General features: G+C 42.8%; 6 non-coding genes across 6 annotated transcripts; 2 read left to right on the top strand and 4 right to left on the bottom strand.

Moving 5' to 3' along the window:
- Nucleotides 1–1,687: 1,687 nt before the first annotated feature.
- On the top strand, nt 1,688–1,769 carry TRNAL-AAG (transfer RNA leucine (anticodon AAG)). Its single transcript has one exon. It is a non-coding gene; the product is annotated as a tRNA-Leu (tRNA).
- A 35,497-nt stretch (nt 1,770–37,266) lies between these two features.
- On the bottom strand, nt 37,267–37,338 carry TRNAQ-CUG (transfer RNA glutamine (anticodon CUG)). Its single transcript has one exon. It is a non-coding gene; the product is annotated as a tRNA-Gln (tRNA).
- Nucleotides 37,339–47,849: 10,511 nt separating this feature from the next.
- On the top strand, nt 47,850–47,931 carry TRNAL-AAG (transfer RNA leucine (anticodon AAG)). Its single transcript has one exon. It is a non-coding gene; the product is annotated as a tRNA-Leu (tRNA).
- A 5,192-nt stretch (nt 47,932–53,123) lies between these two features.
- Nucleotides 53,124–53,195, bottom strand: TRNAQ-CUG (transfer RNA glutamine (anticodon CUG)). Its single transcript has one exon. It is a non-coding gene; the product is annotated as a tRNA-Gln (tRNA).
- Nucleotides 53,196–61,214: 8,019 nt separating this feature from the next.
- On the bottom strand, nt 61,215–61,286 carry TRNAQ-CUG (transfer RNA glutamine (anticodon CUG)). The gene has a single exon. It is a non-coding gene; the product is annotated as a tRNA-Gln (tRNA).
- Nucleotides 61,287–69,941: 8,655 nt separating this feature from the next.
- TRNAQ-CUG (transfer RNA glutamine (anticodon CUG)) lies at nt 69,942–70,013 on the bottom strand. Its single transcript has one exon. It is a non-coding gene; the product is annotated as a tRNA-Gln (tRNA).
- Nucleotides 70,014–72,089: the final 2,076 nt, after the last annotated feature.

A 72,089-nucleotide genomic window follows, 5' to 3' on the forward strand; every position in this document is an offset into this window, starting at 1 on the left:
CCAGTGTCACTGTAAATAATTCTGTATTGTATTCTGCTTGACCATGCGTGAATTGAAAATTAGAGGACGGAAGCACGTACAAGATATTGACAAACTGCGGAATTCAGAAGTTGAGGAACATCAGTGAAGACCCTTCCGAAACACTTTAAGCAATATCATAATTCGGATTCAAGTAAGCCAATCATCAGGGTTATTGATCATTTATCCATGGGACAGAAGGGATAAGATTTGTCCAAAACCTTAGCACAGATTAAGAGCCAATGGCTCTATGGGCTAAATACTGTAACTCCAGGGCAGGGCCAGCGTCAGCTCCCGGCATACCCGGGCAAGTGCCGGAGCCCTGTGAGACAGGGGGGCCCATTCATGGCCGGTGTTAGGGGCAGGCTGCCTGCATGTGGCCCCTGAAGTGCACGCTAGAAGAGAGGAGGCAGCACGGAGCTCTGGGACTTTCGCAGCTGCTGGAGAGCTGCCCTCAATGCATCGCCGTGGATACGCAGAGAGACTTCCGACCGTCCAGTGCCCGGAGAATGAGCCGCGCATCGCCAAACAGGAAGAGTGCAGCACCTGCCACCTGGAGCAAAGGATTGCGGGGGGATGCAGAGCCTGGCTGGGAGGACAAGGTATGGGCTCTTATATACTGCGTGGGCTGCTATATGCTACGTGGGCTACTAAATACTAAAATACTACGTGGGCTGCTGTTATATGCTACATGGGCTGCTATATGCTACATGGGCTGCTATATGCTACGAGGGCTGCTATATACTACGTGGGCTGGGCTGCTATATGCTACGTGGGCTGCTATATACTACGTGGGCTGCTATATTCTACGTGGGCTGCTTTATGCTACGTGGGCTGCTATATACTACATAGGCTGCTATATACTACATGGGCTGCTATATACTACATGGGCTGCTATATACTACTTAGGCTGCTATATACTACATGGGCTGCTATATACTACATGGGCTGCTATATACTACTTAGGCTGCTATATACTACATGGGCTGCTATATACTACATGGGCTGGGCTGCTATATACTACATGGGCTGGGCTGCTATATGCTATGTGGGCTGCTATATGCTACGTGGGCTGCTATATACTACGTGGGCTGCTATATGCTACGTGGGCTGCTATATACTACGTGGGCTGCTATATACTAAATGGGCTGCTATATATTACATGGGCTGCTATATACTACATGGGCTGGGCTGCTATATACTACGTGGGCTGCTATATACTTCGTGGGCAGTGTTTTATACTATGTGGGCTGCTATATACTACATGGGCTGCTATATACTACGTGGGCTGTGTTATATACTACGTGGGCTGTGTTATATACTACGTGGGCTGCTATATACTATGTGGCAGTGCTTTAATGAGACAAATCTACAGGGAAAAAATAAGAAACAAATGTATGGGAGTTCAGAAATCTCAATTACTTTGCTGTTACTGTAAAATGATGCCAACTTTTTTAGTGGAAAAATGCAGTAAGGAGAACGCGAGAACAAGTACTAAGTGTGAAAACTGCATGAGTGGTGATATGAGCCGGCGGAGCGGAGTCCTGACAGTGAGGATATTACACGCTGTTCAGATTTGCCATAGTATAGGGCTGAATTCCATAATTACTAACCATATGTCAGTTGACGTCCTGCCTACATGCTCAATGGGTCAATGCTGGTTACAGCAGGTAGCGTGGCCGAGCGGTCTAAGGCGCTGGATTAAGGCTCCAGTCTCTTCGGGGGCGTGGGTTCGAATCCCACCGCTGCCAGAAGGTTTTTATTTTTTTCCCTCTTTTGTTACTGTAGTTTTTCAATATTGTCTCCTGTGATTTTTGTTTTACCGTCATCTCATAAATTTCTAATTGGTCATGTTATGTGTGTTTTCCTGGAAGAGAAAAGGTATTTGCTGAACTTCTCATCAGCTTATATTTCACAATAAATCCTAAAAGTGGCAGAAAGTGACAGTCTATTCTAGTCATATCTTTCCCATGAGAAGAGAAATAGAAGATATATACAGACAAGAAATGAGCAATTGTTTGGCCGGCTTCACACTCAGCGTATGAAGATACGGTCCGTATATTACGGCCGTAATACGCTGAAAAGTCCCGAAAATAGTGGTCCGTAGCTCCTCCGTAGGCAGGGTGTGTCAGCGTTTTTTGCGCATGGCATCCTCCGTATGTAATCCGTATGGCATCCGTACTGCGTGGTTTTCTCGCAGGCTTGCAAAACCAACATACCGCTATAGAAGTGATCCATGTGTCCCAAAAAGAAAAAAAAAAAAAAAAAAAAAAAATATATATATATATATGTCAGTAGACACATATATGTATATATATTAATATTTTTTCCAGCGCTATACAGCTTGAAAGCCGGTAATTCAATTACCGGCTTTTTCTTTCTCCTTCCTAAAACCCGACATGATTTGAGACATGGTTTACATATAGTAAACCATGTCTTCTCTCCATTTTTTTTGCAGATTCCACACTACTAATGTCAGTAGTGTGTATCTGCAAAATTTGGCCGTTCTAGCTCTTAAAGCCTGGGAGCTTTCTAGGTAAGTTCCCACTATCTATGAACATCCAGCAGAGGGCGCCTCACCGCAAATGAAGCTAAATATAGATCATTGATCTATATTTAGCCTCATTCCCTGGGGTTTTGCAGCAAGGAGCAGCCTGCATTAGCGGAACTCCTTGCTGCAAAATGTTTTAACCCCTTCAGAAGGATTTACATCGTTGGACGTTACAGATCTGCGGAGGGTAAGTATATTGTTGGTTTATTATGTTTTTTTACTTACAGATCGAGGGTCTTCAGTGACTGGATTGGGCGTAGAATAAAATACTCCAACAACCATTGTTTTTATTTCATTAAAATAATTTTAAATAATGTGTTTGTGTTTTATTTAACCCTTTACTACAATTGGATTAATAATGGATAGGTGTCATAATTGACGCCTCTCCATTATTAATTAGGCTTAATGTCACCTTACAATAGCAAGGTGGCATTAACCCTTCATTACCCCATATCCCACCGCTACACGGGAATGGGAAGAGAGTGGCCAAGTGCCAGAATAGGCGCATCTTACAGATGTGCCTTTTCTGGGGTGGCTGGGGGCAGATATTTTTAGCCAGGGGGGGGCCAATAACCGTGGACCCTCTCCAGGCTATTAATATCTGCCCTCAGTCACTGGCTTTACTACTCTGGCGGAGAAAATTGCGCGGGAGCCCACGCCAATTTTTTCCGCCATTTAACCCTTTATTTTAAGAGCTAGAACGGCCAAATTTTGCAGATACACACTACTGACATTAGTAGTGTGGAATCTGCAAAAAAAATGGAGAGAAGACATGGTTTACTGTATGTAAACCATGTCTCAAATCATGTCGGGTTTAGGAAGGAGAAAGAAAAAGCCGGTAATTGAATTACCGGCTTTCAAGCTGTATAGCGCTGGAATAAATATTAATATATATACATATATGTGTCTCACTGACATATATATATATATACCTATTCTATGTGTACACATTTATTCTACCTATTCTTCTGTAAGCTGTCAGTGTGATTTTACTGTACACCGCACTGAATTACCGGCTTTTCTCTATAACAGCGCTGCGTATTTCTCGCAAGTCACACTGCTTGTCCGTGTGTATTTTTCACGCTTCCATAGACTTTCATTGGCGTATTTCTTGCGCAGTACGGTGACAAACGCAGCATGCTGCGATTTTGTACGGCCGTAGAAAGCCGTATAATACTGATCAGTAAAATACGGCAGATAGGAGCAGGGGCATAGAGAATAATTGTGCCGTATTTTTTGCGAGTTTTACGGACGTAGTTTCTGCGCTCTTACATCCGTAAAACTCGCAAGTGTGAAGCCGGCCTTTCACCGATGTGGGATAGTGGCTGCCGGCCGGGAATCTATCTCTGGGCGAAGCTGAACTCAGAGTGAAGCCCAGTGGGAACGGATGTCAAGGACATAAATGTCGGACTCTGGTGATTTTATCTACGGTCATTTGAAGTCTGGACCGCCAGTTTTAGGATTTAGGACATCGGCATCCATTAAGGTAATTGTGAAGTATCCTTTTTAGCTGCCTGGTGAGATATTTTTCCTTTTCGCCTTGCACAATAGAATAGTTTAAATCTGAAAAGTGGCAAAAAAAAAGATCCAATCTTCCCTCCCAATGTGAATCGAAATAGACAATAGATAAAAAGTCAAGAAATTGGCAAAATTCTATAGATATCATTATATTGAGGCGAGTTTGGGATTTTCTATTGAGAAAACAAAGGAAGTTAAAGGCCAACTTGATCTATCCTATGTCTCTCCTAAAAAAGGTTTACAAGACCAGCAGAAGTCACAGGTGATTGTAAGGCCGGGGTCACACTTGCGATTGCAATGCGAGAAACTTGCCTCAAAACCCGGCAAAAAACCCATCAGAAGCTTCCAAACACAAGACATCATCATAGGGGCAGTCCAGAATTGTTTAGAGGCAAAGTGATCTTAGCGTATGTAAACTTCTGACTTTGCAGTAAGTAATAAAAATGCCTTAAAACATTCTCTCTCTTATTATTCCGGCATTTGACAAATATTAATAATTATGGTGATCCTAATTGTCCTAAAACAGGAAAGGTTTATTCCGATTTCATGTCAGATATTGAGAACAACCTGCAGATGGGTCTTTATACATAGTGGATGGGAACTTCTAGTTTCCACTGTAAACCAGGAAACCTTCATCTATCACCTAATCATCTAATCACCTAATAGCATCTATACCACCTAATTCAGAGATAACCGACAAATGAAGGATGAGCCAACGGAGGGAAACTAGTGAAATATCTCCATACAAGTCATGTAATATTTGAAAACAGAACCCCAGAGTCAATTAAAGAAAAATCATGGATAACCATGTGGGTCATGAATGATAATGTTTCTTTTTGTCTAATTGAATATAAAATGTTTTCTACCAATGACATTATTGGCGTAATTTTGATTTAAATAAAAGCAGCACTTTGGCGTGCGGTAGCGTGGCCGAGCGGTCTAAGGTGCTGGATTTAGGCTCCAGTCTCTCTGGAGGTGTGGGTTCGAATCGCTGCCACATTTTATTTGGAGCATAGCCCAAGTTTGTGGAACACAATATTTCTTTCTCTTATTTATTTTGCCAGTCAAATCCATTTTATCTGTGGTTTTGTATGTTTTATTGTCAATCCGTAAAAGTGACGACATTGTTCTCAGCACCCACCTGGGATTCAGAGATGCTCCCAAGAGTCTTCCCCATGCTGTACCAGGCTCTGACTGGCCCACCGGAGAACCAGAGGATTCTCTGGTGGGCCCAGGCACTGACACCTGCTGGCATACTGGCCAGCAGCTGCCTAGGGCCCCCACTGCTCCAGGGGCCCCTTGCCAGTGGGTATAGGGCCACTGAGTCAAGGGGGCCCACCCTGTGCCAGTAGCAGCAGCTGGAGACAGGATCCTGTCCCCGATGCTAAAGCCAAATGAATATTCACGCTTCCCCTCACCCCTATGGGCATGGAGAGGCATGAATACCATTTCTCTTTAATAGCGGGCAGCGTTAGCCGCAGGGTGCAGCTAACACTGCCCGCATGTAAAGCCGCACCACACACACACTCACAAAGTACCACACACCCCCACACACACACAGCACAGCACCGCACACATACACACGCAGGAACACAGACTCACAGAGCAGCTCACCTCCCGGCATCCTGCTTCCTGTCTGAGACAGCCCAGCTGGATGACGTCATCATCCAGTCAGAAAGCTTCCAGGAATCCAGTGAGGAATGAGCTGCTGCTGCGGGGAGGTGAGCTGTGCTGCGTTCCTGCGTGTGTGTGTGTAAGGGCTTGTTTTCACTTGCGAGGAACACGTCCGTGTCTCGCATGTGGAAATGAAGCTCTGGTGCCAGCACTCCGGAGCGGAGCGTGCGGCTGCATGTGTTGCTATGCGGCCGCACGCTCCGCTCCACAGTGCCGGCGCCAGAGCTTCGTTTCCACATGCGAGACACGGACGTGTTCCTCGCAAGTGAAAACAAGCCCTTAGAAAGAGAGTGTGTGTGTGTGTGTGTGAGAGAGAGAGTGTGTGTGTGAGTGTGTGTGTGTGTGTGTGTGAGAGAGAGTGTGTGTGTGTGTGTGTGTATGTGTGAGAGAGTGATGAACTGCGGTGAGCTATGTGTGTGTGGTGAAGGACAATGATATTGGTGGGGGGAGACAATGATGGAGGTGATGGGCAATGATGGTGGTTGGACGAGATAATGATGGAGGTGATGGGCATGATGGTGGTGGTGGGGAGGCAATGATGGAGGTGAGGGGAGGCAATTATGGAAGTGATGGGCAGTGATGGTGGGGGAGACAATGATGGAGGTGATGGACAATCATGGTGAAGGAGGGAATGATGGAGGTGATGGTCAATGAGGGTGAGGGGAGGCAATGATGGTGGGGGAGGCAATGATGGAGGTGATGGGCAATGATGGTGGTGGTGAGGAGGCAATGATGGAGGTGAGGGGAGGCAATGTTGGAAGTGATGGGCAGTGATGGTGGGGGAGACAATGAAAGAGGTGATGGGAAATCATGGTGAGGGAGGGAATGATGGAGGTGATGGGCAATGAGGGTGAGGGGAGGCAATGATGGTGGGGGAGGCAATAATGGAGGCGATAGGTAATGATGGTGGGGAGGCAATGATGGAGGTGATAAGCAATGATGGTGGGGAGGCAATGATGGAGGTGATGGGCAATGATGGTTGTGGGCAGAGACAATGATGGAGGTGATGGGCAATGGTGGTGTGGTTAGGCAATGATGGAGGTGATGGGTAATGGTGGTGGGGGGAGGCAATGATGGAGGTGATGGGCAATGATGGTGGTGGAGGAGAGGCAATGATGGAGGTGATGGGCAATGGTGGTGGTGGGAGGCAGTGATGGAGGTGATGAAATGGGCAATGATGGTGTGGGGGGAGGTAATGATGGAGGTGATGGGCAAGGATGGTGGTGGGGGAGGCAAGGATGGTGGTGGGGGAAGCAAGAATGGTGGTGGGGGAAGCAATGATGGTGGTGGGTGTTATGCTGTGCTATCAGGCAACACAGTGTGCAGTAATCAGCGCACATACAGTGATATGGCAATAACCCAAAAACAATAGAACAAGCTCTGAGACGTGGAATCTCTGCAGACTGCAATACCTGAACCTATCCTCACACAACTAAAAGCAGCAGTGGATTGCGCCTAACACTACCTATGCAACTCGGCACTGCCTGAGGACCTGACTAGCCTGAAGATAGAAATACAAGCCTGACTTGCCTCAGAGAAATACCCCAAAGGAATAGGCAGCCCCCCACATATAATGACTGTTAGCAAGATGAAAAGACAAAACGTAGGAATGAAATAGATTCAGCAAAGTGAGGCCCGATATTCTAGACAGAGCGAGGATAGCAAAGAGAACTATGCAGTCTACAAAAAACCCTAAAGCAGAACCACGCAAAGGGGGGCAAAAAGACCCACCGTGCCGAACTAACGGCACGGCGGTGCACCCTTTGCGTCTCAGAGCTTCCAGCAAAAGAGAATAGCACAGCTGGACAGAAAAAACGGAAACAAAAACAAAGTAACACTTATCTAGCAGAGCAGCAGGCCACAGGAAAGATGCAGTAGCTCAGATCCTACACTGGAACATTGACAAGGAGCAAGGAAGACAGACTCAGGTGGAGTTAAATAGCAAGGCAGCCAACGAGCTCACCAAAACACCTGAGGGAGGAAGCCCAGAGGCTGCAATACCACTTGTGACCACAGGAGTGAATTCAGCCACAGAATTCACAACAGTACCCCCCCCTTGAGGAGGGGTCACTGAACCCTCACCAGAACCCCCAGGCCGACCAGGATGAGCCACATGAAAGGCACGAACAAGATCTGGGGCATGGACATCAGAGGCAAAAACCCAGGAATTATCCTCCTGAGCATAACCCTTCCATTTGACCAGATACTGGAGTTTCCGTCTAGAGACACGAGAATCCAAAATTTTCTCCACAATATACTCCAATTCCCCCTCCACCAAAACAGGGGCAGGAGGCTCCACAGATGGAACCATAGGTGCCACGTATCTTCTCAACAACGACCTATGGAATACATTATGTATGGAAAAGGAGTCTGGGAGGGTCAGACGAAAAGACACCGGATTGAGAATCTCAGAAATCCTATACGGACCAATAAAACAAGGTTTAAATTTAGGAGAGGAAACCCTCATAGGAATATGACGAGAAGATAACCAAACCAGATCCCCAACACGAAGTCGGGGACCCACACGGCGTCTATGATTAGCGAAAAGCTGAGCCTTCTCCTGGGACAAGGTCAAATTGTCCACTACCTGAGTCCAGATCTGCTGCAACCTATCCACCACAGAATCCACAGCAGGACAGTCCGAAGACTCAACCTGCCCTGAAGAGAAACGAGGATGGAACCCAGAATTGCAGAAAAATGGAGAGACCAAGGTAGCCGAGCTGGCCCGATTATTAAGGGCGAACTCAGCCAACGGCAAAAATGACACCCAATCATCCTGGTCAGGAGAAACAAAACATCTCAGATATGTTTCCAAGGTCTGATTGGTTCGTTCGGTCTGGCCATTAGTCTGAGGATAGAAGGCCGAGGAAAAAGATAGGTCAATGCCCATCCTACCACAAAAGGCTCGCCAGAACCTCGAGACAAACTGGGAACCTCTGTCAGAAACAATATTCTCAGGAATGCCATGCAAACGAACCACATGCTGGAAGAACAAAGGCACCAAATCAGAGGAGGAAGGCAATTTAACCAAGGGCACCAGATGGACCATTTTAGAAAAGCGATCACAGACCACCCAAATGACCGACATCTTTTGAGAAACGGGAAGGTCAGAAATGAAATCCATCGAAATATGTGTCCAAGGCCTCTTCGGGACCGGCAAGGGCAAAAGCAACCCACTGGCACGTGAACAGCAGGGCTTAGCCCTAGCACAAATCCCACAGGACTGCACAAAAGCACGCACATCCCGTGACAGAGATGGCCACCAGAAGGATCTAGCCACTAACTCTCTGGTACCAAAGATTCCTGGATGACCAGCCAGCACCGAACAATGAAGTTCAGAGATAACTTTACTAGTCCACCTATCAGGGACGAACAGTTTCTCGGCCGGACAACGATCAGGTTTATTAGCCTGAAATTTCTGCAACACTCTCCGCAAATCAGGAGAGATGGCAGACACAATGACTCCTTCCTTGAGGATACTCGCCGGCTCAGATAAGCCCGGAGAGTCGGGCACAAAACTCCTAGACAGAGCATCCGCCTTCACATTTTTAGAGCCCGGAAGGTACGAAATCACAAAATCAAAACGAGCAAAAAATAACGACCAACGGGCCTGTCTAGGATTCAAGCGCTTGGCAGACTCGAGATAAGTAAGATTCTTATGATCAGTCAATACCACCACGCGATGCTTAGCTCCCTCAAGCCAATGACGCCACTCCTCGAATGCCCACTTCATGGCCAGCAACTCTCGGTTGCCCACATCATAATTACGCTCAGCAGCAGAAAATTTCCTGGAAAAGAAAGCACATGGTTTCAACACTGAGCAACCAGAACCTCTCTGTGACAAAACCGCCCCTGCTCCAATCTCAGAAGCATCAACCTCGACCTGGAACGGAAGAGAAACATCTGGTTGACACAACACAGGGGCACAGCAAAAACGACGCTTCAACTCCTGAAAAGCTTCCACGGCAGCAGAAGACCAATTAACCAAATCAGCACCCTTCTTGGTCAAATCGGTCAATGGTCTGGCAATGCTAGAAAAATTACAGATGAAGCGACGATAAAAATTAGCAAAGCCCAGGAATTTCTGCAGACTTTTCAGAGATGTCGGCTGAGTCCAATCCTGGATGGCCTGGACCTTAACCGGATCCATCTCGATAGTAGAAGGGGAAAAGATGAACCCCAAAAATGAAACTTTCTGCACACCGAAGAGACACTTTGATCCCTTCACGAACAAGGAATTAGCACGCAGTACCTGGAAAACCATTCTGACTTGCTTCACATGAGACTCCCAATCATCAGAGAAGATCAAAATATCATCCAAGTAAACAATCAGGAATTTATCCAGATACTCACGGAAAATGTCATGCATAAAAGACTGAAAAACAGATGGAGCATTGGCAAGTCCGAACGGCATCACCAGATACTCAAAATGACCCTCGGGCGTATTAAATGCCGTTTTCCATTCATCTCCCTGCCTGATTCTCACCAGATTATACGCACCACGAAGATCTATCTTAGTAAACCAACTAGCCCCCTTAATCCGAGCAAACAAGTCAGATATCAATGGCAAGGGATACTGAAACTTAACAGTGATCTTATTAAGAAGGCGGTAATCAATACACGGTCTTAGCGAACCATCCTTTTTGGCTACAAAAAAGAACCCTGCTCCCAATGATGATGACGATGGGCGAATATGTCCCTTCTCCAGGGATTCTTTCACGTAACTGCGCATAGCCGTGTGTTCAGGCACGGACAAATTAAATAAACGACCCTTAGGGAATTTACTACCAGGAATCAAATTGATAGCACAATCACAATTCCTATGCGGAGGTAGGGCATCAGACTTGGGCTCTTCAAATACATCCTGAAAGTCAGACAAGAACTCTGGGATGTCAGAAGGAATGGATGACGAAATAGACAAAAATGGAACATCACCATGTACCCCCTGACAACCCCAGCTGGTTACCGACATAGAGTTCCAATCTAATACTGGATTATGGGTTTGTAGCCATGGCAACCCCAACACGACCACATCATGCAGATTATGCAATACCAGAAAGCGAATAACTTCCTGATGTGCAGGAGCCATGCACATGGTCAGCTGGGCCCAGTACTGAGGCTTATTCTTGGCCAAAGGTGTAGCATCAATTCCTCTCAACGGAATAGGACACCGCAAAGGCTCCAAGAAAAATCCACAACGTTTAGCATAATCCAAATCCATCAGATTCAGGGCAGCGCCTGAATCCACAAACGCCATGACAGAATACGATGACAAAGAGCATATCAAGGTAATGGACAGAAGGAATTTGGACTGTACAGTACCAATGACGGCAGAGCTATCGAACCGCCTAGTGCGCTTAGGACAATTAGAAATAGCATGAGTGGAATCACCACAGTAGAAACACAGCCTGTTCAGACGTCTGTGTTCTTGCCGTTCAACTTTAGTCATAGTCCTGTCGCACTGCATAGGCTCAGGTTTACTCTCAGACAATACCGCCAAATGGTGCACAGATTTACGCTCGCGCAAGCGACGACCGATCTGAATGGCCAAGGACATAGACTCATTCAAACCAGCAGGCATGGGAAATCCCACCATGACATCCTTAAGAGCTTCAGAGAGACCCTTTCTGAACCAAGCCGCCAGTGCAGATTCATTCCACAGAGTGAGTACTGACCACTTCCTAAATTTCTGACAATATACTTCTACATCATCCTGACCCTGGCATAAAGCCAGCAAATTTTTCTCAGCCTGATCCACTGAATTAGGCTCATCGTAAAGCAATCCAAGCGCCTGGAAAAACGCATCAACATTACTCAATGCAGGGTCTCCTGGCGCAAGAGAAAACGCCCAGTCCTGTGGGTCGCCGCGCAAAAAAGAAATAATAATCAAAACCTGTTGAATAGGATTACCAGAAGAATGAGGTTTCAAGGCCAGAAATAGCTTACAATTATTTTTGAAGCTCAGGAACTTAGTTCTGTCACCAAAAAACAAATCAGGAATAGGAATTCTTGGTTCTAACATAGATTTCTGATCAATTGTATCTTGAATCTTTTGTACATTTATAACGAGATTATCCATTGAGGAGCACAGAGCCTGAATATCCATGTCCACAGCTGTGTCCTGAAGCACTCTAATGTCTAGGGGAAAAAAAGAACTGAAGACAGAGCTGAGGAAAAAAAAAATGATGTCAGGACTTCTTTTTTCCCTCTATTGAGAATCATTGGTTGGGCTCCTTGTACTGTTATGCTGTGCTATCAGGCAACACAGCGTGCAGTAATCAGCGCACATACAGAGATCTGGCAATAACCCAAAAACAATAGAACAAGCTCTGAGACGTGGAATCTCTGCAGACTGCAATACCTGAACCTATCCTCACACAACTAAAAGCAGCAGTGGATTGCGCCTATCACTACCTATGCAACTCGGCACTGCCTGAGGACCTGACTAGCCTGAAGATAGAAATACAAGCCTGACTTGCCTCAGAGAAATACCCCAAAGGAATAGGCAGCCCCCCACATATAATGACTGTTAGCAAGATGAAAAGACAAAACGTAGGAATGAAATAGATTCAGCAAATTGAGGCCCGATATTCTAGACAGAGCGAGGATAGCAAAGAGAACTATGCAGTCTACAAAAAACCCTAAAGCAGAACCACGCAAAGGGGGGCAAAAAGACCCACCGTGCCGAACTAACGGCACGGCGGTGCACCCTTTGCGTCTCAGAGCTTCCAGCAAAAGAGAATAGCACAGCTGGACAGAAAAAACGGAAACAAAAACAAAGTAACACTTATCTAGCAGAGCAGCAGGCCACAGGAAAGATGCAGTAGCTCAGATCCTACACTGGAACATTGACAAGGAGCAAGGAAGACAGACTCAGGTGGAGTTAAATAGCAAGGCAGCCAACGAGCTCACCAAAACACCTGAGGGAGGAAGCCCAGAGGCTGCAATACCACTTGTGACCACAGGAGTGAATTCAGCCACAGAATTCACAACAGGTGGGGGAGGCAATGATGGAGGTGATGAAATGGACAATGATGGTGGGGGAGGAGGCAATGATGCAGGTGGTGGAATGGGCAGTGATGGAGGTGGTGGGGGAGAATGATAGGGGTGGTGGGGGAGAAGGCATTGATGGAGGTGGTGATGAGGACAATGATGGGGGTGGAGAGGGGCTGCATTATACTATGTGAGGGGGCTACAGTATACTCTATGGGGGGCTGCATTATATTCTGTGGTGGGGCTGCATTCTCTCAGTTGACTACATTATATTCTGTGGTGGCTGCATTATACTATATGAGGGGGCTGCATTATACACTATGAGGGTGCAACATTATATTCTATGGTGGGGACTGTGTTATACCTGAGGGGGTTGCATTATATTTTGTGGGGTGCTGCATTATATTCTATTAGAGGGGGCTAAATTATATTCTGCGAGGAGGCTACCTCAACCCTTGCTACATAATTAAGATGTGAACATAGAAACCAAAAAAGACAACACTACAAGAACCAAAATATAACTAAATAGTAGATCTTTATTAAAGTAATAATAAGAAAAACATCATAAAAAAGGGAAAACAGGATGAGACAATAATCACCAATAGGTGACAGTGTGGTACCAACAGGTAGATGGTATAACAAAGACTTATGTTACATATAGTAATTGAATATGCACTGTAAAGTACTGCACATCATATGACATCAGCCTCCAAGGGTGCATTAGTACATTAATAGTTAAACTGCATCCGTGCAAGATAAATCTAAACATGCACACCAAGGACTTATAGAGGTATAGGCGATGAAATAGAAGAACAAATAATTAATCAGTCATAATACCTGAGAGAGAGACCACACTGCCACGAGCCCTAATGCGCGTTTCGGCGCGGTGCCTTCTTCCGGGGGTGTGGCGTAATATAAACATAGGGAGTATTTAAAAGAAGTATCAACCAATCAAAAGACCTCTTGTATAAAGATGCGTTGTTAAACCGGGACCCACGCATGCATATGTAGTAATGCGGTATTATTCAAACGCCTAAAAAAAACAATCAGAACCTAAGTAACAAAATGAAATGTCCGACCGCGCATGCGCAATAGACAAATCAGGGTAGCAATGACCCAGCTGTACGCAAGTCATCACCCTGGTAACAACACTAGCGTCATGGGAGGAGGACACAAGGCCCTAACCAATCCGATCCAGTGAGATGGACAAAGATGCAGCCCAGCCACGCGTGCGCAATATGAAACATCCAGGCAGCGGTGACCCAGCTGCGCGTGCGCATATCGTCACCAGGACAACGGTGTAAGTGTCAACAGAGGAGCACGCAGGGCACCACCCAGGTCACGCCCACCGGTAAGGCGCGAGCAGGGTAGTGAAAACCCCGCATACACAACTCAATAAGACGAGAACACCGCTGCCCAGCAGCGAGGTACAGACGCGCAGGTACCAAAAAGAGAGAGGGAGGGAAGGGGGGAGGTAGAAGGGAAAGAACCCCAAAAGGGAGAAATAGTGCGGTTATGAAAATGTGATTACTAATGTGCCAATATGGCATAATAACATAAGTGTTAAAAACCAGTGCTATAGAATAACACAATAGCATAAATATAATTAATGCAATGAATTGCATACAATCAGAATTTACATAAAGCATGTAGCACACAGTGTAATTGATAATAGTATCAAACTTAAAATATGTATAAAAAGACAAGCATATATAAAAATGAATAATTGCATACAAAAGTGAATAGATGTGTTACAATGTGCATATAAACTGGTGATTAAAAAAACACAATTGCATAAAAAACATTTCCTCTGCTATAGTAGATGAGTCCGCACACTGGACGATATCATTTCCATAGGCACAACTGTGGGTCCACATGAAGATTACGGCATCAAACAAACGGGGGAAACTAGAGAAAGGTAGACACAAATATTAAAAACAAATACAAAAAAACCAAGATAAAAGCCAGTAAAAAACATGGACTGATGATTCAGAGGAATGAAGAGAAACTAAGAGTTTCATTGAGCCCCTGGGGTTGCAAAGTTTTGAGCCACCATATCCAGCGTGATTCTTTCTGTGCAAGATGGCGGCTAAGATTGCCACCACGTTGCGTTGTAATGAGATGGTCAATACCAACAATCCTAAAGCCTGAAGGGTCACAGTTATGGTGGCGTTTAAAGTGGCGAGGAACTGTCTTTAAACTGTCAATGTTATCCTCTATATCAGCTGCCAAGATGTCACGGACGTGCTCACGTACACGTACCTTCAAAGCACGTGTTGTAAGCCCAATGTAGATTTTGCCGCATGGGCATGTGCCATGATAGACCACCATAGTGGTCGAACAATTAATAGAATACGTGATTAAAAATTCACGTCCATCTGAGGATACAAAATGAGTAGCCCTATTGACATTTTGGCAAGCAATGCATTTGCCACATGGTTTACAACCCCACCGAGGGGGTTGGTGGCTTGAAGCAGTTGAAAAAATAGGGGGCGGAGTGATTGGTGGAAAATAGCTCCGTACCAAATGGTCCCCCAAATTTTTAGATCTACAAGCAATGACAGATGCATATGATGGTAAGTACTGTTTGAGGATCGGGTCCGCCAGGAGTATAGGCCAATGTTTGGCCAAAATTCGTGACATCTCCTTCCACCGCGAGTGATACTGGGTAATCATCCTTACCTGTTGATTCACCTTGACTTGTGGATTGGAGAAAAGCAATTGCTGTCGATTGGTATTCTGATTGTTTTTTTTTAGGCGTTTGAATTATACCGCATTACTACATACGCATGCGTGGGTCCCGGTTTAACAACGCATCTTCATACAAGAGGTCTTTTGATTGGTTGATACTTCTTTTAAATGCTCCCTATGTTTGTATTACTCCACACCCCCGGAAGAAGGCACCACGCCGAAACGCGCGTTGGGGCTCGTGGCAGTGTGGTCTCTCTCTCAGGTATTATGACTGATTAATTATTTGTTCTTCTATTTCATCGCCTATACCTCTATCAGTCCTTGGTGTGCATGTTTAGATTTATCTTGCACGGATGCAGTTTAACTATTAATGTACTAATGCACCCTTGGAGGCTGATGTCATATGATGTGCAGTACTTTACAGCGCATATTCAATTACTATATGTAACATAAGTCTTTGTTATACCATCTACCTGTTGGTACCACACTGCCACCTATTGGTGATTATTGTCTCATCCTGTTTTCCCTTTTTTTATGATGTTTTTCTTATTATTACTTTAATAAAGATCTACTATTTAGTTTTATTTTGGTTCTTGTAGTGTTGTCTTTTTTGGTTTCTATGTTCACTTGTTGGTGCACTGAACCATTTACATTTATCCACGCACCCTTGGCATGTTTGGTTAGTGGTGCATGTATGGTCTGGCATATATGTTTTATAATTAAGATGTGTACTACTTTATATTATACCCTGATATTAGCGCTTTTTACCGCACAATTGGTGGTCTTGTATCTATTTCTATGTAGCTACATAGTGGGCCCCAAGAATGATTTTCTCTGGTGGGCCCATGGTGCTCCAGTTCGACGCTGTGCTGTCCCCATGCCATTTCAGCGCTGTTTACACAGTTTTTAGCTATTTTTAAACCCCCTCCAAACCTCCAGGGGGGAGGGTGCGCCAGATAAATGCTTGTGTTTCCCATTGATTTCCATTATAGTCGTTACTCGGGTCAAGCACCCAAGCATTATGATTTGCTCGACTCGAATAACTCGAATAACAAGTACTTAAGCATTTTTTTGCCTGTTCATCACTAATACCTTTATGCCCAATCCACTGAAGCCCATGTCCCATGTAAAAGAGTTAAAAAAATCAACAGCCATATTCCTCACCTCTTCGACAAATACTTTGACATATACTTAACATGCTGAATGCTGGCATGAGGCGAGCGTAATGTTATATATTATGCCCAGTGTCACTGTAAATAATTCTGTATTGTATTCTGCTTGACCATGCGTGAATTGAAAATTAGGGTACGGAAGCACGTACAAGATATTGGCAAACCCCAGAGTTCAGAAGTTGAGGAACATCAGTGAAGACCCTTCCGAAACACTTTAAGCAATGTCATAATTTGGATTCAAGTAAGCCAATCATCAGGGTTATTGATCAATTATCCATGGGACAGAAGGGATAAGATTTGTCCAAAACCTTAGCACAGATTGAGAGCCGATGGCTCTATAGACTAAATACTGTAACTCCAGGGGGTCTCAATGAGAATTTTGGGTTTAGTTGTTTTCTGTAAGGCTACTTTTACACTTCCGTCTTTATAAAGACGTTCCAATGCGTCGTTCTGTGCAAAAAAACGCATCCTGCAAAGTTGCCCGCAGGATGCGTTTTTTGCACATAGACTTGTATTACCGACGCATCGTGACGTATGGACACACGTTCCATACGTTGTGCACTGGATGCGTCGGTAATTGGCGGACCGTCGTCACAAAAAAAGTTCAATGTAACGTTTTTTGTGCTACGCGTCTCCCTTTTTCGACAGCGCATGCGCGACTGAAACTCCGCCCCCTCCTCCCCGGAACTCATAATGGGCAGCAGATGCGTCTGAAAATTGCGTCCGCTGCCCACGTTGTGCACTATTTTGCACAACGTCCGTCGGTACGTCGGGCCGACGGTTTGCGACGGCCCTGTACCGACGGAAGTGTGAAAGTAGCCTAAGTTGGCTAATTTTATTCTAGTTTTTAAGGGTGGGAGTTGGTCTTACCTGTTTGTAAGGTTATTCTTTGTGATCTTTGCAATATGCCTATTTTTTTTTTTGCTGCATTCAGTAATAATTTTGTTGTTTGACCATTTATTCAGACACTACTTACCTGACAAATATTCATAAGTCTGCGTTCTTGCCCGTGGTTGTTGTGTTGAAATTAATATCTGTCCAGGCATGACACATCTGCATCTTCTTGTTCTCTGGTCCGCCTGTCTGCAGACCCCCTCAGACCTACTATGGACTATAATCGAGCATGGGAATTCTTTACAATAATTGCTGTCTTTTCCGGTATGTTTAGTGTGAGGAGCGTATTTTGTACAACCGGATTCTATTTGTCTGGCTAAGGACGTATAATACTCTACATATGTGAGATGAGATGATTATGGACTGATGGACCTCTAATGTAAAATGTATACTTTTATTTATTTTATTTTTCAATCTTGCTATTTAAAAGAATTTTTAGTATATATTTTTTCACCTTTTTATAGCTATGGTTATATGTAGTGCAAAAAAGAAGAAGGCAGCACTCATTCTTAGAAAAAAATTTAGTGTTTTCTTAGGCTACTTTCACACTAGCGTTAACTGCAATCCGTCACAATGCGTCGTTTTGCAGAAAAAACGCATCCTGCAAAAGTGTTTGCAGGATGCGTTTTTTCTCCATTGACTAACATTACGCGACGCATTGCGACGGATTGCCACACGTCGCAACCGTCGCGCGACGGTTGCGCCGTTTTTCGGCCGACCGTCGGCCGCAAAAAACGTTCCATGTAACATTTTTTGCAGCCGACGGACCGTCTTTTCCGACCGCGCATGCGCGGCCGGAACTCCTCCCCCACCTCCCCGCACCTCACAATGGGGCAGCGGATGCGCTGAAAAGCAGCATCCGCTGCACCCGTTGTGCGGCGGAGGCAACGCTAGCGTCGGTAACCTCGGCCCGACGCACTGCGACGGGCCGGGCCCGACGCTAGTGTGAAAGAAGCCTTAGCCGATATGGGATCCTGTGACATTTCAGCTCAAGGTGTGAACCTTTCTCAACCCACACCTTCAGCCGAAACGACATGGAAGCCCGTATGGGACCTTATTCTTACTAACAGGAAGGAAATGGATGAGGAAGTAAAGTTGGCAGGGAATTTAAGAAGAAACAATTATTAGTCCTTGAAATTTGGATTAGAAGAGGAGGAAGAACTGTGAGATCTCTCACTTTAAATAATGTTTTTATTAATAATTATTGATTATATGATCAATTATTTTTTTCTACAAGACTAAATATACCACTTTCATTATTTTATATATTAACTTTTACGTCAGCCTCTGGGAGCTCCCAGTTGCATTTGGGGTGTATGTCTGAGCATGACACTTAAACCCCTCAAATATGGCAGATCCTGGGCATTAGAGACTGTGGTCGCCATCCAACTGCATCTCCTGCATTGAGGCTGCCTTAGCTGTGACCTGTATTTGAAGGGTAAAAGGGAGACACAAAGCGCAAATAGGGTTTTATCTCATAAAAGAAAGGAGGAATCACCAAGAAAATCACTCACCTGGTGAAGCTGAAAGCAGGCATGTAAAGATTTCGGCTGCCGCAGATCCACAAGCCGGTCACAGACCATATGAAGCAGTATACTATAGGAAGTGGAGATTAAATCAGCGCTGCCGTAATAATGATGAGGTTTCAGTTGATAGTAGAATTAAAACAATGGTTTATTCAACGCGTTTCAGGGCTCTTATGGCCCCTTCTTCAGGAATATGCTGTATGTGGTAATTCCTGAAGAAGGGGCCATAAGAGCCCTGAAACGCGTTGAATAAACCACTGAAACCTCATCATTATTACGGCAGTGTAGATTTAATCTACACTTCCTATAGTTAGCTGTGACCTGTGTATGCCCCCTGGGTTGTCCAGGTCACAAATATGCGATATGCAACCAGTAACATGGAAGTCCACTATATTTCCGGTAACAGATTACGGACCTGAGTGGGGACTGGCTTTTTTTGTGGATTGAGTTGAAGCTTTTATTGGGAACATTTTCCATAACATTTATGATCACTTTTATCCGGCACTCTACATTGAGCACTTACATTGGGGGTTTCCATCTAAATCTCTGAGTGATGTAACAGTTGAAACCTCCCGAGGAATCAATTCACTATTATGAGGCAGCAGAGTTACTCTGAACTCCGACTGGCCTCTGTTCAGTGATGTCCTTCTTTTCAGAGGTGCACAAAACTGTGGCTGACGGCACGTTTGCGCAATCCTAAAAAGACAGATACAGCCGGATCGCAGGTCTTATGGCATCCACCATGCCTCCATCTGCCTTTTTATAGGGAATCTTCCACCATGGGTTCTGTCTGAATCACGTATTTCAGAGATTTACACGGAGACCCCGGTTTAAGCGCTCAGCGCAGAGTGCAGGATAAATGTGCACCAAGCCTTTCTGCGATCTTTGGGAGGCAGAATGAAAAAAATCATCTACATGTGAAGAATTGGTTTTATTTATTTTTTACGCCGTTCCCCATGCAGTATAAGAGATTAGGAGACTTTATTCTTCAGGTTGGAGCTATTACATCAATAGAATATTTATATCGGGATTATATGTTTTCCTGCGGTCACACACTAAAATACTTTTTATTGTGAAAACTAGTTTTTGCATCACAATATTTAGACAGCTATAATTTTTCAATATTTTGGCTGACAGAGTCATATGAGGACTTGTTTTTTTGCGGGAAAAGTGAACGTTTTCATTCGTGCAATTTTCAGGCATATGACTTTTTTGATCGCTTGCTATTCCAATTTTTGTGAGACAGAATGAACAAAAAGCAGCTATTCAGGAATTGCTTTTTTTATTTCTGTTCTGCGTGTGGTAAATTTGATAAGGCAGCTTTATTCTTCGGGTCAGTATGATTACAGTGACACCCAATTTATATTTTTTTTATGTTTTACATAGAAACTATTTTATAGAAAAAAATGTTTGCATTGCTTTTATAGAACAGGTCGTTACGGATGTGGCAATACCAAATATGTGTACTTTTATTGTTTATTTTTTTAATTTAATAAATACATGTATTTATTGGAAAAAATATTTGTTTATTTTCTTGTTCTTTATTTGGGGATTTTTTAATTTTTTTTACTTTTTTACATTGTCCTAGGATGGGACATCACTGTATACCATCACATCACTGATCTGATGCTCTGCAATGCTTCTGCACTGCATAGCATCATATCATCATCTGACAGGCAGGGAAGGAGGCGTTACAGGTCCTACTCTCCACAGGCACTGGGAACCACCTTCCCTGAATGACCCCGCTGCCATCTTGCTGTCTCTATGATGACCATCAGGACAGCAGGATCGTATCGCGTTGTCCTGATGGAAGCGTGCAGGGAACCCATTCCTTGCGCGATGCTCCTCTATGTTGCTGTCACTTCGGTGTTAGCACTGATCGTAGGCATTGCTACAAGGTGTCAGCTCTCACCCAATCACTGAAGCGCTCAACGTGAGGCCACACTATCGCGGCGCTGTAGATATACTGCTGTTTGTGAGAACTCCGCTCCCACAAAACAGACTATGTACGGCACATGTCGGGAAGGGGTTAAAGAAATCTTTTAGTTATATATTAATAATTATTGAGTATATAATCAATTATTTTTCATCCAAGATTAAATATGCCACTTTAATACTTTTTAAATTTTCATTTTTACATCAGGCTCTGGCGGCTGCCAATTGCATTATGAGGTGTGTGTTTGAGCACAACACCCACCTCAAATACGGCAGCCCGTGGGCAAAAGAGACTGTAGTCATTGTCTGACTGCATCTCTTGTATTGAGACTGCTTTAGCTGAGTTCTATTTGTATATGATCCAGTGCCTTGTTGTTGGCTATTAGGAAGTTGTCACATAGGCAGTTCTCCCACTACATACAGGATTTCATAGCCAAGAAAGGATAGTTTGTACAGTAAGTAAAGAAGATCCTGGTCACCTCCATATGTGAAATGCTGCACTATATTCCCCAGCAGAGTTGATGAAAGAACGTTCTATGATGCTGATACGTTAAAATAATCGCTTTTTTCAAAGCAAATTCAAATAGATTGTATTCTGTCATAATAATAATGCTCGTATCTGCAATTCATATAGGGTGAGGTATTTCAGTAGGTATAGGGTGAGGTATTTCAGTAGGTATAGCATAGGATAGTTATCTAGTTAGGGGTTATTGCCTTATGGATTCTAAGCCTTCCTCATGCTGTTTGACCCCACAGACGCATTGACCGATTCATGTTTTTTATGGTAATTTGTACCCTGAAATTTATCAAAGCTGCAATTGTTGCTTGCTCGCCTCCAGATTTTGTGGATGCCACATACAAGAAAAAAAATTTCAGGGCCTATTCAAATCCCTTGTGCAATGTATCTACGGTGAGGTGTGACAGCAGGAACAGCATCTGACAGGCATCTAGTTAGGGATTATTGCCTTATAAATTCTAAGCCTTGGTGCTGTTTTTTCCATGCACTCATACAAAAGTGACATCAACCTCACAAATATGAACCTCAAATGTCACCGCTACAGGGCAAGTGGGAAGCAAAGCGCCAGAATTGGCGCATCTAATAGATGCATCTTTTCTGGGCGGCTGCAAACTGCAATTTTCAGGCTGGGAGGGCCAAAATCCATGGCTTCTTACAGCCTCAGAATATCAGCCCCTGTCAGCTTTAGCAAGGCTGGTCATCGAAATTTAAATATTTAAAAATGTGTTGCAGGGACTTTTCTATTCTTGATTAACAGCCTTGATGAAGCTGACAGCTGAAGGTTGCAGCCCCAGCTGTGAGTTTTGCCTGGCAGGTTAGCAGAAATACTGGGGAACTCATGCTATTTTTTTAATTATTTATTTATGTACTCTCATCAGCTGCTCCTGCTCTCACTCTTATTAGCGGCAGCAGGCGGCAGCTGATGGGAGCAGTAGTCCCATCAGTCGACAGCAATGACCGGAGGTAAACTTTATACCTCCAATCACAGCTTTTGGTTCATGCTGTCATTTGACAGCATGGGAACCGTGGCTGTCTGACTGGTGATGATGATTTTACTGCCGATCAGAAGCGGTGTTTGCCACATTATCATGCACATGACAGTGTGACAAGCACCTGGTGATCAGGGGACCGAACCCAAACAGTAACATGAATTTCCTGGTGAAGTCCGTGTTCAGTGTCCATGCTCAAACAGTAGGTGTTCGGTACAGACGCCAAACTTTACTGTTCGGGTCAGCCCATCTCTACCCCTGAGTTACATGCTAAACTAGAGCTGCCCAAATATACCAAATACATAGAAATAGTTTTGAGGACCTGGTGAGCCTGGCAATCTTCAACAGTCATTCCTGGTTTGACTAGGTCCAGTTTTTTTGGAAGTGAGCCCATATTCCCATTTTCATGAAAGTCTCCTCAACCATCCTAAGCTTGCTATAAGCAAGTGAGAACATTGGGGATGCATGCTGTGTCTGCGTATTTTACACATGTTAACCGCCGAATGTAATCCGTATGGCATCCGTCTGCGTTTTTTTCACGCAACCTTAAAAAATGGACATTTAACAGTTTAGAGGCCTGAAAATAATTTAAATCATCAGCATAAACCCTATTTAAGGCCTCTTCAACAGGTTGAACCCTCCCATATTGCCATTTTGTTGCTGTGCTTGTGTAGGTGTTTAGGTGGTACTTGGGCAATATGTGTGACCTCCTGCAATTCACACCAACTCTGCGGGTGTTATTTAATTGGGTCTTGTCACGCCGCTTTGGCCAGCCATACCCTGTGATAGTTGATCCATGAAGAAGGAGAAGAAGAATGTGGGTGCATCCACTTTTGCGGCAACGCCTCACTAAAGGGCATTTTCACAGGCTCTATTCATCTCTGCGGACACATCCGGACAAATTCTTCCAGTACTGTTGCATGACAAAACCCACCTTTGATATCTTGTTGGATACAGTACGTCCAGGAATTACGTATCAGGATACCAGGATGCGGAAATGCGTATCCGCAGAGGAGCGTCTTCTCCTTACCTTACGGTATGTATTCACCATCCTCACATACTGTATGTTGATGATGTTTTTTGTACTATTTTGATTTTCATAGCATCTTATTTAAATTATATTAATACATTTTTAGTAAATTCTATACAAATATGTAGTAAATATTAAATGTTAGTATCCAGTGTAAATTTATGAAGGTACCCTGGTCTCCTGCCTTTTGGTTTCCTCATAATACTTTTGTCTATTAGGGTTTTATAAAAGCATTGTTACATAGCTAATTTTTAAATTTTTATTTTGCTTTCAGATTCCTGTCAACTGGATTATCTTATGCTGGAATACATCTTGAACTTCTCATAGGGCGGTCCACTATTTCAGGCATTGTGCGTGATACATGTATTCAAATATGGGACAAACTATATGAACTTGTGATGCCGGAGCCCAAAATGGAGGATTGGCTGAAAATAGCCCGTGGCTTTTCTGACGCCAAACTCAGGCACCCAATTATATAATTCTAAGCAGTTTTTCTCTGTAGCTTTGTTAGCTGTAGTTGACAGTAACTACAGGTTTATAATTGTAGATATAGGGGTCTATGGGCAAACTGGAGACTCTATAGTCTTCAATGCGTCCATTATGGGTCCGCGGCTATGTGAAAACCTGTTGGACCTCCCATCACCACGACAACTCCCTGGCTCCAATGCTGAAGCAGTCCCATATGTAATTGTGGCAAATGAGGCCTTCCAATTGACTAGGCATGTAATGAGGCCTTATCCCCGGCGCAACCTTGCCCACCGGCGGCGTTTCTTTAATGTCAAACTTTCACGGGCACGGCGACTGGTGGAGTGCGCCTTTGGCATTATGGCATCCAAATGGTGTGTTCTCCAGTCTGCCATTGATCTGAATGAGGCAAATGTCAATGAAGTCATAAAAGCTTGTGTTGTTCTACACAACTTCACAAGAATTCATGAGTGTTCCTCAGCTGACAGTGTTGAAGGCATGCTGGCTAATGTGGGTAGGCCTACAACACAAGTCCTTCCTCAGCGGCGTCACTTTTCTGGCATAAAAGTTAGGGATATTTTTACAAATTATTTTGTTTCTCCTCAGGGAGCTACTCCCTGGCAAGATAATTCTGTTTCTTTAATTTTTTCATATATATCTATATATATTTTTTGAAAAAATGCATAAATTACTTAAGTTACTTAACTATGCGTGTTTCATTGACTTATGTAACAGATGTTTACCAACCGAGTAATTGAGTATGATGATAATTATTGGTCCAACAAACTGAAATTGACTTTTGACTTTTTTTTTTATTATAGCAAAAGCCTTTTCTTGTTTTTAAACACCATATTAATATCGTATGTTTGTTTGTTTTTTTCAGAAAACCGGACATAACTAGGGTTGAGCGACTTTTCCTTTTTTGAGGTCAAGTCGGGTTTCGCGAAACCCGACTTTCTCAAAAGTCGAGTCGAGTGAAATCGGTCGATTACCGTATATACTCGAGTATAAGCCGACCCGAGTATAAGCCGACCCCCCTAATTTTGCCACAAAAAACTGGGAAAACTTATTGACTCGAGTATAAGCCTAGGGTGGAAATGCAGCATTTACCGGTGAATTTCAAAAATAAAAATAGATCATTATTTCCCCATAGCTGTGCCATATAGTGCTCTGCACCGTTCATATTTCCCCATAGGTGTGAACCATATAGTGCTCTGCACCGTTCATTATGCCCCCTAGCTGTGCCATATACGGTGCTCTGCACCGTTCATTGTGCCCCATAGATGTGCCATATACGGTGCTCTGCACCGTTCACTGTGCCCCATAGCTGTGCCATATACGGTGCTCTGCACCGTTCACTGTGCCCCATAGCTGTGCTGTGCCATATACGGTGCTCTGCACCGTTCACTGTGCCCCATACATAGCTGTGCTGTGCCATATACGGTGCTCTGCACCGTTCACTGTGCCCCATAGCTGTGCTGTGCCATATACGGTGCTCTGCACCGTTCATTGTGCCCCATAGCTGTGCTGTGCCATATCCGGTGCTCTGCACCGTTCACTGTGCCCCATAGCTGTGCTGTGCCATATCCGGTGCTCTGCACCGTTCACTGTGCCCCATAGCTGTGCTGTGCCATATACGGTGCTCTGCACCGTTCACTGTGCCCCATAGATGTGCTCCATATACGGTGTTCTGCACCGTTCACTGTGCCCCATAGCTGTGCTGTGCCATATACGGTGCTCTGCACCGTTCACTGTGCCCCATAGCTGTGCTGTGCCATATACGGTGCTCTGCACCGTTCACTGTGCCCCATAGCTGTGCTGTGCCATATACGGTGCTCTGCACCGTTCACTGTGCCCCATAGCTGTGCTGTGCCATATACGGTGCTCTGCACCGTTCACTGTGCCCCATAGCTGTGCTGTGCCATATACGGTGCTCTGCACCGTTCACTGTGCCCCATAGCTGTGCTGTGCCATATACGGTGCTCTGCACCGTTCACTGTGCCCCATAGCTGTGCTGTGCCATATACGGTGCTCTGCACCGTTCACTGTGCCCCATAGCTGTGCTGTGCCATATACGGTGCTCTGCACCGTTCACTGTGCCCCCCCTAGCTGTGCCATATACGGTGCTCTGCACCGTTCAGTGCCCCCCCTAGCTGTGCCATATACGGTGCTCTGCACCGTTCACTGTGCCCCATAGCTGTGCTGTGCCATATACGGTGCTCTGCACCGTTCATTGTGCCCCATAGCTGTGCTGTGCCATATCCGGTGCTCTGCACCGTTCACTGTGCCCCATAGCTGTGCTGTGCCATATCCGGTGCTCTGCACCGTTCACTGTGCCCCATAGCTGTGCTGTGCCATATACGGTGCTCTGCACCGTTCACTGTGCCCCATAGATGTGCTCCATATACGGTGCTCTGCACCGTTCACTGTGCCCCATAGCTGTGCTGTGCCATATACGGTGCTCTGCACCGTTCACTGTGCCCCATAGATGTTCCACATAAATTTGTGCCGCCGCTGCCGCAATAAAGAAAAAAAAACACATACTCACCTCCCTTGATTGCAGCTCCCGGCGTCTCGTTCCGGCGCCTCCATCTTCCCGGCGTCTCTGCTCTGACTGATCAGGCAGAGGGCGCCGCGCACACTGTATGCGTCATCGCGCCCTCTGCCTGATCAGTCAGAGAGCGCAGACGCCGGGAAGATGGAGGCGCCGGCCGGGAAGATGGAGCGACGCCCGGCGGCTGGAACGAGGACAGGTGAATATAACATACTCACCTAGTCCTGGCGATCCTCGCGCTGTCCCCTCCTGTCTTCGGTGCCGCAGCTTCTTTCTCTATCAGCGGTCACCGGCACCGCTGATTAGAGAAATGAATAAGCGGCTCCGCCCCTATGGGAGGTGGAGCCGCTTATTCATTTCTGTAATGAGCGGTCCCACGTGACCGCTGAAGAGGGGAAGAAGCTGCAGCGCCGAAGCCCGTGGGACGGCAGGGACAGCGCGAGGATCGCTGGGACTAGGTAAGTATACCCCAGCGCCCTCAGCCCCTCACCTGCCGACCCCACCGCTACCGTGACTCGAGTATAAGCCGAGGGGGGCACTTTCAGCCCAAAAATTTGGGCTGAAAATCTCGGCTTATACTCGAGTATATACGGTATCTTGAAAAGTCAGGGTCGGGGGATCGGCCGAAACACGAAACCCAATGCAAGTCAATGGGAAATCTCTATATATTTATATTTACTTCAGCGCGATATAGCAGAAAGCCGGTAATTCAATTGCCGGCTTTTGCTATCTCCTTCCTAAACCCGACATGATATGAGACATGGTTTACATACAGTACACCATGTCATATTCCCATTTTTTTTTTTGCATATTCCACACTACTAATGTTAGTAGTGTGTATGTGCAAAATTTGGGCGCTCTAGCTATTAAATTTAAGGGTTAAATCGCTGAAAAAATTGGCGTGGGCTCCCACGCAATTTTCTCCACCAGAGTGGTAAAGCCAGTGACTGAGGGCAGATATTAATAGCCTGGAGAGGGTCCACGGTTATTGGCCCCCCCCCTGGCTAAAAACACCTGCCCCCAGCCACCCCAGAAAAGGCACATCTGTAAGATGCGCCTATTCTGGCACTTGGCCACTCTCTTCCCATTCCCGTGTAGCGGTGGGATATGGGGTAATGAAGGGTTAATGCCACCTTGCTATTGTAAGGTGACATTAAGCCTAATTAATAATGGAGAGGCGTCAATTATGATACCTATCCATTATTAATCCAATAGCATGAAATGGTTAATAAAACATACCCACAATATTGCAAAGTATTTTAATGAAATAAACACACAATGTAGAATCTGCTGAGTTTTGGGGTGCCAGTTAATACTAATTAAAAAGAGCTATTGGATCTTTAAAAGGGGGTTTATTACAAACTAAAAACAAGGTATTTACAATGACATACATAAGGGAAGTCTAACTAAGGGACAAGGGTACAATTAAAGGGAAGAGGTATTAAGAGAGGGTAGAGGAAACTGGGATGTGGGAAAGGAGAAGATACATAACTGATCCTTACATATATATTAAACCAATAAACATCCACACCCACATACAAGGCATGACTCCACCCTTGCTTCCGGTATCTTCTGTGAAACAGAACAACCGCAGCCAATATATAGACACACCCAGAGAAAGTGACCACGACAAGGATATGAAAAAAATGCCTTTATTATATCTGATTGGCAGGTAAAATAATATAACAATTTGTGCGCATAACGAGACAGGAAATATAATTTACATAATTAATTAAAAAACATTTTTTAAAAAGAAAAGAAAATAAGGACTGACCCAATTACATATATAGATTCAAATTCTAGGTTAGTGCAGCCCCAAGAAATTCAAAAAAACAAAAAAACTTGGCAGTATTTATCATCAAGATGGAAAAAATGTGCAATTTGCAATATGTAAAGTGCGGGGTATCAGGTATAAAAGGCCACTATTATATATCGACCTCATATAATGTAGGTCGTGATATGCCTCACAATATGCTTCAATCTATGGTGTACGTAATATATAAGGTAAAAAAATAAAGTGCAAAGTGACAAAAGGCAAGGAAATACTGGTGTATATAAGCCTAAGCCTAAAAACATGTAACACCTATAAAAAATGTGCAAAAAAATTGGATGCTAAAATATATAATAAACCAACATAAAGTGCAATAAGTGCAAATGCCAAATACTACGAACTGGTGTAATGAACTAAATTCTAAAACCAATACTGTGCAAATATGGCAAAATTAAAAGCTACCAATATATATGTAACGAAGCCTAGATCTAGTGCCAATATCTCAAGGCTAGATATGCAATAGTGAAAAAACCTATACTGTGCAAATATAGCAAATATAGCAAAAGCAAAGGCTACCAATGTGTATGTAGAAAAGCCCAGGACTAATACCGATACCTCAACGCCAAATTCCACATATTTTGTGCAAATATCGCAAAAGTAGAAGCTGTCAATATATATGAGAAAAAGCCAAGATCAGATGCCAATACCGCAACACCTGATGTCCACAAGTGCCTTAATTGTGCAATGTATAGCGTGCTCCACAGACGATGCAACAGGAGTCCCGCAGCAAAGTAGGCAAAAAGGTGCATGGTATAAGACAGCAAGGGGTATGCACACAATATACCTTAATGAGAGGGTCAGCCAGGCCCCGTGATGCGCACCCCGACGCGCGTTTCGGATCTAAGTCTTTCGTCAGGGGAAGACCCTGACGAAGGACTTAGATCCGAAACGCGCGTCAGGGTGCGCATCACGGGGCCTGGCTGACCCTCTCATTAAGGTATATTGTGTGCATACCCCTTGCTGTCTTATACCATGCACCTTTTTGCCTACTTTGCTGCGGGACTCCTGTTGCATCGTCTGTGGAGCACGCTATACATTGCACAATTAAGGCACTTGTGGACATCAGGTGTTGCGGTATTGGCATCTGATCTTGGCTTTTTCTCATATATATTGACAGCTTCTACTTTTGCGATATTTGCACAAAATATGTGGAATTTGGCGTTGAGGTATCGGTATTAGACCTGGGCTTTTCTACATACACATTGGTAGCCTTTGCTTTTGCTATATTTGCTATATTTGCACAGTATAGGTTTTTTCACTATTGCATATCTAGCCTTGAGATATTGGCACTAGATCTAGGCTTCGTTACATATATATTGGTAGCTTTTAATTTTGCCATATTTGCACAGTATTGGTTTTAGAATTTAGTTCATTACACCAGTTCGTAGTATTTGGCATTTGCACTTATTGCACTTTATGTTGGTTTATTATATATTTTAGCATCCAATTTTTTTGCACATTTTTTATAGGTGTTACATGTTTTTAGGCTTAGGCTTATATACACCAGTATTTCCTTGCCTTTTGTCACTTTGCACTTTATTTTTTTACCTTATATATTACGTACACCATAGATTGAAGCATATTGTGAGGCATATCACGACCTACATTATATGAGGTCGATATATAATAGTGGCCTTTTATACCTGATACCCTGCACTTTACATATTGCAAATTGCACATTTTTTCCATCTTGATGATAAATACTGCCAAGTTTTTTTGTTTTTTTGAATTTCTTGGGGCTGCACTAACGTAGAATTTGAATCTATATATGTAATTGGGTCAGTCCTTATTTTCTTTTCTTTTCAAAAAATTTTTTTTAATTAATTATATAAATTATATTTCCTGTCTCGTTATGCGCACAAATTGTTATATTATTTTACCTGCCAATCAGATATAATAAAGGCATTTTTTTCATATCCTTGTCGTGGTCACTTTCTCTGGGTGTGTCTATATATTGGCTGCGGTTGTTCTGTTTCATATGTAGTGGTTTTTCCACAACCTTTCTCCACAGAGCACTGGATCACTGGCATATGGCATAAACTGTTCTTATATTGTTGATTTTGTAATCACTGATTTATAGTGGTTGGTGCTTCTGTGGTTGTGTCTAACGGTATCTTCTGTGGCAAATCTTCTGGCAATGTGAACACTGTCATTGGCTGCAGTAATCATCACCTTCCTTTAGATGGCATCCTAGTACTTGGGAAGAAAGTTCTTGTGAAGGACAGGTTCAACTCCATTTGGGCTGGCTCCAACATGTCCATTCAAAGAACAATGGTTTATCACCCAAACACCACAGGCATTGTGTATCAATATACATATCCATAGGCCGAAGACAGGATGTCTATCTCAGGACCACTGGCTTATAATGGAAACCCACAGGAGTTGTGTACATATGTAGATAATGATAGGTCACAAACAAGATAGAGGCTATTCATTCAAGATTTCCAGTGTACACCTATATCCTCCATTAGGTTGGAGGGCCAATATTCATTTAGTATGTAGATGCACCTCTGCCTTATCACTAAACAAAGGACATCACACAAAAGAACACAAGCCTGACTGTCTAATAGGTTTACACAGTCTTGTATCTGGTTTATCTCATCAACAGAGTCCAGGAAATATTCAGCACTCATAAATTCAATATATCTCAGTGATTTCTATGATACCTGCATTGTCCATGTTGTCTCCAACACACAGGTTGTTGTAATATTTTATTGCACTCTCAATCCGCCTGAAGACCCTCGACCTGTAACAAATTAAAAATAATAAACCAACAATATCTCATACCTTCTGTCGATATGTCCCACGATGTAAATCCATCTGAAGGGGTTAAAATATTTTACAGGCAGGAGCTCTGCTATAATGCAGCTGTGCTCGTGCCTGTAAAACCCCAGCGAATGAATGGAAACTAGATCAATGACCTGTAGTTACCTTCATTTGCGGTGATGCGCCCTCTGCTGGATGTCCTCATATGAACTCGAGCCTGGGAACTTTTCTGAATATTTTCCCACGCTTAAGGTCATATGAGGACATCCAGCAGAGGGCGCATCACCGCGAATGAAGGTAACTACAGGTCATTGACCTAGTTTCCATTAATTCACTGGGGTTTTACAGCCACGAGCACAGCTGCATTAGCAGAGCTCCTGGGTGTAAAATTATTTAACCCCTTCAGATGGATTTACAGCGTGGGACGTGACAGATCATCGGAAGGTATGGGATATTGTTGTTTTTTAATTTTTCCTTTGTTACAGAGCGAGGGTCTTCAGGTGGATTAAGAGTCTAATAAAATATTACAACAACCTGTGTCTTTATTTCATTAAAAGACTTTTTAATAATGTGTGTGTGTGTGTGTGTGTTTTAACCATTTCATACAATTGGATTAATAATGAATAGGTGTCATAATTGACGCCTCTCCATTATTAATCTGGCTTAATGTCACCTTACAATAGCAAGGTGACATTAACCCTTCATTACCCCATATCCCACCTCTACACGGGAATGGGAAGAGAGTGGCCAAGTGCCAGAATAGGCGCATCTTACAGATGTGCCTTTTCTGGGGTGGCTGGGAGCAGATGTTTTTAGCCGGGGGGGGGGGGGGCAATTACCGTGGACCCTCTCCAGGCTATTAATATCTGCCCTCAGTCACTGGCTTTACCACTCTGGTGGAGAAAATTGCGCGGGAGCCCACGCCAACTTTTTCTGCGATTTAACCATTAAATTTAATAGCTACAGCGCCCAAATTGTGCACATACACACTACTAACATTAGTAGTGTGGAATATGCAAAAAAATGGGAATGTCTCAAACCATGTCGGGTTTAGGAAGGAGAAATGAAAAGCCGGCAATTGAATTACCCAGCTTTTCTACTATATCGCGCTGAAGTAAATATATATATATATATATATGTGTGTCTCAATGATATATATATATATAAACGAAACCAGACTTTGGAGTGAAGATCGCCGACCTCCGACACGATCCCACAGTGGGATCGGGTCGGATTTCACGAAACCCGACTTTGCCAAAAGTCGGCGACTTTTGAAATTGGTGATCCGTTTCGCTCAACCCTAGACATAACCCATTTTGTTAGAAAAATACAACAAAGTTCTATCACAGCAGAGTCAAGTCAAAGAAAAACATGCTTTGACACAAAAATAAAAAATAATTATCATAAAACAATTCTCATTACAGATTTCTGTAAGTTGGTGGAGTTGATGGCGGCAGCTCAGGGTCCTGGTCAGGTGGCCATTGTTGTGCTAATTGTCCATCACCCTGTGTGTATGATGTCTGTCCCTGCTCAAAATGATGCCCTTGCTCATATTGGCCAGTTGTGTATTGGTTATAATAAGGGTTTTGAGCATGGCCCTCATGAGGTTGAAAATAAGGCCTTGCATCATAACCCCCCTCCCCCCAATATGGCCATGTCGTCCAAAACCAGGTTGGGACCAGCCTCCAGCACTGGGTCTGGACAAGTGGCCATATTGGGAAGGTTGATGGTATGATGGCATATGGTAATGTGCTTGCCTTGGTGGCTTTTGGGTGGGAACGGGTAGAGGTGTAGGCACACGTGGAGGGGGTGCTTCAAATACTTGTTGAGCATGCACCTGTTGAGATGATGGAAGGCGCAGGACGTTAAGTGCTGACAGCTGCCCCTCTCAATGAACTCAAATAATTCATACTGTTCATTTGGTGGGGTACATGCATCAATAAGTATTTGAAAACACCCTCTCACACGTAGCCTCACCTCACGGGGTATGGGACGGAGGTACCGGGCCAGGCTCCTCGAATAGGTCTCCTCACCATCATCCTGTGCATCCCTGGCCAAATAATTAACGACAGCAATGTCCACATTCCTGCGAGTTTCTTGCAGCTCTCTCCTTCTGCGGCCACGGCGGGAAATGACAGCAGGCTCTGGGGATGTCTCCAGTGGAAGAGTAGGGCTGCTACTGTTTCCTTGGATCATCCTGACTTCCTGGATGTGGTCCTGCTTAGGGTGGTGGAGCAGGTTCTTGGCCAGCTGTTGCTGGATCTTTTGGTGCAACTGAAGATGTTGCAGGAGGGATGTCACTGGAAGGATGAGAAGATGGGTCAGCCACCTCTTCTCCTTCCCCAACCGGATCTATCAGGGCCTCCGAATCTGAGCCGATCTCCCGCTCAGTGAGGTTTGACTGTGTTCTGTTTGTAAAGTATGAGAATAATTAATGATAAATTCAAATTTTACCTTTACAAAACATATGTGTAATTTTTATTTAGGTTTTTACTTACGGTCTCAGATCCATACTGGAATCTAAAAAGGAGAGTTGGTCATAATAAATAAATATATATATATATATTTTTTTTTTTTGCAGGCGCTGCTGCCCCACTCCTGGCCCGCTGCTGCCTTTATCTTCTATATTGGTTGCGTATGCTGCGCCATCGTCTCATAACATCTCCCACTGCAATGAGAGAGAAGAAAATAATGTATAAGGCCATTTTTAAATACATCAGATAGGGATTGCATACATTAGTTAGGACTGCTCTGATAAGGGTATACCGTGAAGATTGGTAGAGCAGCTTAGTATACATTTTTTGCAAAAAACGTATCAACCAAATACCCTGTTTTTTACATCTTTTACTAGCACTTGCGGATTACTGCAACATTTTTTCAAACTGAGTGTTTTTGGTTTTACTATTCTCTTTTGTGTCTTCAGGTTTTAAAGGGAACCTGTCACCCCGTTTTTTCAGATTGAGCTATAAATACTGTTAAATAGTTTGCATCTCGGCTTTGGAAAAATGGCCGCCGTGATCTCTAATGCGCACGCGCGGCATCCCGCGGCCATTTTCCTGAAGCCCCGTGCAGCAGAGCACTCCATCTGCGCACGCGCGGCCCCAGGAAGATGGCCGCCCCCACCGATGCAAGGGATAACAGCGCAGATCGCGCGCTGTGTCTTCACGTGGGCGCAGGGAATTCGGACCTTGGACATGCGCACACCACTACGCCACCAACGGAAAGCTGGAGAAGAAAAGAGCGCTGTGAACACGCCCACCTGACCAGACCAGCCTGATTGACAGGCGAAAACGGCGACTTTGGTAATGTATTTCTCAGCATACATGGGGAATCAGGGTACACTACATACACTATAGTAACGCACAGCGCAGGCCCTATTTAACAGTACTTATAGCTCAATCTGAAAAAACGGGGTGACAGGTTCCCTTTAAGGTGGCCTAGTAACCTGCATTTCTTAAAAAATATCATCAACATAAAGATTGTAAACACAAACAGCACAATACGATATAATGGAAAATACATCGAATTTCAGGCCATAAGTACAGGGTCCTCTCCCCTCTGTAGCAGTATGTCATTGTAAATTTGTTTAATGTAACCGACATCTATAAAACTCTCTACGTAACCCCTTTCTCATGTCCGGCACCATGTAATTAACAGTGCTATATAAATAAATGAGATTAATGTTAATGAAAATATCAAAAGGCCAAAATTCATGTAGGTAATGCAGTTTGCAATATTATTCATAGAGAAACATGAGTGTACTTACTTTTCTGCCTCTGGACCTCACGTGGCCGCTGTTCATATTCTGGGAAAAGGATCCCACGTATGCTTCTCCATGCCGCCTCTTTTCTGGCCCGGTTGGAATAATGGGCATCTCGCTGATCCCATATTTCTGGCCTCTCTTGCACCAGGACCAGCAGCATTTCCACATTTATAATATTGGCCATGATGCAGGAGACTCCGTGGAGGTGTGCGGCAGACTTCCGGGATGTCTGTCTGGCTTTTTTGGCTAATTAGCATGTCTGAGCTTCCTGATTGAGGGCTTGACACATTTCCTGTCACCTGCTGAACCCTTGCGTATTTTACACTGTTGGTCCGTGTGTAATCCGTATTTTTCTTGGCCCCATTGACTTTCATTGGCAGATTTTTTGCGCAATACGCTGACAAACACAGCATGCTGCGATTTTCTACGCCCGTAAAATACGGATGCGTAATATACGCCAAATAGGAGCTGCCCCCTAGAGAATCATTGGTCCTTGTGCAAGGCGTTGTTTTTGCGCCTCTCATACGTCCGTAAAACTCTCTAGGGTGACGCCGGCCTTAGAAGGGCACGTTTCTCGGAAAATCAGTTTGTGTAGGTTACAGAGGCTAACATGTCTAGATGATTCTAGCGCCCACAATCTACTTGTTTGAAAACAACAGGAAATAAAGGACAAGACACAGCTGAGATTTGAACTTCTGATTACAATGTTACCAAAGTAAAAAAAAATGAAATATTTATGTTTTAAGAAAAATTTGGAAATTCATAAAAAAAATTGCTTGTGTTGCCATTTTGCAGAATCCATGTTTTCAGTAGATATTTATGGCGGATATTTCGCATCCTGGGATTACATTTTCATTCATATCATTTTGGGGTAAATACAATGTTTTTATTGCCATTTATAGCATTTTATCAAGTGTTGAAGAGACCACAATTCTGGTGTTTAGTTTCTCATTGCGCCATTTACCGATCTTGTTTAATCATTTTTCTAATTTAATAGAAGGTACTTTTATGGATGTAGCATTACCAAATATGACCCATTTCATAGCGGAAAAGGTGGGTGATTTGAACTTTCATATATTTGTTTTTGTTTCACATTTTTGCAAACATTTTCTTTGACTTTTTTACTGTATTTGGCACCTTCTTTGAGGGACTCGGATTTGCAATCTTCGTGTCGCTTGTGTTATAGTTTTTTTTATATATTTGACCAACGTATTCCGCTGCACTTTACAATTAAGTTTGGACATGTACAGACAATGAAGACATTGTAGAGTCACACAGTTCACCAGTCACAGGAGGAGCGAGGGTCCTGATCACGAGCTACAATTTATAAGGAAATGGGGGGACACAATAGGTAAAACGTGCTGTCGTGTACAGTCCGGCCATCTTTATAATAGTGGTGTTCTTCTAAGGCTGGATTTAGGCTCCAGTCTCTTTGGGTTTTACCACTTCCAAGTGTATATTTTTCTCTCTGCAGATTTCCTACATAAATTTTACCACTAAAGGTACCTTCACACTGAACGATATCGCTAGCGATCCGTGACGTTGCAGCGTCCTGGCTAGCGATATCGTTCAGTTTGACACGCAGCAGCGATCTGGATCCTGCTGTGATGTCGTTGGTCGCTGCAGAAAGTCCAGAACTTTATTTGGTCGCTGGACTTCCTGCAGACATCGCTGAATCGCTGTGTGTGATGCCGATCCAGCGATGTCTTCACTGGTAACCAGGGTAAACATCGGGTTACTAAGCGCAGGGCAGCGCTTAGTAACCCGATGTTTACCCTGGTTACCAGCGTAAACGTTAAAAAAACACTACATACTTACCTTCAGCTGTCTGTCCCCGGCGCTCTGCTTCTCTGCTCTCCTCCTGCATCCTGTGTCAGTGCCGGCCAGCCGGAAAGCACAGCGGTGACGTCACCGCTCTGCTTTCCGGCTGACCGGCGCTGACAGTGCAGAGGAAAGCAGAGCGCCGGAGGACAGACAGCTGAAGGTAAGTATGTAGTGTTTGTTTTTTTAACGTTTATGCTGGTAACCAGGGTAACATCGGGTTACTAAGCGCGGCCCTGCGCTTAGTAACCCGATGTTTACCCTGGTTACCGGGGACCTCGGGATCGTTGGTCGCTGGAGAGCTGTCTGTGTGACAGCTCTCCAGCAACCAAACAGCGACGCTGCAGCGATCGACATCATTGTCGGTATCGCTGCAGCGTCGCTTAGTGTGACGGTACCTTAAGGCCTCCCATGACTTATTTAGTAAATTTATCACGTATATTTTAATTTCTCATGTTATTTGAAGAATCCAATTTTCTCTACTTCTATGTGTTATTGAGCCTTTTGTATGAAAAATAATCAACAAATGATAAAGTTCGGAAATTGGCCAAAAAAAACAGGTCCCACCGAGATTTGAACTCGGATCGCTGGATTCAGAGTCCAGAGTGCTAACCATTACACCATGGAACCACTTGTGCCTACCATAAGTTGAAAAGACAAAATGAAGCTAGAGAAGGGAACAGACACGATCTCATACCTTCATGTCTTCATTAAAAGTAGTTGTCAACACCAGGATAATTCTCTGAAGCTTTTACTCCACATTGGACACTTAAATCATAATCCACATCAACTTGCCTAAAAATGTCAATAGGTTGGAAAAATGCTCAGATTCCATCATGACAGATAATTATATCACCTTCTGTACTAATCATTAGGGAAGATTGGATTTCGCTGCCGTTGAAGGGTCTTGATCCTCGATCCAGCTCGGTTGGTTAGGGCATGGTGCTAATAACACTTGGGTTGAGGCTTGGTGCGTGTGTTGGCAAAATCATGTTTCTTTCCACAGTTAGTTGTATTAAAATTAAGTTTGTACTTTTGCATCCTTTTACTGTTTCAACCTTTATTGTATTTATCATTTTCATTTTCCCTATTCACCTTAAATATGCAAATTGTCTCTTCAGAGAGGAAGAGGACTATGACTCTAGGGCCACCTATTAGGCTGGCGTCACACCTAACGTATAAAAATACGGTCCATTTTTTACGGTTGAAATACGCAGAAATGTTCATGAACAGTGATCCGTATGTCTTCCATAGTCAATGCGAGGATGCGATTTTTTTCTCCAAAAAGTATCCATGTGTCATCCGTATGACATCCGTATGGCGAGTTTCTCTCATCGGCTTGCAAAATGGACATATAATGGATTCATGGGCTCAAATATTCGTGAAAACATATATACAGTCAATATATTGTAGCACGGCTAAGGGTCGTATAGTCGACGGGAGGTTTGTGTCACAGAGATGGCTTGTCTCTGTGATGTAACCCGGAGTGTTTTCTTTAATGCACATAAGCACTAAGGGATCGTTTAGTACACGGGTCAGGGTTACGGGTAGCTGTGAGAGATGGGTCTGGCAACCCATATACCTCACCCCTGGGTAGGGGCATCACCATACCTTTATATGTAATTGAGGACCAGCCATGATGTCACGACCACCTGACTAATCATGTCATGGGTCATGGGTGTGGTTAGAGCTATATAATGTAGGCTAATACTTAACACAGGACCCATAGGTGGGGAAGTGAAAGCCTCCAATGTGTGTTGAGGCTCCAGGACTGAGCCTGAAGTACTGGACACTTGTATTTTACTTTGCCTGAGCTAAAGGCTATTTGTTTTCTGTTTTGGAAAGTGGGTTTGTGAAGCAATAAACCCTTTGAACTTTTAAAGGAATGTGCCTCCTAATTGCTACCTGCTTCACCTCAGTACAATCCTTACAATATATATATATATATATATATTTATATATATATATATATACATATATATATACATACAGTACAGACCAAAAGTTTGGACACACCTTCTCATTTAAAGATTTTTCTGTATTTTCATGACTATGAAAATTGTACATTCACACTGAAGGCATCAAAACTATGAATTAACACATGTGGAATTATATACTTAACAAAAAAGTGTGAAACAACTGAAATCATGTCTTATATTCTAGGTTCTTCAAAGTGGCCACCTTTTGCTTTGATGACTGCTTTGCACACTCTTGGCATTCTCTTGATGAGCTTTAAGAGGTAGTCACCGGGAATGGTCTTCCAACAATCTTGAAGGAGTTCCCAGAGATGCTTAGCACTTGTTGGCCTTTTTGCCTTCATTCTGCGGTCCAGTTCACCCCAAACCATCTCGATTGGGTTCAGGTGTGCTGACTGTGGAGGCCAGGTCATCTGGTGTAGCACCCCATCACACCCCTTCTTGGTCAAATAGCCCTTACACAGCCTGGAGGTGTGTTTGGGGTCATTGTCCTGTTGAAAAATAAATGATGGTCCAACTAAACGCAAATCGGATGGAATAGCATGCCGCTGCAAGGTGCTGTGGTAGCCATGCAGGTTCAGTATGCCTTCAATTTTGAATAAATTCCCAACAGAGTCACCAGCAAAGAACCCCCACACCATCACACCTCCTCCTCCATGCTTCACGGTGGGAACCAGGCATGTAGAATCCATCCGTTCACCTTTTCTGCATCGCACAAAGACACGGTGGTTGGAACCAAAGATCTCAAATTTGGACTCATCAGACCAAAGCACAGATTTCCACTGATCTAATATCCATTCCTTGTGTTCTTTAGCCCAAACAAGTCTCTTCTGCTTGTTGCCTGTCCTTAGCAGTGGTTTCCTAGCAGCTATTTTACCATGAAGGCCTGCTGCACAAAGTCTCCTCTTAACAGTTGTTGTAGAGATGTGTCTGCTGCTAGAACTCTGTGTGGCATTGACCTGGTCTCTAATCTGAGCTGCTGTTAACCTGCGATTTCTGAGGCTGGTGACTCGGATAAACTTATCCTCAGAAGCAGAGGTGACTCTTGGTCTTCTTTCCTGGGATGGTCCTCAAGTGAGCCTGTTTCTTTGAAGCGCTTGATGGATTTTGCCACTGCACTTGGGGACACTTTCAAAGTTTTCCCAATTTTTCGGACTGACTGACCTTCATTTCTTACAGTAATGATGGCCACTCGTTTTTCTTTACTTAGCTGCTTTTTTCTTGCCATAATACAAATTCTAACAGTCTATTCAGTAAGACTATCAGTTGTGTTCTGCACAACACAACTGATGGTCCCAACCCCATTTATAAGGCAAGAAATCCCACTTATTAAACCTGACAGGGCACACCTGTGAAGTGAAAACCATTTCCGGTGACTACCTCTTGAAGCTCATCAAGAGAATGCCAAGAGTGTGCAAAGCAGTCATCAAAGCAAAAGGTGGCTACTTTGAAGAACCTAGAATATAAGACATAATTTCATTTGTTTCACACTTTTTTGGTAAGTATATAATTCCACATGTGTTAATTCATAGTTTTGATGCCTTCAGTGTGAATGTACAATTTTCATAGTCATGAAAATACAGGAAAATCTTCAAATGAGAAGGTGTGTCCAAACTTTTGGTCTGTGCTGTATATATATATATATATTTCATGCAGCGCTAGATAGTAGTGATGAGCGGGTGTAATCGTTGCTCGGGTTTTCCTGAGCATGCTCGGGTGACTTCCGAGTATTTGTTAGTGTTCGGAGATTACGTTTTCATCGTGGCAGCAGAATGATTTACAGCTATTAGCCAGCTTGATTACATGTGGGGATTCCCTAGCAACCAGGCAACCCCCACATGTACTCAGGCTGGATAGTAGCTGTAAAACTCAATCTCTGAACACTATATAATGATAATAATAATTTTTATTTATATAGCACCAACATATTCCGCAGCACTTTACAACTTAACACTAACAAATACTAGGTCACCCAAGTGTGCTCGGGAAAACCAGAACGAGTATATTTGCTCATCACTACCAGATAGCAAAAAAGCCGGTAATTCAATTGTCGGCTTTTGCTAAATTACTACCGAACCCGACATGATATGAGACATGGTTTACATACAGTAAACCAATGCATATTGGTTAGAATTTTATATATCCCTTGCAAATAATGTTAGAGGTGTGTGTGTGTAAAATTTTGGAGCTCTAGGTGTTAAATTAAAGGGTTAATTCACTGAAAAAACTGGCGTGGGCTCCTGTGCAATTTTCTCCGCCAGAGAGGGAAAGCCAGTAACTGAGGGCAGATATTAATAGCCTAGTGAGGGTCCACGGTTATTGGCCCCCCCTGGCTAAAAACCTCTGCCCCCAGCCACCACAGAAAAGGCAAATCTGTAAGATGCACCTATTCCGGTACTTAGCCTCTCTCTTCCCACTGCCCTGTGGCATTGGCATATAGGGTAATAAGGGGTTATTGTCACATTGCTATTGTAAGGTGACATTAAGCCTAGTTAATAATGGAGAGGTGTCAATAATTAACCTATCCATTATTAATGCAATGGTCTGAAAGGGTTAAAAAAACACACACATTAAGAATAAAGTCATTTAATGAATTAATTACTCACATAGGTTTTTTAATATCTTTATTGTACGATCAATCCAACCAAAGCCCTCATTCTCCTGTGAATAATTATTAAAAAAAGACAACAACAATATCCATACCTGTCCGCTGTACAGTCAAGTCCCACGCTGTAAAACCATCTTAAGGGGTTAAATACATTTACAACTGGGAGCGCTGCTAATGCTGCCACTCCCGGCTGTAAACGACTGGGGAATGAATGAAAAGCTGCCTGCGCAGCCTCCTCGCCTGACCATACAAGAACTGGTTAGCATGGGAAAGTTTCTGAACATTTTCCCACCCTGTCAGTTCACTGTGTCAGGCCGGTTTCACACGTCAGTGTCTCCAGTACGTGAGGTGACAGTTTCCTCACTTACTGGAGACACTGACACACGTAGACACATAAAAATCACTGCATCTGTTCAGATGTCAGTGATTTTTTGCGGACCGTGTCTCCGTGTTTGGCCATGTGCCAAACACGGAGACATGTCAGTGTTCGTGGGAGCGCACGTATTACACGGACTCATTAAAGTCAATGGGTCCGTGTAAAACACGTACCGCACACGGACGTTGTCCGTGTGCAGTCCGTGTGCCGTGCAGGGGACAGCGCTACATTAAGCGCTGTCCCCCCCACTGGTGCTGAATCGGCGATTCATATCTTCCCTGCAGCAGCATTTGCTGCAGGGAATATATGAATAATACTGTTTAAAATAAAGATGTATCTGCCCCCTGCCCTCCCACCCTCTGTGCGCCCCCCCCCCCCCCCCCGCTGTGCTGAAAATACTCACCCGGCTCGTTCCCTCGCCGCCGCTGCTTCTTCTCCTGGCCGCGGCTTCTCCTGCATGCGGTCACGTGGGGCCGCTCATTTACAGTAATGAATATGCGGCTCCACCTCCCATAGGGGTGGAGCCGCATATTCATTACTGTAATCGGTGGCCCCACGTGACCGCATACATGGCAGATACATCTTTATTTTAAACAGTATTATTCATATATTCCCTGCAGCAAATGCTGCTGCAGGGAAGATATGAATCGCCGATTCAGCACGATGCAGGGGACAGCGCTAAACTTTAGCGCTGTCTCCTGCACGGTGCGTGTGGTACCCAGTGGGCACACGGGCGGCACACGTGTGCCGCATGTGTGCCACACTGATGTGCCACGTGAGGACACGGACACACGGACACGGATAACTCCAGTACCGTCACTGAGCATGCTAAATGTTAAAATTATTTTTATATATTGGACATACTTTGCTCGATATGGGCAGGGCCAGAAACAGAGAATCAAACTGGCAGTATCTAATTTTATTTTTTATTTCTTTGTTTTATGTGAGGAGTCTGGCTGTGTCTGACAGCAAAATCCCCATCTCCACAGATGCTCATGCTATTTACTTACACTGCATTCACATTTTAGAATGTCACTACATTGTAAATAAGAGGATGTTTATAGTTTTACAATGCAGAATTATTTAAGGATTTTATCCCCTTATTGGGGTGGGTTACACACTCCCTGCTCCTCTCACATTTTTTCTATTTTCTTTTTCTGAACCAGTTTGCATTCACAGGACATATTTAGTGTCCTTAAATATGTGGAAGGACTCGCTCACCCATGCGAAAAAAATCATGGGAATCTCGAACCATCTCCGCTGCGGTCTCCCATTCTTCTACAGCCGCGGTGGAGCCTGCTCAGCGAAGGGTCTCAGCATCTGGCTCAGGCAGATACTCTGCGCTTGGCTGCTGCTACATTTCCAGGCTCCGCTGTTGTAGCCAGTACTGGTCAGCGGTGAGCAGACGCCTCTGGGACTAATTCCTGCTTTTCCCCTTCTGAGCATGCCCAAAGGAAGACTTCTCATTGGAGGTCGGGGGTCACTCGCTCAGGTCCTGTAGCAACTCCCATTGGTCCTCTAGGAAGGTCCTTGTCTGCTGCAGCTATAAAAAGTTTGCATGGCTGCACGGCCATGCTCTAGTATCAGCTTATGTTATGAGCTTTGCTATTTGGTGGTCATGTCTGCTTGTGGTCTGGTTCAGCTGAAATAAGCCACTAGAATACTGCCACCTACAGAGAGGAGTTTTGTGTGTTTGAATTCAGGGCAGGCATATAGCCACTAGAATTCCGGCTCCACCGGAGAGGAGGTGTTTGTGTGTTAAGCTGACTGCATGACCACTAAGTGCTTTCTGCTCTGTTTGGTAGATGTGATCCTTTGCGGCATGACCCCAAATGACATAACATCTCGAGAGACCGCTATGTCATCACAGGTCATTTTCACAATGCATTATTGAGAACGGAAGCATCGCGAGGAGCGGAAAGACGGCAAGGGATGCTGGAAGGTGAGAATATCACGATTTATTATTTTAATTCTTTTTTTTTTTTCAACAATTATATGGTTCCCAGGGCCTGGAGCAGAGTCTCCTCTCCTCCATCCTGGGTACCAACCGCACATGATCCGCTTACTTCCCACATGGTGGGCATAGCCACATGCGGGAAGTATGTGGATCAATGCATCGCTATGTGTGCGGAATCCCCGCGATTCCGCCCAAAGAATGACTATGCTGCGTTTTTTGCCGGAATGCGATTCCGCCGCGGAAAAAAACGCAACATGTGCACAAAAATTGCAGATTGCATTCCAATAATAGGATGCTTAATGTATGCTTTTTTCACTTTTTTTATAGCAAAAAAACGCAATAAAACGCGAAAAATCCTAAACTTGTGCACATAGCCTTAAAATCACATGTACATATATCTTACAAATCACTTAATAACAGGGAATAGGCAAGATTTTTTTTGATGTTCTGATTAAAAAGAATATTTCTTTGATTGAGTTTGTATAGATTAAAGGCGAAATTTCCATCTGATGATAGTGGTTGCCACAATGTACTTGTTTGAAGGCATGGGGAAGAAAAGGACAAGGCACTGCTGAAATTCGAACTCAGGATCTCCTGTTTACTAGACAGGCGCTTTAACCAACTAAGCCACAGTGCCAGACACTGCCACCGTTACAAATAATCGTATAACAGGAGACTGTGGGTTCAAATCTTTATACCCCGTTGTCTTTCACTTGGGTTGGCTCCTGCGAAAAGTATATAACTCCTTTTCATTATGGCAGTTTTCCAGTTCGCAATTTTCTTTTCACCATCCCTTCTTTCAAGAGCCATAATATTTATTTTTTTTCTGTTCATATACCCATATGAGGGCTTGTTTTATACTTTTGAATGACACCATTCGTTTTATAAGGCTGTTCTAGAAACTAAGAAAAAGATTCCAACTGAGGCAGAATTGTGAAAAAATTGCATTTACCCCCATATCTGTCATTATAGGGCAGATTCAATGCTTTGATTGCCTCTTGCAAAATTGCAATTCTTACTTTTTATCTTTTTCTCATTAAGCTATTTGCCAATCTTGTCAGTTTATATTTGGATAGATTGGACTTAAATTGGTGTAGAATTACTAAATATGCACAATTTCATGGGGGGAAAACTGGGTGATATGATGTTTAATATTTTTTTATTTTCTTTACATTTTTACAAACATTTTCTTTTATTTTTTTTACTGTATTTAGCAGTTTCTTTAGGGGACTTGGATTCGTAATAGTCGTATTATTATAACAATTTTATTGCGCCGATATATTCCGCAGCCCTGTACAATAAGGGGGGAGCATGTACAGACGATAAAGACATTACAGAGTAACACATAATTCACCAGTTACAGGAGGAGCGAGGGTCCTGATCAAGAACTACAATCTTTGTTGGGACACAATAGGCAGAAAATGCTTGTCGTGCACTTTCCCGGGACCATTATTTTTTTTCTACAGTTTTTGTGCATAAGTTTTATCACTATTGTCCCCCATTGCTTATTTTACAGACTCCTCAACTATATGTCGAAATTGATAATGTAATATGCATTTAGCCATAAAAATATATTTGCTGAAGTTCAAATTTCATCAGAAATCTTAGAAGTGGCAACATAATGCAATTTTCTATTACCAGTTTGCATAATTGAGACTTGTTAATAAAAAAAAATAAATCAATAAACATATATCTACATGTGATAACAACACAACCCTAAATGTAAAATTGTTTAGGGAAAAGAGGATCTGCTGCAGAGAGTATTTTAAAAACAATACATTTTTAATTCATATTATTAAAAAATAACGATATAAAAATCCAAGCCGATAGAACAAAAAAAATGACACGTCAATATTAGTAGCGTGATGAGAATATCCTGTTTAGAGTCGTCATCATCATTGGCAAAAAAAATGTATAAAGTGACCAAAAAATACTCCTCACTTCAACATGCAAACACAATTAAATCAAAGGATTTAACTTGTAAAGTGCATGTGCATATACTAAAAAGCCTTAAACGTCATCATTGTGTTGTACTTTGTAAGCACTGGGCAATTTGTAAACATACTAACCTATTTAGGTTAGACTTCTTTTTTCCTTGCACTTTTCAGACAGCCTTTTGCTTCAGCAATACAATGATCATGTTTAAGGCTTTTCAATATATGCACATGCACTTTACAAGTTAAAGCTGTTGATTTACTTGTGTTTGAATCCTGAAGTCCAAGGCTAGGATATTTTGGTCATTTTATGATATATTTTTTGCCCGTGATGATGATTCTAAGGCTAGAGTCACACTTAACGTATAAAGAATCGGTCCAACTTTGTCAGACGAGAATTGCACCAATGTTCTCTGAACAGTGATCTGTGTAAAATCACATGTTAAAATCACATTGTAATACACAACTGTACACATCATTTTAAAACCAAATATTCTTCAAAACATATATATGTATATATATATAGATAGATAGATATATATATATATATATATATATATATATATATATATATACTGCTCAAAAAATAAAGGGAACACTTAAACAATAGAATATATCTCCAAGTAAATCAAACTTCTGTGAAATCAAACTGTCCACTTAGGAAGCAACGCTGTTTGACAATCAATTTCACATGCTGTTGCACAAATAGAAGAGACAGCATATGGAAATTATTGGCAATTATCAAGACACACTCAATAAAGGAGTCATTCTGCAGGTGGGGACCACAGACCACATCTCAGTACCAATGCTTTCTGGCTGATATTTTAGTCATTTTGAATGTTGTTTGTGCTTTCTCACTCATGGTAGCATGAGACTTACTCTACAACCCACACAAGTGGCTCAGGTAGTGCAGCTCATCCAGGATGGCACATCAATACAAGCTGTGGCAAGAAGGATTGCTGTGTGTGTGTGTGTCAGAGTAGTGTCCAGAGGCTGGAGGCGCTACCAGTAGACAGGCCAGTACACCAGGATACATGTAGGGGGCCGTAGGAGGGCAACAACCCAGCAAAAGGACAGCTATCTCAGCCTTTGTGCAAGGAGGAATAGGAGGAGCACTGCCAGAGCCCTGCAAAATGACCTCTAGCGGGCCACAAATGTGAATGCGTCTGCACAAATGGTTAGATACTAACTCCATGAGGATGGGGGTTGTGCTCACAACCCAACATCATGCAGGAAGCTTGGCATTTGCCACAGAACACCAGGATTGGCAAATTCGCCACTGGTGCCCTGTGCTCTTCACAAATGAAAGCAGGTTCACACTGAGCACATGTGACAGACATGACAGAGTCTGGAGATGCCATGGAGAACAATCTGCTGCCTGCAACATCCTTCAGCATGACTGGTTTGGCAGTGAGTCAGTAATGGTGTGGGGTGGCATTTCTTTGGAGGGTCGCACAGCCCTCCATGTGCTCGCCAGAGGTAGCCTGATGGCCATTAGGTACCGAGATGACATCCTCAAACCCTTTGTGAGACCATATGCTGGTACGGTTGGCCCTGGGTTCCTCCTAATGCAGGACAATTCCAGACTGATTTTCTTTCTCACATTCACTGATATGATTTTCAGTTTCGGTACACACACTGAGTCTGACTGTCATACAACATATTGAAAGCAGTAGCCTTGTTATCATATAAACTTTTACATACTTTCACCCTGTCAATACATTCTTTCTTACCTCCATTGGTTAGAATTCTTATTACTAAGTGAGTTTTTTGCTTTATCTCCTGCTCTTTTTGTTTATTTTTTTTGTGGTGTTGTGCCACCCATTTGTTACCCTTTTTTTGATTTTCTCAAATTAGTGTCAAAATATCATCTGAATAAGTGACCAATGAAGTTATCACATGATCCCCCCCCCCCCACCCAGATGATCTTTCTCCTGTTTTATCATCAAAACTGTTTTGGTCAACAAAAGGGATGAAATTGTGATCTGAAAAAGAGTAGGAAAAGTTTCCTTTGGGTCAAGAAGGCAAAGGATGACAGAGATTCAAGGACACAAACAGGGTTGCCATCATATTGGCAGAATTTCAGGCCCTCTTGAGACTCTGCCTGGGCTCCACCCTAGCTCTGCCTTCACCCCTCGAACCTTCCATAGTCCCACTGCCTAATGTAGGACATAATCCGACTATTGGAAACTGAAACGATTGGAAGAATGGAGAATATTTATTGCTGACATTTTTGTCCTCATTTTTCTTGATCTCCTGTTCTTTCACAACATCTTAATAGCTCATTACAGGTAGCGTGGCCGAGCGGTCTAAGGCGCTGGATTAAGGCTCCAGTCTCTTCGGGGGCGTGGGTTCGAATCCCACCGCTGCCAAGATGCTTTTTTTTTCTGGGTTGTTGTTTCTTTTGCTTTTTTTTTTTAACTGTACAGTTCTCGCATGATTTATTTACCATCTTCATCAATGATTTCTAATTGGTAATGTTATATGCGCAGGTAGTGCTAGGTAATGTAGTGGCAGTTGCAGGTAATGTTCCTGCCAGTCTTTTTAAATATAAAATTATTCATATGAAAATGTAGAGATAAATATTATTTTTTTATTATTTTTTGACCACAAAGGTCGGCTAGAAAACATTTTAAATTGCACTCTTTTTTCCATTAAAAGTATTGTTATAAATTGGACATATTTATTTATACATGTGCGAGCAGGGGCGGACGCCGACAGCTTGGGGCCCCTGTGCAAGAAATGTGTGTGCGCCCCCTACCTGCCGGGTGCGCTGCTTATGGTGAGGACAATCTGACGGTGGGACCCCGAGAGCCTCGGACTCCGAGAAACAAGGCAGATCGCCCTGATTATTACTGCCCTGGAAGCAGGGGTGTACATAGCAGCCAGGTGACAACTAGTGTCGGCTGTCAGTGACTAGAACACTGCAGACGTGGCGAACACTGTAGTCAGCACATGACAGTGAGTGTGCACAGCGCCTCCCAGTGGTTACATGATAACTGCTGGAACTGGCAGAGCGCGACCATCTACATATTATATTACATTATATGTCTGGTATCTCTATCATCTGGTATCTGCTCTTCATATACCGTACATACACACACAGATACACATACATATACCGTACATACACACATACATATACCGTACATACAGCATACATAGACACAGATACACATACATATACCGTACATACACACACAGATACACATACATATACCGTACATACACACATACATATACCGTACATACAGCATACATAGACACAGATACACATACATATACCGTACATACACACATACATATACCGTACATACAGCATACATAGACACAGATACACATACATATACCGTACATACACACATACATATACCGTACATACAGCATACATAGACACAGATACACATACATATACCGTACATACACACACAGATACACATACATATACCGTACATACACACATACATATACTGTACATACAGCATACATAGACACAGATACACATGCATATATCATACATACACACAGATACAGTATATATACCGTACATACACACAGATACACATACATATACCGTACATACACATACCGTACATAAACAGATACCGTACATACTGTACATATACCGTACATACACACACAGATACACATACATATACCATACATACAGCATACATACACACAGATACACATACATATACCGTACATACACATACCATACATACACAGATACCATACATACTGTACATATACCGTACATACGCTAGAGCCGCCGCCTCGCCCCTACCTTCTGTCTCTTCCCCCACTATCCCATAGAATCTACGTCCGCAAGGACAGGGTCCTCTTCCCTCTGTACCAGTCTGTCACTGTAAACTTGCTTACTGTAATCGATATCTATAACCCTGTATGTGACCCCTTTCTCATGTACAGCACCATGGAATTAATGGTGCTATATAAATAATAATAATAATAACATACACACCTACATATACCGTACATACATATACCGTACATACAGCATACATAGACACAGACACACATATATCATAAATACACACAGATACAGTATATATACCGTACATACACATACCGTACATACACAGATACCGTACATACTGTACATATACCGTACATACACACCTACATATACCATACATACATATACCATACATACAGCATACATAAACACAGACACACATATATCATACATACACACAGATACAGTACATATACCGTACATACACACAGATACACATACATATACTGTACATACACATATACCGTACATACTGTACATATACCGTACATACACACCTACATATACCATACATACATATACCATACATACAGCATACATACACAGATACACATATATCATACATACACACAGATACAGTACATATACCGTACATACACACAGATATACATACATATACTGTACATACACATATACCGTACATACTGTACATATACCGTACATACACACCTACATATACCATACATACATATACCATACATACAGCATACATGGACACAGATACACATATATCATACATACACACAGATACAGTACATATACCGTACATACACACAGATACACATACATATACTGTACATACACATATACCGTACATACTGTACATATACCGTACATACACACCTACATATACCATACATACATATACCATACATACAGCATACATACACAGATACACATATATCATACATACACACAGATACAGTACATATATCGTACATACACACAGATACACATACATATACAGTACATACACATACCGTACATATACAGATACCGTACATACATATACTGTACATACACCATGCATACACACACAGATACAGTACATACATATAAAGTGCATATACATACTGTACATACACACAGGTACAGTACATACATATACCGTACATACAGCAGATACACATGCATATACTGTACAAACACACACAGATACACATACATATACAGTGCATACACATACTGTACATACACACAAATACACATACATATACCGTACATACACTTACCATACATACACACACAGTACATACATATACCGTACATACACACATACATATACCATACATACACCGTGTGTACACACAGATACACATACATATATCGCACATACACACACAGATACTGTGCATACACATACTGTATGTACACACACAGATAAAGTACATACATATACCGTACACATATCGTACATACACACACAGATACACTTACATATACAGTACATACACATACTGTACATACACACAGTACATGCATATACCGTGCATACACACATATATATACCGTACATACACCGCATGTACACACAGATACACATACATATATCGCACATACACACATAGATACAGTGCATGCACATACTGTATGTACACAGACAGATAAAGTACATACATATACCGTACATATATTGTACATACACACACAGATACACTTACATATACAGTACATACACATACTGTACATACACACAGATACACATACTGTACATATACAGTACATACACACAGATACACATACCATACATACACACACACACACAGATACAGTATATACATATACCGTACATACACAGATACACATATATATATCGTACATACATATACTGTACATACCTATACCATACATACACACACAGAAAAACATAAATATACAGGACATACATATACCAAACCTACATATACAGTACATACACCATACATACACACATGTACCTTACCTGCAAACACATCCTTACCATAAATACACACATACACCGTACATACATATTCCGATATACCATACATATCCACACCATACATATACCATACATACACACATATACTATACATACATAAGAGAACGACCTCAGATGACGCCAGGTACAACCCCTGTAGCCTTTGTAGAGAAGTATAGTATAAGGGTTGAGCTTGCTCTGTAACTGAACTGTGAAAATCGCACACATGAGTGAAACAGATGGTAAGCGGAGCGGCTAGTTACCCCGATCCTGACACTACAGAACCTGAACTCATGGCTGAGCCAAAGGTACAAAACCGCATAAGTGCACAACCTGCCTGCCAATGTGGACAGTCTCTCTGTGCAGACAGAGTGTTAGAGGCTCCACACAGCAAACATGAACAATACTAGCATTTCTGAGAGGCTTTTACACCCTAGGATCCACCACAAACACTCACCGCCAGCCGGTCGTCACATCACCAGAGCAGGTAACGTCTGGCCACCAATGAGAAGACGCCATATCACAGGCATGCTCAGCAAGGTGACCTCTGGACTTAGCCTCCGGAGTGGAAGGCTGCACCTGCGTATCACTGGTTACCATAGACTTGACTGAGGAGCCAGAAGAACCAAACGTACACCACAGGCCTGAGCAAGACGCTGGGACCGACGCCTGCGCTGAGCAGCAATCCCAGCGGAGGAACCAGAATGGGGGACGGCAGCACCAGATGATGCTTGGGATCTATCCTGCACATACCTAAAACCATATATAGATACACACATGCATATACTGTATAAACAGACATACATATACCGTACATACACACCCACACATATGTACATGTACAAACACACACACTAATGTATGACCTCAGGTGTTCAGATGAGCCCTGGAGGAGGTCGGCCACATAGTTCAGCTGGTGAGTGCTCCAGAACCCACTGTGGGGGATGGGAATGCAGCAGAGAGAACTGATATCAGCCTCCTCCTGCTGCTGCGCTGTCCTGTGCAGTGAGCCTCTTCTCATTGAGATGCTGCAGCCTGCTGGTAATAAAACGGTGGAGGGAGCAGAAGACACAAGGTAAGTCCTTCTCTTCCTCAACTGTTGTCCCCTGTGTGGCCCGGGCCCCTGACTACAGGTGAGCACACCCCATGCAGGAGGACAGAGATGGCAGTCAGTGAGCGCTCTCATCAGTCTGGTGGGGAAAGCGTTCATTGGTCTGCGCCTCTCCCTGTCCATGTCCACTCTGTGCACTCCTGCACACTATGTACCGTGCTCTCCCTGGCTCTGGGTATCCACTTGGTAACAGGAGGGAGAGAGAGGCCCCCGATGATGCATGACATGAGGGCAATCTGGAAACTAAGGCAACAAAAAAAAATCCAAATGAGCCTAAATTGTGAAAAAAAGTGCATTTACCCCCATATCTGCCATTATGGGGTAGATACAGGGCTTGAATTGCTTCTTGCAAAATTAGATTACGCCATAACTGATCTTGTTAATATGTTTTATATTTGGAAATATTGGACTTTTATGGACGTATCATTATTAAATATGGAAGAACGAGGGTCTTGATCATGAACTACAAACTTTAAGGAAACAGGGGAACTCAATAGGTAGAAAGTGCTGTCATGCATAGTCCAGCCATCGTTACTGTTTCTACAGTTTTATCACTATGGCCTCCCGCGATTTATTTCACACTCATAAACTATATGTCGAATTGCTCATGTTATCTATGTTTTGCCGTGAAATGATCAACTAGTGAATAAAAAAAAAATCAACAAATTATAAAGTTAAGAAATTAACCAAATACCTCAGGTCCCACCGAGATTTGAACTCGGATCGCTGGATTCAGAGTCCAGAGTGCTAACCATTACACCATGGAACCGGCCGGCTGCTCCTGGTCATGATGCCATTGATATATGGCTTTGTCTGCACGTATGTAATGTGATAAGAAATTCATATGTATCAATATTTGCATCTATAATTATTTATTTATGAATTTTTCTTGTATTTTCACAACTTTTTATTATTTTATGTATTTACATATTTTGATCTACATTAATGTTTTGTGATTCCGCGCTCTTTCACATTTTATATTTAATTTTCTTTCATATCTATTGATATATTCACATGCATTCATATTTTTATTATATTTATCATATTTTAATTTAGATTGATTTTCTTTCTCACATTCACTGATATGATTTTCAGTTTCGGTACACACACTGAGTCTGACGGTCATACAACATATTGAAAGCAGTAGCCTTGTTATCATATAACCCTTTACATACTTTCACCCTGTCGATACTTTCTTTCTTACCTCCATTGTTTAGAATTCTTATTACTAAGTGAGTTTTTTGCTTTATCTCCTGCTCTTTTTGTTTATTATTTTTGTGGTGTTGTGCCACCCATTTGTTACCCTTTTTTGATTTTCTCAAATTAGTGTCAAAATATCATCTCAATAAGTGACCAATGAAGTTATCGCATGATTTCACCCCCCCCAGATGATCTTTCTCCTGTTTTATCATCAAAATTGTTTTGGTCAACATAAGGGATGAAATCGTGATCTGAAAAAGAGTAGGAAAAGTTTCATTTGGGTCAAGAAGGCAAAGGATGACAGAATTCAAGGACACAAACAGAGTTGCCATCATATTGGCAGAATTTCAGGCCCTCTTGAGACTCTGCCTGGGCTCCACCCTAGCTCTGCCTTCACCCCTCGAACCTTCCATAGTCCAACTGCCTAATGTACAGTCATGGCCAGAAGTTTTGAGAATGACACCAAAATTATATTTTCACATGATCTGCTGCCCTCTGGTTTTTATTAGTGTTTGTCTGATGTTTATATCACATACAGAAATATAATTGCAATCATATTATGAGTACCAATAGTTTATATTGGCAGTTAGAATGAGTTAATGCAGCAAGTCAATATTTGCAGTGTTGACCCTTCTTCTTCAAGACCTCTGCAATTCTCCCTGGCATGCTCTCAATCAACTTCTGGACCAAATCCTGACTGATAGCAGACCATTCTTGCATAATCAATGCTTGCATTTTGCCAGAATTTGTTGATTTTGTTTGTCCACCCGTCTCTTGATGATTGACCACAAGTTCTCAATGGGATTAAGATCTGGGGAGTTTCCAGGCCATGGACCCAAAATCTCTATGTTTTGTTCCATGAGCCATTTAGTTATCACCTTTGCTTTATGGCAAGGTGCTCCATCATGTTGGAAAAGGCATTGTTGGGCACCAAACTGCTCTTGGACGGTTGGGAAAAGTTGCTCCTGGAGGACATTCTGGTACCATTCTTTATTCATGGCTGTGTTTTTAGGCAAGACTGGGAGTGAGCCGATTCCCTTGGCTGAGAAGCAACCCCACACATGAATGGTTTCAGGATGCTTTACAGTTGGCATGAGACAAGACTGGTGGTAGCGCTCACCTCTTCTTCTCCGAATAAGCTGTTTTCCAGATGTCCCAAACAATCGAAAAGGGGATTCATCAGTGAAAATGACTTTGCCCAGTCCTCAGCAGTCCACTCCCTGTACCTTTTGCAGAATATCAGTCGGTCCCTGATGTTTTTTCTGGAGAGAAGTGACTTCTTTGCTGCCCTCCTTGAAACCAAGCCTTGCTCAAAGAGTCTCCGCCTCACAGTGCAGAAGCACTCACACCAGCCTGCTGTCATTCCTGAGCAAGCTCGGCACTGCTGGTAGTCCGATCCCGCAGCTGAAGCAGTTTTAAGATACGGTCCTGGTGCTTGCTGGTCTTTCTTGGGCGCCCTGGAGCCTTTTTGACAACAATGGAAGCGCTCTCCTTGAAGTTCTTGTTGATGCGATAGATTGTTGACTGAGGTGCAATCTTTGTAGCTGCGATACTCTTCCCTGTTAGGCCATCTTTGTGCAGTGCAATGATGGCTGCACGTGTTTCTTTAGAGATAACCATGGTTAACTGAAGAGAAACAATGATACCAAGCACCAGCCTCCTTTTAAAGTGTCCAGTGATGTCATTCTTACTTAATCATGACTGATTGATCGCCAGCCCTGTCCTCATCAACACCCACACCTGTGTTAATGGATCAATCACTAAAACGATGTTAGCTGCTCCTTTTAAGGCAGGACTGCAATGATGTTGGAATGTGTTTTGGGGGTTAAAGTTCATTTTCTGGGCAAATATTGACTTTGCAAGTACAGTAATTGCTGTTAAGCTGATCACTCTGACATTCAGGAGTATATGCAAATTTCCATTAGAAAAAATGAAGCAGTAGACTTTGGAAAAATTTATATTTGTCCCATTCTCAAAATTTTTGTCCATGACTGTAGGACATAATCCGACTATTGGAAACTGAAACGATTGGAAGAATGGAGAATATTTATTGCTGACATTTTTGTCCTCATTTTTCGTGATCTCCTGTTCTTTCACAACATCTTAATAGCTCATTACAGGTAGCGTGGCCGAGCGGTCTAAGGCGCTGGATTAAGGCTCCAGTCTCTTCGGGGGCGTGGGTTCGCTGCCAAGATACTTTTTTTCTGGGTTGTTGTTTCTTTTGCTTTTCTTTTAACTGTACAGTTCTCGCATGATTTATTTACCATCTTCATCAATGATTTCTAATTGGTAATGTTATATGCGCAGGTAGTGCTAGGTAATGTAGTGGCAGTTGCAGGTAATGTTCCTGCCAGTCTTTTTAAATATAAAATTATTTATATGAAAATGTAGAGATAAATATTATTTTTTTTATTATTTTTTGACCACAAAGGTCGGCTAGAAAACATTTTAAATTGCACTCTTTTTTCCATTAAAAGTATTGTTATAAATTGGACATATTTATATATACATGTGCGAGCAGGGGCGGACGCCGACAGCTTGGGGCCCCTGTGCAAGAAATGTGTGTGCGCCCCCTCCCTGCCGGGTGCGCTGCTTATGGTGAGGACAATCTGACGGTGGGACCCCGAGAGCCTCGGGCTCCGAGAAACAAGGCAGATCGCCCTGATTATTACTGCCCTGGAAGCAGGGGCGTACATAGCAGCCAGGTGACAACTAGTGTCGGCTGTCAGTGACTAGAACACTGCAGACGTGGCGAACACTGTAGTCAGCACATGACAGTGAGTGTGCACAGCGCCTCCCAGTGGTTACATGATAACTGCTGGAACTGGCAGAGCGCGACCATCTACATATTATATTACATTATATGTCTGGTATCTCTATCATCTGGTATCTGCTCTTCATATACCGTACATACACACACAGATACACATACATATACCGTACATACACAGATACTGTACATACTGTACATATACCGTACATACACACATACTGTACATACTGTACATAGACACAGATACACATGCATATATCATACATACACACAGATACACATTCATATACCGTACATACAGCATACATAGACACAGGTACACATACATATACCGTACATACACACAGATACAGTACATATACCGTACATACACAGATACTGTACATACTGTACATATACCGTACATACACACATACTGTACATACTGTACATATACCGTACATACACACATACTGTACATACTGTACATATACCGTACATACACACATACTGTACATACTGTACATATACCGTACATACACACATGCATATTCCGTACATACATATACCGTACATACACACAGCATACATAGACACAGATACACATGCATATATCATACATACACACAGATACACATTCATATACCGTACATACAGCATACATAGACACAGGTACACATGCATATATCATACATACACACAGATACAGTACATATACCATACATACACACAGATACACATACATATACTGTACATACACATACCGTACATACACAGATACCGCACATACTGTACATATACCGTACATACACACCTACATTTACCAAACATACATATACCATACATAGACACAGATACACATATATCATACATACACACAGATACAGTACATATATCGTACATACACACAGATACACATACATATACAGTACATACACATACCGTACATACACAGATACCGTACATACATATACTGTACATACACCATGCATACACACACAGATACAGAACATACACATAAAGTGCATATACATACTGTACATACACACAGGTACAGTACATACATATACTGTACATACAACAGATACACATACATATACAGTGCATACACATACTGTACATACACACAAATACACATACATATACCATACATACACCGTATGTACACACAGATACACATACATATATCGTACATACACACACAGATACACTTACATATACAGTACATACACATACTGTACATACACACAGATAAAGTACATACATATACTGTACATATATCGTACATACACACACAGATACACTTACATATACAGTACATACACATACTGTACATACACACAGATACACATACATATACAGTGCATACACATACCATACATACACACAGTACATGCATATACCGTGCATACACACATATATATACCGTACATACACCGTATATACACACAGATACACATACATATATCGCACATACACACACAGATAAAGTACATACATATACCGTACATATATTGTACATACACACACAGATACACTTACATATACAGTACATACACATACTGTACATACACACAGATACACATACTGTACATATACAGTAGATACACACAGATACACATACCATACATACACACACACACACAGATACAGTATATTTATATATAGCGTACATACACACAGATACACAAATATATATATCGTACATACATATACTGTACATACCTATACCATACATACACACACAGAAAAACATAAATATACAGGACATACATATACCAAACCTACATATACAGTACATACACCATACATACACACATGTACCTTACCTGCAAACACATCCTTACCATAAATACACACATACACCGTACATACATATTCCGATATACCATACATATCCACACCATACATATACCATACATACACACATATACTGTACATACATAAGAGAACGACCTCAGATGACGCCAGGTACAACCCCTGTAGCCTTTGTAGAGAAGTATAGTATAAGGGTTGAGCTTGCTCTGTAACTGAACTGTGAAAATCGCACACATGAGTGAAACAGATGGTAAGCGGAGCGGCTAGTTACCCCGATCCTGACACTACAGAACCTGAACTCATGGCTGAGCCAAAGTTACAAAACCGCATAAGTGCACAACCTGCCTGCCAACGTGGACAGTCTCTCTGTGCAGACAGAGTGTTAGAGGCTCCACACAGCAAACATGAACAATACTAGCATTTCTGAGAGGCTTTTACACCCTAGGATCCACCACAAACACTCACCCCCAACCGGTCGTCACATCACCAGAGCAGGTAACGTCTGGCCACCAATGAGAAGACGCCATATCACAGGCATGCTCAGCAAGGTGACCTCTGGACTTAGCCTCCGGAGTGGAAGGCTGCACCTGCGTATCACTTGTTACCATAGCGTTGACTGAGGAGCCAGAAGAACCAAACGTACACCACAGGCCTGAGCAAGACGCTGGGACCGACGCCTGCGCTGAGCAGCAATCCCAGCGGAGGAACCAGAATGGGGGACGGCAGCACCAGATGATGCTTGGGATCTATCCTGCACATACCTAAAACCATATATAGATACACACATGCATATACTGTATAAACAGACATACATATACCGTACATACACACCCACACATATGTACATGTAAAAACACACACACTAATGTATGACCTCAGGTGTTCAGATGAGCCCTGGAGGAGGTCGGCCACATAGTTCAGCTGGTGAGTGCTCCAGAACCCACTGTGGGGGATGGGAATGCAGCAGAGAGTACTGATATCAGCCTGCTGCTGCGCTGTCCTGTGCAGTGAGCCTCTTCTCTGTGAGATGCTGCAGCCTGCTGGTAATAAAACGGTGGAGGGAGCAGAAGACACAAGGTAAGTCCTTCTCTTCCTCAACTGTTGTCCCCTGTGTGGCCCGGGCCCCTGACTACAGGTGAGCACACCCCATGCAGGAGGACAGAGATGGCAGTCAGTGAGCGCTCTCATCAGTCTGTTGGGGAAAGCGTTCATTGGTCTGCGCCTCTCCCTGTCCATGTCCACTCTGTGCACTCCTGCACACTATGTACCGTGCTCTCCCTGGCTCTGGGTATCCACTTGGTAACAGGAGGGAGAGAGAGGCCCCCGATGATGCATGACATGAGGGCAACCTGGAAACTAAGGCAACAAAAAAAAAATCCAAATGAGCCTAAATTGTGAAAAAAAGTGCATTTACCCCCATATCTGCCATTATGGGGTAGATACAGGGCTTTCATTGCTGCTTGCAAAATTAGATTACATAGTAACATAGTAACATAGTAACATAGTTAGTAAGGCCGAAAAAAGACATTTGTCCATCCAGTTCAGCCTATATTCCATCATAATAAATACCCAGATCTACGTCCTTCTACAGAACCTAATAATTGTATGATACAATATTGTTCTGCTCCAGGAAGACATCCAGGCCTCTCTTGAACCCCTCGACTGAGTTCGCCATCACCACCTCCTCAGGCAAGCAATTCCAGATTCTCACTGCCCTAACAGTAAAGAATCCTCTTCTATGTTGGTGGAAAAACCTTCTCTCCTCCAGACGCAAAGAATGCCCCCTTGTGCCCGTCACCTTCCTTGGTATAAACAGATCCTCAGCGAGATATTTGTATTGTCCCCTTATATACTTATACATGGTTATTAGATCGCCCCTCAGTCGTCTTTTTTCTAGACTAAATAATCCTAATTTCGCTAATCTATCTGGGTATTGTAGTTCTCCCATCCCCTTTATTAATTTTGTTGCCCTCCTTTGTACTCTCTCTAGTTCCATTATATCCTTCCTGAGCACCGGTGCCCAAAACTGGACACAGTACTCCATGTGCGGTCTAACTAGGGATTTGTACAGAGGCAGTATAATGCTCTCATCATGTGTATCCAGACCTCTTTTAATGCACCCCATGATCCTGTTTGCCTTGGCAGCTGCTGCCTGGCACTGGCTGCTCCAGGTAAGTTTATCATTAACTAGGATCCCCAAGTCCTTCTCCCTGTCAGATTTACCCAGTGGTTTCCCGTTCAGTGTGTAATGGTGATATTGATTCCCTCTTCCCATGTGTATAACCTTACATTTATCATTGTTAAACCTCATCTGCCACCTTTCAGCCCAAGTTTCCAACTTATCCAGATCCATCTGTAGCAGAATACTATCTTCTCTTGTATTAACTGCTTTACATAGTTTTGTATCATCTGCAAATATCGATATTTTACTGTGTAAACCTTCTACCAGATCATTAATGAATATGTTGAAGAGAACAGGTCCCAATACTGACCCCTGCGGTACCCCACTGGTCACAGCGACCCAGTTAGAGACTATACCATTTATAACCACCCTCTGCTTTCTATCACTAAGCCAGTTACTAACCCATTTACACACATTTTCTCCCAGACCAAGCATTCTCATTTTGTGTACCAACCTCTTGTGCGGCACGGTATCAAACGCTTTGGAAAAATCGACGCCATACGCCATAACTGATCTTGTTAATATGTTTTATATTTGGAAATATTGGACTTTTATGGACGTGGCATTATTAAATATGGAAGAACGAGGGTCTTGATCATGATCTACAAACTTTAAGGAAACAGGGGAACTCAATAGGTAGAAAGTGCTGTCATGCATAGTCCAGCCATCGTTACTGTTTCTACAGTTTTATCACTATGGCCTCCCGCGATTTATTTCACACTCATAAACTATATGTCGAATTGCTCATGTTATCTGTGTTTTGCCGTGAAATGATCAACTAGTGAATAAAAAAAAAATCAACAAATTATAAAGTTAAGAAATTAACCAAAAACCTCAGGTCCCACCGAGATTTGAACTCGGATCGCTGGATTCAGAGTCCAGAGTGCTAACCATTACACCATGGAACCAGCCGGCTGCTCCTGGTCATGATGCCATTGATATATGGTTTTGTCTGCACGTATGTAATGTGATAAGAAATTCATATGTATCAATATTTGCATCTATAATTATTTATTTATGAATTTTTCTTGTATTTTCACAACTTTTTATTATTTTATGTATTTACATATTTTGATCTACATTAATGTTTTGTGATTCCGCGCTCTTTCACATTTTATATTTAATTTTCTTTCATATCTATTGATATATTCACATGCATTCATATTTTTATTATATTTATCATATTTTAATTTAGATTGATTTTCTTTCTCACATTCACTGATATGATTTTCAGTTTCGGTACACACACTGAGTCTGACGGTCATACAACATATTGAAAGCAGTAGCCTTGTTATCATATAACCCTTTACATACTTTCATCCTGTCGATACATTCTTTCTTACCTCCATTGTTTAGAATTCTTATTACTAAGTGAATTTTTTGCTTTATCTCCTGCTCTTTTTGTTTATTATTTTTGTGGTGTTGTGCCACCCATTTGTTACCCTTTTTTGATTTTCTCAAATTAGTGTCAAAATATCATCTCAATAAGTGACCAATGAAGTTATCGCATGATTTCACCCCCCCAGATGATCTTTCTCCTGTTTTATCATCAAAATTGTTTTGGTCAACATAAGGGATGAAATCGTGATCTGAAAAAGAGTAGGAAAAGTTTCATTTGGGTCAAGAAGGCAAAGGATGACAGAATTCAAGGACACAAACAGGGTTGCCATCATATTGGCAGAATTTCAGGCCCTCTTGAGACTCTGCCTGGGCTCCACCCTAGCTCTGCCTTCACCCCTCGAACCTTCCATAGTCCAACTGCCTAATGTACAGTCATGGCCAGAAGTTTTGAGAATGAAACCAAAATTATATTTTCACATGCTCTGCTGCCCTCTGGTTTTTATTAGTGTTTGTCTGATGTTTATATCACATACAGAAATATAATTGCAATCATATTATGAGTACCAATAGTTTATATTGGCAGTTAGAATGAGTTAATGCAGCAAGTCAATATTTGCAGTGTTGACCCTTCTTCTTCAGGACCTCTGCAATTCTCCCTGGCATGCTCTCAATCAACTTCTGGACCAAATCCTGACTGATAGCAGTCCATTCTTGCATAGTCAATGCTTGCATTTTGCCAGAATTTGTTGGTTTTTGTTTGTCCACCCGTCTCTTGATGACTGACCACAAGTTCTCAATGGGATTAAGATCTGGGGAGTTTCCAGGCCATGGACCCAAAATCTCTATGTTTTGTTCCATGAGCCATTTAGTTATCACCTTTGCTTTATGGCAAGGCGCTCCATCATGCTGGAAAAGGCATTGTTGGGCACCAAACTGCTCTTGGATGGTTGGGAAAAGTTGCTCCTGGAGGACATTCTGGTACCATTCTTTATTCATGGCTGTGTTTTTAGGCAAGACTGTGAGTGAGCCGATTCCCTTGGCTGAGAAGCAACCCCACAAATGAATGGTTTCAGGATGCTTTACAGTTGGCATGAGACAAAGACTGGTGGTAGCGCTCACCTCTTCTTCTCCGAATAAGCTGTTTTCCAGATGTCCCAAACAATCGAAAAGGGGATTCATCAGTGAAAATGACTTTGCCCCAGTCCTCAGCAGTCCACTCCCTGTACCTTTTGCAGAATATCAGTTGGTCCTGATGTTTTTTCTGGAGAGAAGTGGCTTCTTTGCTGCCCTCCTTGAAACCAAGCCTTGCTCAAAGAGTCTCCGCCTCACAGTGCGTGCAGAAGCACTCACACCAGCCTGCTGTCATTCCTGAGCAAGCTCGGCACTGCTAGTAGTCCGATCCCGCAGCTGAAACAGTTTTAAGATACGATCCTGGCGCTTGCTGGTCTTTCTTGGGCGCCCTGGAGCCTTTTTGACAACAATGGAAGCTCTCTCCTTGAAGTTCTTGATGATGCGATAGATTGTTGACTGAGGTGCAATCTTTGTAGCTGCGATACTCTTCCCTGTTAGGCCATTTTTGTGCAGTGCAATGATGGCTGCACGTGTTTCTTTAGAGATAACCATGGTTAACTGAAGAGAAACAATGATACCAAGCACCAGCCTCCTTTTAAAGTGTCCAGTGATGTCATTCTTACTTAATCATGACTGATTGATCGCCAGCCCTGTCCTCATCAACACCCACATCTGTGTTAATGGATCAATCACTAAAACGATGTTAGCTGCTCCTTTTAAGGCAGGACTGCAATGATGTTGGAATGTGTTTTGGGGGTTAAAGTTCATTTTCTGGGCAAATATTGACTTTGCAAGTACAGTAATTGCTGTTAAGCTGATCACTCTGACATTCAGGAGTATATGCAAATTGCCATTAGAAAAAATGAAGCAGTAGACTTTGGAAAAATTAATATTTGTCCCATTCTCAATATTTTTGTCCATGACTGTAGGACATAATCCGACTATTGGAAACTGAAACGATTGGAAGAATGGAGAATATTTATTGCTGACATTTTTGTCCTCATTTTTCGTGATCTCCTGTTCTTTCACAACATTATAATAGCTCATTACAGGTAGCGTGGCCGAGCGGTCTAAGGCGCTGGATTAAGGCTCCAGTCTCTTCGGGGGCGTGGGTTCGAATCCCACTGCTGCCAAGATACTTTTTTTCTGGGTTGTTGTTTCTTTTGCTTTTCTTTTAACTGTACAGTTCTCGCATGATTTATTTACCATCTTCATCAATGATTTCTAATTGGTAATGTTATATGCGCAGGTAGTGCTAGGTAATGTAGTGGCAGTTGCAGGTAATGTTCCTGCCAGTCTTTTTAAATATAAAATTATTTATATGAAAATGTAGACATAAATATTATTTTTTTTATTATTTTTTGACCACAAAGGTCGGCTAGAAAACATTTTAAATTGCACTCTTTTTTCCATTAAAAGTATTGTTATAAATTGGACATATTTATTTATACATGTGCGAGCAGGGGCGGACGCCGACAGCTTGGGGCCCCTGTGCAAGAAATGTGTGTGCACCCCCTACCTGCCGGGTGCGCTGCTTATGGTGAGGACAATCTGACGGTGGGACCCCGAGAGCCTCGGGCTCCGAGAAACAAGGCAGATCGCCCTGATTATTACTGCCCTGGAAGCAGGGGCGTACATAGCAGCCAGGTGACAACTAGTGTCGGCTGTCAGTGACTAGAACACTGCAGACGTGGCGAACACTGTAGTCAGCACATGACAGTGAGTGTGCACAGCGCCTCCCAGTGGTTACATGATAACTGCTGGAACTGGCAGAGCGCGACCATCTACATATTATATTACATTATATGTCTGGTATCTCTATCATCTGGTATCTGCTCTTCATATACCGTACATACACACACAGATACACATACATATACTGTACATACAGCATACATAGACACAGGTACACATACATATACCGTACATACACACAGATACAGTACATATACCGTACATACACACATACTGTACATACTGTACATATACCGTACATACACACATACTGTACATACTGTACATATACCGTACATACACACATGCATATACCGTACATACATATACCGTACATACACACAGCATACATAGACACAGATACACATGAATATATCATACATACACACAGATACACATTCATATACTGTACATACAGCATACATAGACACAGGTACACATGCATATATCATACATACACACAGATACACATACATATACTGTACATACACATACCGTACATACACAGATACCGTACATACTGTACATATACCGTACATACACACCTACATTTACCATACATACATATACCATACATAGACACAGATACACATATATCATACATACACACAGATACACATACATATACAGTACATACACATACAGTACATACACATATACCGTACATACATATACTGTACATACACCATGCATACACACACAGATACAGAACATACACATAAAGTGCATATACATACTGTACATACACACAGGTACAGTACATACATATACTGTACATACAACAGATACACATACATATACAGTGCATACACATACTGTACATACACACAAATACACATACATATACCATACATACACCGTATGTACACACAGAAACACATACATATATCGTACATACACACACAGATACACTTACATATACAGTACATACACATACTGTACATACACACAGATAAAGTACATACATATACCGTACACATATCGTACATACACACACAGATACACTTACATATAAAGTACATACACATACTGTACATACACACAGTACATGCATATACCGTGCATACACACATATATATACCGTACATACACCGTATATACACACAGATACACATACATATATCGCACATACACACACAGATAAAGTACATACATATACCGTACATATATTGTACATACACACACAGATACACTTACATATACAGTACATACACATACTGTACATACACACAGATACACATACTGTACATACATACACACACAGATACAGTATATACATATACCGTACATACACACAGATACACAAATACAGTGGGGCAAAAAAGTATTTAGTCAGTCAGCAATAGTGCAAGTTCTACCACTTAAAAAGATGAGAGGCATCTGTAATTTACATCATAGGTAGACCTCAACTATGGGAGACAAACTGAGAAAAAAAAATCCAGAAAATCACATTGTCTGTTTTTTTAACATTTTATTTGCATATTATGGTGGAAAATAAGTATTTGGTCAGAAACAAACAATCGAGATTTCTGGCTCTCACAGACCTGTAACTTCTTCTTTAAGAGTCTCCTCTTTCCTCCACTCATTACCTGTAGTAATGACCCCTGTTTAAACTTGTTATCAGTATAAAAAGACACCTGTGCACACCCTCAAACAGTCTGACTCCAAACTCCACTATGGTGAAGACCAAAGAGCTGTCAAAGGACACCAGAAACAAAATTGTAGCCCTGCACCAGGCTGGGAAGACTGAATCTGCAATAGCCAACCAGCTTGGAGTGAAGAAATCAACAGTGGGATCAATAATTAGAAAATGGAAGACATACAAGACCACTGATAATCTCCCTCAATCTGGGGCTCCACGCAAAATCCCACCCCGTGGGGTCAGAATGATCACAAGAACGGTGAGCAAAAATCCCAGAACCACGCGGGGGGACCTAGTGAATGAACTGCAGAGAGCTGGGACCAATGTAACAAGGCCTACCATAAGTAACACACTACGCCACCATGGACTCAGATCCTGCAGTGCCAGACGTGTCCCACTGCTTAAGCCAGTACATGTCCGGGCCCGTCTGAAGTTTGCTAGAGAGCATCTGGATGATCCAGAGGAGTTTTGGGAGAATGTCCTATGGTCTGATGAAACCAAACTGGAACTGTTTGGTAGAAACACAACTTGTCGTGTTTGGAGGAAAAAGAATACTGAGTTGCATCCTTCAAACACCATACCTACTGTAAAGCATGGTGGTGGAAACATCATGCTTTGGGGCTGTTTCTCTGCAAAGGGGCCAGGACGACTGATCCGGGTACATGAAAGAATGAATGGGGCCATGTATCGTGAGATTTTGAGTGCAAACCTCCATCCATCAGCAAGGGCATTGAAGATGAAAAGTGGCTGGGTCTTTCAACATGACAATGATCCAAAGCACACCGCCAGGGCAACGAAGGAGTGGCTTCGTAAGAAGCATTTCAAGGTCCTGGAGTGGCCTAGCCAGTCTCCAGATCTCAACCCTATAGAAAACCTTTAGAGGGAGTTGAAAGTCCGTGTTGCCAAGCGAAAAGCCAAAAACATCACTGCTGTAGAGGAGATCTGCATGGAGGAATGGGCCAACATACCAACAACAGTGTGTGGCAACCTTGTGAAGACTTACAGAAAACGTTTGACCTCTGTCATTGCCAACAAAGGATATATTACAAAGTATTGAGAAGAAATTTTGTTTCTGACCAAATACTTATTTTCCACAATAATATGCAAATAAAATGTTAAAAAAACAGACAATGTGATTTTCTGGATTTTTATTTCTCAGTTTGTCTCCCATAGTTGAGGTCTACCTATGATGTAAATTACAGACGCCTCTCATCTTTTTAAGTGGTGCAACTTGCACTATTGCTGACTGACTAAATACTTTTTTGCCCCACTGTATATATCGTACATACATATACAGTACATACACATACAGTACATACACATATACCGTACATACATATACTGTACATACACCATGCATACACACACAGATACAGAACATACACATAAAGTGCATATACATACTGTACATACACACAGGTACAGTACATACATATACTGTACATACAACAGATACACATACATATACAGTGCATACACATACTGTACATACACACAAATACACATACATATACTGTACATACACATACATATACCATACATACACCGTATGTACACACAGATACACATACATATATCGCATATACACACACACAGATACTGTGCATACACATACTGTATGTACACACACAGATAAAGTACATACATATACCGTACATATATCGTACATACACACACAGATACACTTACATATACAGTACATACACATACTGTACATACACACAGATACACATACATATACAGTGCATACACACAGATACACATACCATACATACACACACACACACACAGATACAGTATATTTATATATAGCGTACATACACACAGATACACAAATATATATCGTACATACATATACTGTACATACCTATACCATACATACACACACAGAAAAACATAAATATACAGGACATACATATACCAAACCTACATATACAGTACATACACCATACATACACACATGTACCTTACCTGCAAACACATCCTTACCATAAATACACACATACACCGTACATACATATTCCGATATACCATACATATCCACACCATACATATACCATACATACACACATATACTGTACATACATAAGAGAACGACCTCAGATGACGCCAGGTACAACCCCTGTAGCCTTTGTAGAGAAGTATAGTATAAGGGTTGAGCTTGCTCTGTAACTGAACTGTGAAAATCGTCCACATGAGTGAAACAGAGGGTAAGCGGAGCGGCTAGTTACCCCGATCCTGACACTACAGAACCTGAACTCATGGCTGAGCCAAAGGTACAAAACCGCATAAGTGCACAACCTGCCTGCCAACGTGGACAGTCTCTCTGTGCAGACAGAGTGTTAGAGGCTCCACACAGCAAACATGAACAATACTAGCATTTCTGAGAGCCTTTTACACCCTAGGATCCACCACAAACACTCACCCCCAGCCGGTCGTCACATCACCAGAGCAGGTAACGTCTGGCCACCAATGAGAAGACGCCATATCACAGGCATGCTCAGCAAGGTGATCTCTGGACTTAGCCTCCGGAGTGGAAGGCTGCACCTGCGTATCACTGGTTACCATAGACTTGACTGAGGAGCCAGAAGAACCAAACGTACACCACAGGCCTGAGCAAGACGCTGGGACCGACGCCTGCGCTGAGCAGCAATCCCAGCGGAGGAACCAGAATGGGGGACGGCAGCACCAGATGATGCTTGGGATCTATCCTGCACATACCTAAAACCATATATAGATACACACATGCATATACTGTATAAACAGACATACATATACCGTACATACACACCCACACATATGTACATGTAAAAACACACACACTAATGTATGACCTCAGGTGTTCAGATGAGCCCTGGAGGAGGTCGGCCACATAGTTCAGCTGGTGAGTGCTCCAGAACCCACTGTGGGGGATGGGAATGCAGCGGAGAGAGCTGATATCAGCCTCCTCCTGCTGCTGCGCTGTCCTGTGCAGTGAGCCTCTTCTCATTGAGATGCTGCAGCCTGCTGGTAATAAAACGGTGGAGGGAGCAGAAGACACAAGGTAAGTCCTTCTCTTCCTCAACTGTTGTCCCCTGTGTGGCCCGGACCCCTGACTACAGGTGAGCACATCCCATGCAGGAGGACATAGACAGCAGTCAGTGAGCGCTCTCATCAGTCTGGTGGGGAAAGCGTTCATTGGTCTGCGCCTCTCCCTGTCCATGTCCACTCTGTGCACTCCTGCACACTATGTACCGTGCTCTCCCTGGCTCTGGGTATCCACTTGGTAACAGGAGGGAGAGAGAGGCCCTCGATGATGCATGACATGAGGGCAATCTGGAAACTAAGGCAACAAAAAAAAGTCCAAATGAGCCTAAATTGTGAAAAAAGTGCATTTACCCCCATATCTGCCATTATGGGGTAGATACAGGGCTTGAATTGCTTCTTGCAAAATTAGATTACGCCATAACTGATCTTGTTAATATGTTTTATATTTGGAAATATTGGACTTTTATGGACGTATCATTATTAAATATGGAAGAACGAGGGTCTTGATCATGAACTACAAACTTTAAGGAAACAGGGGAACTCAATAGGTAGAAAGTGCTGTCATGCATAGTCCAGCCATCACTACTTTTTCTACAGTTTTATCACTATGGCCTCCCGCGATTTATTTCACACTCATAAACTATATGTCGAATTGCTCATGTTATCTGTGTTTTGCCGTGAAATGATCAACTAGTGAATAAAAAAAAAATCAACAAATTATAAAGTTAAGAAATTAACCAAAAGCCACAGGTCCCACCGAGATTTGAACTCGGATCGCTGGATTCAGAGTCCAGAGTGCTGACCATTACACCATGGAACCAACCGTCTGCTCCTGGTCATGATGCTATTGATATATGGTCGGGTCCACATGTATGTGGTGTGATAAGAAATTCATATATATCAATATTAGTGTCAAAATATCATCTCAATAAGTGACCAATGAAGTTATTGCATGATTTCACCCCCCCAGATGATCTTTCTCCTGTTTTATCATCAAAATTGTTTTGGTCAACATAAGGGATGAAATCGTGATCTGAAAAAGAGTAGGAAAAGTTTCATTTGGGTCAAGAAGGCAAAGGATGACAGAATTCAAGGACACAAACAGGGTTGCCATCATATTGGCAGAATTTCAGGCCCTCTTGAGACTCTGCCTGGGCTCCACCCTAGCTCTGCCTTCACCCCTCGAACCTTCCATAGTCCCACTGCCTAATGTAGGACATAATCCGACTATTGGAAACTGAAACGATTGGAAGAATGGAGAATATTTATTGCTGACATTTTTGTCCTCATTTTTCGTGATCTCCTGCTCTTTCACAACATCATAATAGCTCATTACAGGTAGCGTGGCCGAGCGGTCTAAGTCGCTGGACTAAGGCTCCAGTCTCTTCGGGGGCGTGGGTTTGAATCCCAACGCTGCCAAGATGCTTTTTATCTGGGTTGTTCTTTCTTTTGCTTTTCTTTTAACTGTACAGTTCTCAAATGATTTATTTACCATCTTCATCAATGATTTCTAATTGGTAATGTTATATGTGCAGGTAGTGCTAGGTAATGTAGTGGCAGTTGCAGGTAATGTTCCTGCCAGTCTTTTTAAATATAAAATTATTCATATGAAAATGTAGAGATAAATATTATTTTTTTAAATTATTTTTTGACCACAAAGGTCGGCTAGAAAACATTTTAAATTGCACTCCTTTTTCCATTAAAAGTATTGTTATATATTGGACATATTTATTTATACATGTGCGAGCAGGGGCGGACGCCGACAGCTTGGGGCCCCTGTGCAAGAAATGTGTGGGCGCCCCCTACCTGCCGGGTGCGCTGCTTATGGTGAGGGCAATCTGACGGTGGGACCCCGAGAGCCTCGGACTCCGAGAAACAAGGCAGATCGCCCTCATTATTACTGCCCTGGAAGCAGGGGCGTACATAGCAGCCAGGTGACAACTAGTGTCAGCTGTCAGTGACTAGAACACTGCAGACGTGGCGGACACTGTTAATTCATAGTTTTGATGCCTTCAGTGTGAATGTACAATTTTCATAGTCATGAAAATACAGAAAAACCTTTAAATGAGAAGGTGTGTCCAAACTTATGGTCTATACCGTAGATACAGTGCATACACATACTATACATATACACAGATATACCGTACATACACCGTGCATACACACACAGATACACATACATATACCGTACATACACATACTGTGCATACACACCCACACATATGTACATGTACAAACACACACACTAATGTATGACCTCAGGTGTTGAGATGAGCCCTGGAGGAGGTCGGCCACATAGTTCAGCTGGTGAGTGCTCCAGAACCCACTGTGGGGGATGGGAATGCAGCAGAGAGAGCTGATATCAGCCTCCTCCTGCTGCTGCGCTGTCCTGTGCAGTGAGCCTCTTCTCTGTGAGATGCTGCAGCCTGCTGGTAATAAAACGGTGGAGGGAGCAGAAGACACAAGGTAAGTCCTTCTCTTCCTCAACTGTTGTCCCCTGTGTGGCCCGGGCCCCTGACTACAGGTGAGCACATCCCATGCAGGAGGACAGAGATGGCAGTCAGTGAGCGCTCTCATCAGTCTGGTGGGGAAAGCGTTCATTGGTCTGCGCCTCTCCCTGTCCATGTCCACTCTGTGCACTCCTGCACACTATGTACCGTGCTCTCCCTGGCTCTGGGTATCCACTTGGTAACAGGAGGGAGAGAGAGGCCCTCGATGATGCATGACATGAGGACAATCTGGACACTAAGGCAAAAATAAAGTCCAAATGAGCCTAAATTGTGAAAAAAAGTGCATTTACCCCCATATCTGCCATTATGGGGTAGATACAGGGCTTTAATTGCTGCTTGCAAAATTAGATTACGTCATTTACTGATCATGTTAATATGTTTTATAT

This window comes from Ranitomeya imitator, chromosome 4, assembly GCF_032444005.1.
Source record: "Ranitomeya imitator isolate aRanImi1 chromosome 4, aRanImi1.pri, whole genome shotgun sequence".
Classification (NCBI taxonomy): Eukaryota; Metazoa; Chordata; class Amphibia; order Anura; family Dendrobatidae; genus Ranitomeya; species Ranitomeya imitator.